The sequence below is a fragment of the Hypanus sabinus genome, chromosome X1, assembly GCF_030144855.1.
Source record: "Hypanus sabinus isolate sHypSab1 chromosome X1, sHypSab1.hap1, whole genome shotgun sequence".
In the NCBI taxonomy this organism is placed as follows: Eukaryota; Metazoa; Chordata; class Chondrichthyes; order Myliobatiformes; family Dasyatidae; genus Hypanus; species Hypanus sabinus.
The window spans coordinates 44,277,265-44,349,353 of record NC_082738.1 but is presented as its reverse complement, the minus strand read 5'-3'; the positions used below and the strand labels follow the sequence as shown (position 1 = coordinate 44,349,353).

At 40.4% G+C, this 72,089-nt stretch overlaps 1 protein-coding gene across 1 annotated transcript; it reads left to right on the top strand.

Annotated features, from left to right (window-relative positions):
• The first annotated feature begins 26,449 nt into the window (after positions 1 to 26,449).
• Positions 26,450 to 64,794, top strand: vat1 (vesicle amine transport 1). Its single transcript, XM_059956519.1, has 6 exons — positions 26,450 to 27,029; positions 31,033 to 31,243; positions 38,095 to 38,265; positions 38,545 to 38,634; positions 48,915 to 49,150; positions 55,371 to 64,794. The coding sequence occupies exons 1-6, from the start codon at positions 26,718 to 26,720 to the stop codon at positions 55,494 to 55,496; spliced, it is 1,146 nt and encodes a 381-aa protein (XP_059812502.1). The 5' UTR covers positions 26,450 to 26,717; the 3' UTR covers positions 55,497 to 64,794.
• Positions 64,795 to 72,089: the final 7,295 nt, after the last annotated feature.

Here is a 72,089-nt window from a genome sequence, read left to right as displayed (position 1 = left end):
TCAAAATGAAAATAAAAGATCCTCCGCATTATTTCAAAGAAGGGCAGGGGACCGATCCCCAATAAGCTACTCAGTGTTGCCCCTCAATATTAACAGTGAGCCTGATCATTTTTGTGGGATCTTGCTGTGTGCGGATTGGCTGTTGTCTTTCTTGCACTTATACCAGTGCCTACTTTTCCAAATTACTCCATTGTTTCTAAAATGTTTTGATATGTCATGAAAGGTGACTTAAAGATGCTTTCTTCATTTAAAGAAAGCATGGCAGCGCCTCAGCTTCCCTAGAAGTTTGCAAAGATTTGACATGTCACCTAAAACTTCAACAAACTTTTATAGATGTGTGGTGGAGAGTACACTACTGTATATTACCTGGCTGCATCATGGCCTTGTATGGAAATACCAAAGCCCTTGAGTGGAAAAACCTGCAAAAAGGTCTGTATATGGACCAGTCCATCACAGGTAAAGTGCTCCCCACCATTGAGCACACTTACATGGAGCACCATCACAGGAAAGCAGCATCCATTATCAAAGACCCTGACCATCCAAGCCACGCTCTCTTCTCACTGCTGCCATCAAGAAGGAGGTACTAGAGCCTCAGGACCCGCATCACCAGGTTCTGAAATTGTTATTACTCCTCAGCCATTGGGGGGAATAACTTCACTCAACTTAAATCACCGCATCACTGAACTGTTCCCACTACCTACAGACTCGCTTTCAAGGACTCTTCATCTCATGTTCTCAGTGTTTATTATTTCACCTCAAGCTGGTAAAAGCTGAGGTATGAGCAAAGACAACTTCTCAATTGCTAGGAATGTCCGGACTATCCTGGTGGTGTTTAGTATTGTGGCTTTCTGGAGATTTACATAGATATTGCTGTGTAGGCCTAATTGTTCAATGCTATTGTGTAGTGACTTTGGGATGATACCAGTTGTAGGTATCACTATTGGGACAATATGTGCCTTGATCATGTTCTTTAGTCTTTCAATTTGCTCTTTTAATTCAGTATATTCCTGCTGTTTTTCACTTATTGATTTCTGTATGTTATGTGTTTTCAGAATGGCTATATCTATTAAGTAAGTTGGTCTTCTTTGTTTATCCTGTAATATTATATCTGGATGGTTATTATAGATTGTCCTATCTGTAATGATGAATTGATCATAATATAACTTGTAGGACTCTGATTCTAAAACTCGATCAGACTTGTATTTATAGTCAAGTATAGTGTTTTATATCTTAAAGCAATATTTTGATGAATGACTTTTGCCACTTGATTGTGCCTGTGTAAGTAATCAGATTGAGTTAAACTGCTGCAGGATCCTGTCATGTGTTGAATTCAGGTTTCTCTCTCTCAACATTTTCTGCATTTATTGTCTTGAATTTGTTGGTATTTTATGATGTATTTTTGAAATTTTTGTGTTAAAAAGCTGGTCCTGTATTGCCGCAAGTAACCCGTATGTTTCTGGGAAGAGGTCTCCAACTTTGAGCCAGGTGTTCAATGCTTCCTTATTGACATCTAGTCTGCTCAGATTGCGGGGATGTCTTCCATGGAGGGTCATGTTCTTCCACTGGTTAACCTTCTCTTCTGTTGTGATCAATGTCTTCATTTTTTTTCTGGGTCATGCTTTCATTTAAATTTACTAGTGTGTACTTCCTATCAGAATTGCAAATGCTCATGTGGAGCACTGAATCCTGTTTTTGTTGATGAAAATATCTCAATTAAATTTTTTTTATCTGACTGTTGAGTAAATTTTTATGTCTGTTTTTCCTCGACCTCCTTCTGTCCTAGCTAGTGTTAATCTATGTGCATTCAAGAGTACTAGTGTTTTCTAAAATTTGTCAATTCGATTCCTATCTTCAATTGAAATTGAGACAGAAAATTTCAATTTTCTTTGTAAATTTTCCAGATTGGTTTCAGACCAAGATATTATGCCAAAAGAATATGTTAATATAGGTACAGTGAAGGTGTTTTGTGCCTTTGTTATATTTTTACCATTGGGCTCTGTTAGGAAGGTTTACTTAAAGCCTTGGAGAAAATTATATTAAACATTTTCTCTTTATCGCACTATGATCTATTTTCTTTGCTTGTTGATATCCCAGATCCTTATACTTTTCATATTTGTCCATCAATCGTATTGTATCCTGCTGCTCTATTGCACCTTTCTTTATGTGTAATGTTCTGCACTTATCTAATGCAAAGTTCATGTTTAATCTTTAGAAAATAGCTCTAATATTTGAATTAATTGATTTAGCTTTACCAGTGAATGAACATATAATTGTCCATGTATAGATGGTGCGTCAAGGTACCTTGGTACCTATAGAAGGTGCATCAAGGTCAATTTGTTTTTCTCTGATTTTGAGACCCTATTTTTGTCCAATTCAGTGAATTAGAGAGCAGGTTTAAAGCTGGACAAAACCATAGTGGGCTTAGAGAATTACCATGGAAAATGCCTAGGTTTATTTTGATAACGGTGATGGTTTCTTCTGCTCTTCTGCAAATATATTCTGGTTATCGATGTGAGTGATGATTAGTTGCGAGATACATGAGTTGCAATGTTATATATGGGGGTGATGGATAAGTTTGTGGCCTAAGGTAGAAGGAGTCAATTTTAGAAAAACTAGCACATTTATTTTTCAACATATTCCCCTCCTGTATTTACGTACTTAGTCCAGCGGTCGTGGAGCATACGGATCTTGGACCTCCAGAAAGTGTCCACAGCAAGGTTATTGATAAGTTTGTGGCCTAAGGTAGAATGAGGTGAGTTATACAGCTCTCATTACAAGAACATGCAGGTCAACTCTTTGAATGATTATGCAGAAAGTTTGAAGTTAATAACTCATCTTCTTCTACCTTAGGCCACAAACTTATCAATCACTCCCCCTGCTGTGGACACTTTCTGGAGGTCCACGATCCGTATGCTCCACGACCACTGGACTAAGTGCGTAAATGTAGGAGGGGACTATGTTGAAAAATAAATGCGCTAGATTTTCTAAAATTGACTCCTTCTACCTTAGGCCACAAACTTATCAATCACCCCTCGTATAGTTTGTAAACATGCAATAGGACAGTATTTTGATGGATCTGTTGTGATTTCCCCTTTAGGCAAGAGATACGTTTTACCTTCTGTCAAAAATTCAGACACTTTTTCAGGATCTTTATGGAAATTGTTGATATGCATTAATGGGTACAAATGAAGGCAGGTTAATTTTATTAATTTGATAATTTTATTATCGGTGCCAGTACTTTTCCAGTTATGGGTATTATTTATAACTTCTTTCAGCATACCCATTGTAAATTCAGGTAATGCATTTTTTCAATCGTGTGTGTGCGTTCCTTTCCCTCCCTAATCCAGTTTGCTTCTTGATTGTGTGTCACTCTACTTGACCGGATATTGAATCAAAAGTTCATTATCTCTGCGTTTGTTGAGAATTCTGTGCTGGGGTTGGTAACATTTTGGTGTGTCGAATTTAGTTTCAATGTCCTGTATAAACCTTTTACATTGTTTCAGAACAGATAATTCTGTAATTTTATTCTCCGGCGCTTTTCCTCTCTCTATTTAGTCCGGCCTTAGGTGTATCAAGCTTTTGTTTTAGTGTATCTATAAATTCTACAGTACTTTGGTTTCGTTGATCATATCTTGTATGGACATTATATTTCCTTATCTTTTCTCTTAACTTTCTTGCTTGAGTTATCAATCATATATATAGCTTGTAAACAAGAAATAGGAGATATTTTAATATTTAAAATTTTTTGTATTTGGATAGTTTGCTTTCTTTTCCACATTGGTTATTTATCCATCCTTTTGGGTGTGGTCTTTCATTGATTCTATCATGATTCTTGTATTTACTATGAATGCAAGAACACAAATCTCAGGGTCACTTCTGGTGGCATATACAATATGTACTTTGGTATTATATTGACTTTGAGCTTTGGAAAATAATCTCTAATTATTACTATTGACTCCATTGCCAGTTTAATTAATGTTAGCATTTTCTTACCGTTAGAAATTTGCAGGGCTCTTAGTTTAACACCACTTGGCCAGAGGAACTGATATTGATAGAATAGCAACTTTGCACTTCTGCTGCAGAGGGTGCTGTAATAAAACAGGCACAACGCCTGTACGACTAATATTGCACTGCAGGGAGGAACAGTGTCTCACTGCTATAGTCCTTACTCTGGTGATTACAGGTCTGTCGACCGAACTAATACACAAGATTGAGGAACTTAAATGCAAGACATGGCTAAAACTGTCTGTTTTGTGAATTTTTTAATAACTCATCTCCTTTTAAAAAATTTTTTAATTGAATTTTCAAATAGGTTACAGAAAGAAAAAAATTGTCAACCCTTCCCCCCTCCCCTTAACCCCTCCCCCCTAACATATCCCTGTAGAAAAAAAAAGAAAAAGAAAAAAGAAAGAAAGAAAGAATGCCTGTATTTCAGAAGATCCCCACATGCTGCATGGAGTTCATAATAGCTTTAATATGTATATTTATTTATTTCCCCAGATAACCAATAATTTTATCTTCGGAACACCTATATATTTAATCCTATTTTTTGTAAATAAGGGCGCCAAATTTTCAGAAATATTTCATATTTATCTCTTAAATTATAAGTAATTTTTTCAAGTGGAATGCAGCTAAAAATTTCATTCTTCCAATGATCTATACTTAAGTATGAATCCGATTTCCAAGTAACTGCAATAGTCTTTTTGGCTACTGCCAATGCAATTTTTATGAATTCTTTCTGATATTTATTCAATTTGGATTTTGATTTTATCCCTTCAATATCGCCAAATAATATTGGATTGTGTGGAAGTTGTATTCCAATAATTTGTTCCAATAAAGCTCTTAAGTTTGTCCAAAAAGGTTGAATTTTAGAACAAGACCAAGTAGAGGGTAAAAAAGTACCAATTTCTTGATTACATCAAAAACATTGATCAGATAAATTTGAACTTAATCTATTTATTTTTGTGGTGTAATATATATTTGATGTAAAAAGTTATATTGTACTAATCTTAGTCAAACATTTATTGTATTTGTCATATTGTCAAGACATAATCTTGACCAACTTGTTTCATCAATTTTAATATTCAAATCAGTTTCCCATTTTTGTCTTGACTTATGAATTCCTTGTTTAATTACCTGTTTTTGAATCAAATTATACATACCAGAACTAATTTTTTTTCCTTTATGAATTAAAGTTTCTATTTCATTAGGTTTCGGCAATAACATTGTTTGACCCAGTTTATCTCTTAAATAAGCCCTTAATTGGAAATAACAGAAAAGAGTGTTATTTGATATTTTATATTTATTCTTTAATTGGTCAAATGACATTAATATACCTCCTTCAAAACAGTCTCCTATACATCTAATCCCTTTGTGAAACCAGTTATATAAAAGTTGATTATCCATTGTAAAAGGGATAAGTTTATTTTGAATTAAAGGTCTCTTTGCTACTAAAGATTTCCTTATCTCATCATCAACATTTATCTTATTCCATAAGTCAATCAAATGTTTTAGTATAGGAGATTCTTTCTTTTCCTGTATCCATTTAGATTCCCATTTATATATAAACTCTTCTGGTATATTTTCTCCTATGTTGTCTAATTCTATTCTAATCCATGCTGGTTTATCTTCATCAAAAAAAGATGCAATAAATCTAAGTTGATTTGCTTTGTAATAATTCTTAAAATTTGGTAATTGTAACCCTCCTAGGTCAAATTTCCATTTCAATTTTTCCAATGATATTCTTGACATCTTACCTTTCCAAAGGAATTTCCTCACACATTTATTTAACTCTTGAAAAAATTTCTGCGGTAATTGTATTGGTAGTATTTGGAATAAATATTGTAATCTAGGGAATATATTCATTTCTACAGCATTGACTCTACCTATTAATGTTATTGGTAACATCATCCATTTATCAAGATCCTCTTGAATTTTTTCAATAATGGCAAATAATTTAATTTATATAAATTCTTTATTTCATTATCAAATCTTATACCCAAGTACTTTATACCATTTATTGGCCATCTAAATTGAGTTATATAATCTCCTTTAGTAAGGGATAGAATTTCACTTTTATCCCAATTTATTTTGTACCCTGATATTTTCCCATATTCTTCCAATCTAGAAGATAATTTACGCAACGATTGTAATGGGTTAGTTAGATAAATCAGAACATCATCAGCAAATAAGTTAATCTTATATTCCTCCTGATTAACTCTGAAACCCATAATATCTGAGTCAGTTCTAATTAATTCCGCTAATAGTTCTATCGCTAACACAAATAAAGCAGGTGATAATGGACAACTTTGTCTAGTTGACCTTGTTAACTGAAATGATGTTGAAATTTGGCCATTTGACACCACTTTAGCTTTGGGGTTAGTATTTAAGGTTTTAATCCATTTTATAAAAGATACTCCTAATCCATATTTTTCCAATACCTTAAATAAAAAATCCCATTCCAATCTATCAAATGCTTTTTCTGCATCCAAAGCAACTGCTACACTCATTTCTTCCCTCTTTTGTGCCAAATGAATTATGCTAAGTAACCGAGTTATGTTATCTGCCGATTGTCTATTTTTAATAAATCCTGTTTGGTCCATGTGTATTAATTTTGGTAAGAATTTAGATAATCTGTTAGATAAAATCTTTGCTATTATTTTATAATCCGTGTTCAACAAAGAAATAGGTCTATATGATGTTGGTTTTAAAAGATCTGTCTTTTTTTGGCAATACTATTAAAATAGCTGTCGAAAAAGATTCTGGAAGTTTATGCATTCTTTCTGCTTGGTGTATTAGCTCCATAAAAGGAGGAATTAATAAATCTTTAAACTTTTTGTAAAATTCAGGCGGAAAACCATCCTCTCCTGGAGATTTGTTACTCTGAAGTGATGCTAGAGCTTCTTTGACCTCTTTTAATGTAAAAGACACATCTAATCCCTTCTGTTCTTCCGAATTCAGTTTTGGGAGAGTTATTTGTGATAAAAACCTTTCTATCTCAACAATAACATTTTGTGATTCTGATTGATACAATTCAGAATTAAAAAAAATTAAAGTTTCATTGATTTCTAAAGATTTATAAGTAATTTTATTTACACTTGTTCAAATTGCATTTATCATTTTCAAAGCCTGGTCTGTTTCTAACTGCCAAGCAAGAATCTTGTGTGATCTTTCACCTAGTTCATAATATCTCTGTTTAGTTCTCATAATTGCTTTTTCTGTTCGATATGTCTGGAGTGTATTCTATTGTAGTTTCTTATTAACAAGTTGTCTTTGTTTTTCTTCTGTCATATATCTTTGAGATTCTTTTTCTAATTTTGTAATCTCTTTTTCCAATTGATCTATGTGCATGTAATGAGAGCTGTATAACTCTTCTCCTTCTACCTTAGACCACAAACTTATCAATCACTCCCCCTGCTGTGGACACTTTCTGGAGGTCCAAGATCTGTATGCTCCACGACCACTGGACTAAGTGCGTAAATGTAGGAGGGGACTATGTTGAAAAATAAATGTGCTAGATTTTCTAAAATTGACTCCTTCTACCTTAGGCCACAAACTTATCAATCACCCCCCTCGTATAGTTTGTAAACAAGCAATAGGACGGTATTTTGATGGATCTGTTGTGATTTCCCCTTTAGGCAAGAGATATGCTTTACCTTCTGTCAAACATTCAGGCACTTCTTCAGGGATCTTTATGGAAATTGTTGATATGCATTAATGGGTACAGTTGAAGGCAGGTTAATTTTATTAATTTGATAATTTTATTATCGGTGCCAGTACTTTTCCATTTATGGGTATTATTTATAACTTCTTTCAGCATATCCATCGTAAATTCAGGTAATGCATTTTTTCAATCGTGTGTGTGCGTTCTTTTCCCTCCCTAATCCAGTTTGCATCTTGATTGTGCGTCACTCTACTTGACCGGATATTGGATTTAATTGAATTGATTCTTCCCTCTATCAGTGAAATGTTCCCCGTGCCACTGGCTGCAGCACAAGCCCAAAGCATAATTGATCCACCCCCGTGCTTAACAGTTGGAGTGGTGTTGGCCACAATGAGCAAAGGTATTTTTGGAGAAAAAAGTGTGCAGAATTTCATGAAACTGGGGAACATGGCACGGGGAACCATTCACTGATAGAGGGAAGAATGAATTCAATTAAATACCAGCCAATTCTGGAAGTAAACATCACACCATCTGTTAAAAAGCTGAAGATGAAAAGTGGATGGTTTCTACAACAGGATAATGATCCTAATCCACAAGGGACTACCTCAAGAGGCACAAGCTGAAGGTTTTGCCATGGCCCTCACAGTCCCCCGACCAAAACATCATCGAAAATCTGTGGATAGACATCGAAAGAGCAGTGCATGCAAGACGGCCCAGGAATCTCACAGAACTAGAAGCTTTTTGCAAGGAAGAATGGGCGAAAGTCCCCCAAACAAGAATTGAAAGACTCTTAGCTGGCTACAGAAAGTGTTTACAAGCTGTGATACTTGCCAAGGGTGTGTTACTAAGTACTGACCATGCAGGGTGCCCAAACTTTTACTTTGGGCTCTTTTCCTTTTTTGTTATCTTGAAACTGTAAAAGATGGAAATAAAAAAGTAATCTTGCCTAAAACATTAAAGAAATGTGTCATCTTTAACTTTATGCCTTTTGGAAATCAGGTCATCTTTTACTCACTTAGCTATTCACAGTAACAGAAATTTTGACCAGGGGTGCCCAAACTTTTGCATGCCACTCTATTCATCCTGTTGGGTGTGGTCGTTCATTGATTCTATCATGATTCTTGTATTTACTATGAATGCAAGAACACAAATCTCAGGGTCACTTCTGGTGGCATATACAATATGTACTTTGGTATTATATTGACTTTGAACTTTGGAAAATAATCTCTAATTATTACTATTGACTCCAATGCCAGTTTAAGTAATGTTAGCATTTTCTTACCATTAGAAATTCGCAGGGCTCTTAGTTTAACGCCACTTGGCCAGAGGAACTGATATTGATAGAATAGCAACTTTGCACTTCTGCTGCAGAGGGTGCTGTAATAAAACAGGCACAACGCCTGTACGACTAATATTGCACTGCAGGGAGGAACAGTGTCTCACTGCTATAGTCCTTACTCTGGTGATTACAGGTCTGTCGACCAAACTAATGCACAAGATTGAGGAATTTAAATGCAAATCATGGCTAAAACTATCTATATTTTGTGATTTTTTTTTTACATTGTTTAAGCCTCCAGCATGTCTGTCCAGCCAAACTAACTTGTTTTGTTTTTGTTATTATTGTTGTTGTCACTTGTGTTGTTTTGCTGAACATTGTGGGCATGCTGTTGGCGTCAGAATGCATGGTGACATTTGTGCACTACCCCCCAGCACGTCCTTGGGTGATTTGGTTGTTTACAAAAACAACATATTTCACTGTATGTTTGGGTGTACATGTGATAAAGAACTCGGAATCTGAATAGGTAAAGACTGAAATTATGAGATTGTGTCAGCTCAGAACAATTCATTGAACCACTGATTTCCTCTTTGCATGGACACAAGTAGATGGTTTAAAATAAGACCATGAGATATAGAAGCAGAATTAGGCCATTTGGCCCATCAAGTCTGCTCCATCATTCTACCGTGGCTGATTTATTATCCCTCTCAGCCCCATTCTCCTGTCTTCTCCCTGTAACCTCTGACACCCTGAGTAATCAAGGACCTATCAAACTCCGCTTCAAATATTCCCAATGACCTGGCCTCCACAGCCGTCTGTGGCAACGAATTCCACAAATTCACCACCCTCTGACTAAAGAAATTCCTCCTCATCTCCGTTCAAAATGGACATCCTTCTACTCTGAAGTTGTGCCCTCTTGTCCTAGACTCACACATTATAGGAAACATCCTCTATGGAAAAACCATAAAAGGAGACAAAAATAATTAGATCACATTATTTTCTCATTAGAGGTCGTCCCCAGGTTAATGATGTGTGACTTACGCACACATCTACATGTAGATGAGCTCCCATAATGTTAAGTTCAAAGGTCCAATATACATACATATAGTATATTCCTTCCACAAATGGTGGAACAAGTTTCTCCACTCTCTCTGATTTGGTTAAATCGAGTGTGTGTGTGTGTGTGTGTGTGTGTGTGTGTGTGTTATTAGCCTGGAATCTGGAGTTCACTCTACATTGATAATAAAACAGGATATAAAATCCAGTTATACAATCAAAGGAGTGACCAAATGTATTGGACAAAATATTTACCTACTTGGTTCTGAAGAGCAGCTCTAAGCTGGGGTTACAGCTGTCAAAACACTGCAATGACAGGAAATCAGAGCCATGAAGAACCTCTCCCCATGATAAGCACAAAGGAGGTGCCAAGAAAAAGGCGAGGAAAACCAACAGGAAGGTGCTATACGTGAATTCAGTGCGTCTGGCCGAGCCTCTCCCCTGCCACATGATTGTGTACACAGACTGAGTCCTGTGCCAAGCATGGCCCCGTACCGCATGTGCCTGTCAGGCTGGCAGAGATCACAGCTTGAATCTGTGCAGTAAATAACGTGGAAAGGGAGCTGTGGCACACCCTGGGGATCCTTTATATCACATCTCCTTGCTGATCCGTTGCACAGTTACTCCATGGTTTGTTGTGCCTTATGAATGTAAGTTGTTCAGTTACATTTTATCATTTCTGTAGGTGAGTATGGGAAAGAGCAGGAATAAATGCACCAATGAAGCCATTAGACACGCATCTAACACTATACACAGTCCAGAGGTGCCCAGCCTAATGTCTCGGTGGACTCTAATTGACTCAGAAATGATTGCTAGCACAACTTAATATACACAGACAGCTTTAGTGTGTGATTTATGCATAAAGACTTGTGCTAATGAACCCAATTTCTATTTACTTATGTTAATTATTATGCAAATCTGTTTCTCAGCAGAAAGTGGAACTGGATCCAAGGCAACAGCGATTCTGGATGCTCCTTGGGTGCAATTTCTTGATTTTGTCTGAAGCAGGCACTTTTCACCTATTTTCGTAACAGCTCTATAAAATGTAACTGTCCTATTCCCCACTAATAGCTTGCACTCTATTTATTCTCGTTCACTAATTTCCTTCCCTTTTGCCTGATGATTTAAACGTTAGTAGGCTTGAACTTTAAATGTGATAGTAAAAATAAATTAATTAGGCAATCACATTTGCAGTAAATACAACTTCCCTCTCCGTTTACGTTCAGAGCTGAGATTCAAGTGCTGGATATCTATGGGTGGAAAACACATCACGAACATAGCTGATGTTAGCCATTATATGCATTGGGAGCACGCAGAGAAGAGCAGCGGGAGTGCATTGGCCCGTTTGCACAAAAGGCCAATTTAAAGAAGCCAACAGTTCATTTATTATTCCAAAAGACAATCAGATTCATATGTTAATCTGCTGGATCAAACATCCTTTTGAATTCTAAACAACCTGATTCTAACCACTGTGCTCCGTCTGAATCATTTCATTTGCTTCTGTGCCGTGGTTGCTGCTCTCAGATGAAAATCCTGGCCTATCACTGGTTTTGCTCACATTATGCAGCAGTCCCTCTGCAGGACCAATAAACTCAGTAGTTTAAGGGCAAATCTCAGCAGACATGAAAATTCATGTGCTGGATTATCGCACAGGCGTCGAGTTTGTTTGCTTTGCACTGTCTGATGCCATCTGCACTGGGAGGTACCATATGGGTGATGATAACAGTAAAAATAAAGCAGACTGATGCCAAAATCATTAAAGCAACCTGGAGTTTGGGAGTTCATTGCCTGTTTAAAAGGAGATGCAATTGTGCTGTCAAATCTCATGCCCCCGGAGACATGATTGCCGCCTCCCTAACTCATTCATATGTCCCTGCAGCTGCTTCATAACCTTATCTTGCTTTATCTTTCTTTTACTTCCCTGAGTTCTGCAGAGAACTACAAAGGAAAATGGCATTTTTAATCACAACAGAGGCAGGTAGCCCATAAATACTTTTACAAAGTTACAATGACAAATGTAGATGCATCAATACACACACACACTTCTCTCTCTCTCTCTCTCTCTCTCTCCCTCCCTCTCCCTCTCTCTCTCTCTCCCTCCCTCTCCCTCTCCCTCTCTCCCCCCCCCCCCCCACACCCCAGAGGATGAGTCCAGTTCTCTGGGCCCTGAGGTGAATAATGGGTCCCAACCTTTCCACCACTTAAATCTACTTATTTTCTTCCTTTCTCAACAGTGACAAAGGATCTTCGACCTGAAACATTTACTCTCTTTCTACAGATGTTACATGGTTAATTGGTAGTGAGTGATGGTCTATATAGTGTGACAACTGAGAAATAAAAATGATATAAATCATGTCAAAGATTTTATTTCCAAGCTGATGAATGGATCTATGGAGATGAAAGATATGATGGTTTACAGTGGAATTGATGTATTTACAGTGGAAATGATCAAGAGTGCACTAGTACTGAACTGTTTAATAACACAAACATGTTGTGCAAAATAAACTGCACTAACCTAGAATAAGGTAAAATAATAGTTTTTGATTTACCTTATTCTACCTCAATGTACTGTGTAATGATTTGATTTGTATGAAGAGTATGCAAGAAAGTATATGACGTCCTGCTGAAGGGTCTCGGCCCGAAACGCCGACTGTACTCTTTGCCATTGATGCTGCCTGGCCTGCTGAGCTCCTCCAACATTTTGTGTGTGTTGCTCAGATTTCCAGCGTCTGCAGATTTTTTCTTGTTTGGGAGCAAAAAATGTTGGGAATGGCGAGGGTGGAGTGCTGTGGGAGGGGAGTGGGACAGGTGGCAGAGAAGGAGTGACAGTGCTCGGGGGTGGGGGGGGGGGGGGAAGGTCACGGATGCAGACACATCCAGCCCTGAGACACCAGGCAAGGTCATTTGATTTCAAACAATTGTTTTATTGAACATTACAGAATGTCTTTCTGGTGCTGCCTGCTCCCTCTCCTCTCCCTTCCTCTTTTACCAACCATGATTCCCCTCTCCTTGCCCCCTTCCCACTCTCAGTCCACAATAGAGAGCCACATCAGAATCAGGTTTATCATCACTCACATCTGTCATGAAAATTTTTTTTGTGTGTGGCAGCAGTACAGTGCGATACATAAAATTACTGCAGAGGTCTTAGGCATCCTAGCTATATATATGTGCCTAAGACTTTTGCACAGCACTGATATACAAGGAAGGGCAGTCAATTCATGATCAGAAGATAGTCAACCACAGTCAAGTCACAGTCAGACTATGGTTAGATCACAACAGGTCTGTTGTTGGTTCAACATCAGCCCAATCGTGCTCTGCAAGTAATGCAAATCCATCATCAAAGAATTCCCCCCCCCCCCCAATTCAGACCACGTTCTCTTTCTACTACTATCACCAGGAAGGAGGTGCAGGAGCCTCATGTCCCACATCATCATGTTCAGTGCAGTTATTACCCTTCAACCATCATGCTTCTGAACCAGCGTGGATAATTTCACTCACCTCAACACTGAGCTGATTCCACAACCTAGGGACTCACTTTCAAGGACTCTGCAGCTCGTGTTCTCAATATTACTTATTTGTTTGTTTGCTTATTATTTATTTTGTATTTACACAGTTTGTCTTCTGTCTCACATTTGTTGTTTGTCAGCCTTTGTGTGTAGTTTTTCATTGATTCTATTGCTCTACTGTGAATGCCTACAAGAAAATTAATCTCAGGGGAGTATATGGTGACATATATGTACTTTGATAATAAATTTACTTTGAACCTTGAACTTTGAAGTTGTTCTTCAGTCTGATCACACAGCCAATTTACAGTCAGCCACAGACTGTCTGCAGTCAGGTTATGGTTGACCTACAGTCAGTTTACAGACAACCTGCAGTTTGTCAATCATCCCGCTGCCGACTCACCTACACTCAGTCTACAGGAAGCCTCTGTTGCTCCACAGACACCCAGCAGGAAGTCCAAGTCAGATTCCAGTTAGCGCACAGCCGTGATAATTGCAGATAGTTCAACTGCCATTCAAGTGGCAATCTGGCAACCAGCAATAAGAAAATCCCTAAAGATTAAGATTAGCTTTGCTTGTCACATGTACGTCAAAACATCAAAACATATAGTGAAATGCATTGTTTGCGTCAACATAGTCCAAGGACGTGCTGGGGGCAGCCTGCAAGTGTCACCATGCTTCCAGAGCCGGTATAGCATACCCACAACTTACGTCTTAGAAAGTGGGAGGAAATGGAGCACCTGAAGGAAATCCATGCGGTCAAGGTACAAGCTCCTTACAGACAGCGGTGGGAATTAAACCCTGATCACTAGCATTGTAAAATGTTGCACTAACTGCTACACTACCAAATGGTCCTTGCTTGACTATTTTCCCTTAACAGGAATTTCCTTATGTATCTATTAAAACACATTCTAACCATCATCATTGAGCAGATACTTAACCAACTATCTATTTAAATCAGGGGTTCTCAACCTTTATTATGCCATTGACCCCAGGTTGGGAACCCCTGATTTTAATATACTATGCCTACAAGTGAAGAGGACTCACTTCTACCAGATTCACAAGTCTTGTGGAAAGGTCTTCTCTTGTTTGATATACACTCAATGGCCACCTTATTAGATACCTCCTCTACCTAATAAAGTGGCCACTGAGTGTATGTTCATGGTCTTCTGCTGCTGTAGCCCTTCCACTTCAAGGTTGGATGTTTTGTGTATTCAGAGATGCTCTTCTGCACACCACTGTGGTAACGTATGGTTATTTGAGTTATTGTCACCTTCCTGTCAGCTTAAACCAGTCTGTCCATTCTCCTCTGACCTCTCTCATTAACAAGGCATTTTCACCCACAGAACTGCTGCTCATTGGATGTTTTCTGTTTATTACACCATTCTCTGTAAAGGCTCGAGACGGTTGTGTGTGACAATCCCAGGAGAAGAGCAGCTTCTGAGATATTCAAACTACCCCGTCTGGCACCAACAATCATTCCACGGTCAAAGTCACTTGGATCATATTTCTTCTCCATTCCAATATTTGGTCTGAACAGCAACTGAACCTCTTGACCACGTTGGCAGGTTTTTTATGCATTGAGTTGCTGCCACATGATTAGCTGATTAGATATTTGCATTAACGAGCAGGTGTACCTAGTAAAGTGGCCATCGAATATAGTTCATCTTCAACAATATTGGATAAACTTGGCATCACTTAGAATGAAGCACTAAGTTAGATTCACACTCAGTTCTCCAAGCTAAGCGATACCCTGTCCACTACCAGCAGACTATATCTCCAGGGTTTTCTACCTACATAATGCACAATAGCCACTTGTTACAGCGTTCTGAATAACATCTTCTAAATATACTTTTAATAACGGGAAGTCTAAAGACACAGAGGTATTGGAACACCTCCATCTTCAAATTTTCCTAGAATTTACACACTGTCTCAATACAGAAAAATGTTTTTTTTTTCTTTATTGCCATTGGATTTAAATATTGGACTCCTTACCCAACAGTTTAAGCTGGCACTACTGAACGTGGGTGACAGCTTACTGGTGGACCTCGAAGCCATAAGTTTGACTAAATAATCTATTGATAACACCTTTTACATGGAAAATTGTGGCGAACGATCACGGCAAACAATGAAGAGGCGAGCGAAGGCAAGGCTGATCCAAGGGTTGAGACGTCCAGGTGCAAGGCGTGTTCCAGGGGAAGACCAAGTTGGAGTCAGAATCGAAGACGTTGTTGGAGTGAGCAGAGTGGGGAAAAGCTGAAGCAGAGCTGTTGCAAAGCCTGTCCACCTAAACCGGGAGCGAGGTTTGATCCATCTAAGTGCTGTGTCAATTTGGAAAGGTCAAGTACCGGCTTCAGGTTTATGGACTCAATTGCATACTGAATGCTGATACTTGCTTTACTGTTTGCACGATTTGACTTGATTTGTTTTTTTTTCTCTCCCTACACACATTAGGTGTTTATCTTTTTTCAAAATAGAGCTATTTCGGGTTTCTTGTTTTGTGGCTGCCTGTAAGCAGAAGAATCTCAAGATATGCATAATTTATACATACTTTGACAATAAAATGTACTTTGAACTTTGAGTATATTCACCATGACACAGCAGTTCAAGTAGGTACCTTATTTTGGGGGGAAATAGGCTCGGACAAGAATTGTTGGCTTTAGAATGGCACCCACATTCCATAAATAAAGAACAATTAGTCCACAGTTCATTCCCACAGCTAATTTGTAACTTGTGAATACAACCATCCTTTAACTGTATATGAAAGTTCCATTTAACACAGTCAGTGCAGTACACAGAGATTGCAGTATAGATTTTAAATGGTTTGCTTTAAAGATATATAAGATATTTCTTAGTCTTAAAACTTGCCATTTATGAGCACTTAATCAACCTTTCCCTTGACGTAGGCTGGTTGCCATAGCACCAGACAGCTCTACTTCCCTCTGGGATGCTTATCCAGGCAAACTCCAGTTACACATTGCTATGTGTGATTATTGCTTTCTTTCTTCATCTCCTTAGCTTTCACTGTGCATCCTTTCCCTGTGCTGTGGCATGTACATTCTTCCAATTTGAAACTGAGGCCAATGAACAAAATGTTACAGTGCACCTGCAGATCTCTTCATGTCGTTTCAACCAACCATTTAACTGATAATGTTCAGGAATGTGCTGTGAAATGCATTCTGATCTTTTTATGACTTAGTTCTACAACCATTCTTCATATCATAATTCTACCACCATGTATCAAAACATTCTAGCCATGCTGAAAGATTTCAGAATTGGGTCACCGCATCACTTAAACTATCCTAAAATACCATCAAAGTGAACTAAATTAAAGTACATGATCAATTATAATGGTCATTTATGATTCTGTTTAGAACAGCACTGAACTGGACAGATTTGGAGCATGAGAAGGAAGATGTAGCAGGTTAGATCCAAGGCAGTGGGCAGAAGGAAGGATCACAGACCGGAGACCCAGTAGACACCTGGAGGGAAGTCAGTGAGAGGGCCATTGAAGGGTAAATGACTTGAAGGAGAGGAGATGGAAAGTGGAGATTTGGACCTCCATGGGACAGAGTGTTGGGGAAATTGGGCCATCATGGTATTTGTTAGTGTGGGAAAACTGGGACACTGAGTAATCAGGCAGTGGAATGGATAGACTCTGAGGAAGATGGTAGGTTAAGATCAATGTTTTGGAAGAAGTTCAAATCATGAGGTGTAGAAGGTAGGTACCAGAATGATTTAAGTGGAGTCCCAGTCTAGTGCTGTTCTAAGAAAACACAATTGTCCTGGTGATTCAAGCAATACACACAAAATGCTGGTGGAACGCAGCAGGCCAGGCAGCATCTATAGGAAGAAGTACAATCGACGTTCCGGGCCAATGCTCACTATCTTTTCTTTCAGTTAGTCCTGACGAAGGGTCTCGGCCCAAAACGTCGACAGTGCTTCTTCCTATAGATGCTGCCTGGCCTGCTGCGTTCCATCAGCATTTTGTGCCTGTTGCTTGAATTTCCAGCATCTGCAGATATCCTCGTGTCCTGGTGATGATCATTCAGAAGACAACCTGGGCTAATTTTCCCCACAACATTCCAAATGAAGCACCACACAGGAAAACATGTCAATTAGCTATCATGATACATGCCAGGAAATGACTGATCAAAATTTCAGAGTCATACGAAACAACCCAGAAAAGGTCACCACTGCATTTCACTCAGGAAGGATACAGTTTCAACTACAAGGGACTGAGATAAACAATTATATTACTAGGCCACATTTTTGAAATTGCCACATTTCAATTAGTATAATGAACAGGAGATTCTGACTTTAAGCATTTTTTTCTATTTCTTCCTCCTTTGATAAGGAGACATGCTTTATGATGTTAGTTCTGTTCCAGCATCTCATTATCTTGTTTCAAGACCACATTAATCAGTTTTTTCATCTCCATCGTTGGCAGCCCAGCTCAGACTGGTATAAGTGTGTTAATTGGAAGCACCTGGCTATACCAGAATGTGTGAACGCCTTTCCTGTTTTTCCTGGACTTCTAATAACACAAAGATTAACTGAGCTCTCCTACATTTTGTGCAGAATGCCTTGCAGGAGGCAGAAAGTGGAGGTGAGGAGGCACGGCTGAGGGAGGCCGCGACAGCAGATAACCTTAGAATAGTGTCTGAATCTGCTGCTCGACATCGACTAGTGAGAGACTAGGTGTGAGGGAAGCAAAATCAAGATGAGGTGCAATACCAGGTGGCAATACAGCTCTGTAACAGATCACCAAAGAGAGTAATGAAAATTATAGATAAGAAACAGAATCCAACGTAGTTTGTGGAATAATTCATCACCCACGTTGCGTACCTTTGTCTGTGCCCTTCATCCCATTGGCATCCAGTCTCTCTTTTTCTTTTAAAGCTGTGGGGAACTTTAGAGTGTAGAAGATCCACCCTGGTATTTACAGATTGCATAGTTGATCCCAAAATTGTGGGCAACAAGTGAAATTGTAGATGCTGGAATCTGAAAATAAAATGCTGTATGAACTCAACTTTCAAAGATCCCTGACCCAAATTGGTCTTTTTTTTCCCTATAGATACTGCTTGACTGACTGAATTCTTAGTCAAAGTTTCGGCCCAAAACATCGACGATTTTTTCATTTCCCTAAATGGGGTGTGTGTGTGTGTGTGTGTGTGTGTGTGTGTGTGTGTGTGTGTGTGTGTGTGTGTGTGTGTGTGTGTGTGTGTGTGTGTGTGTGTGTGTGTGTGTGTGTGTGTGTGTGTGTGTGTGTGTGTATTGCTCAGGATTTCCAGCATCTGCAGAATCCCTTGTGTTTGTGACTGAATTATTTTGTTTATTTTGTAATTAAGTTATAACCATAGCGTCAGTGTGAAGCCACACCAAATTAATTAACATTCATGTGTTAAAGTTAGCAGATCCAGAAGATGTATTTGGTCTGATATGGAGAAGCAAAGATAACTTGACCAGGCTGCTAGTCACCAATCTGGTTATTGGTCCTTTACTGAAAACTTCATTTGTGTGACGTCTCAGGGTCTCAAGCTCATGGAACCAGACATTGCATAATTGTGCATGTTTAGCCCTGAAAATGTGTTCGTCAGTATTCTTTTGGCAGAGAGGATCCAGGGTCATTGGGAGTAGGCCCAATCAAACCTGCAAAAGGTCCAGAGAATGAAGGCATCCAGGGTTTCAGGGGGAAGAGGGGGCGTTCCGTTGGTAGTTGTGGAATAGATTGAGAGACTGGACAGGGAAGGAGAAAACTTCCGTTAAGTTCTGCTTCTGGAGACAGCCGCTTTCATTGGGGGTGGAGTCATGGATTCAGTGTTCAGGTTCCTTTGCTAATCTCCAAGAGTAATTCATGGAAAAGAATGACTTCGCTGTAACCAGGAAGTGGAAATTGCATCAGCGTATCAAGTCTGACATGCCTGGTAGCTCCAGTATAACTTTTCAAAGTGGGGTTTGGAATATTGTGAGAATTTTGGATCCTGTGAGTAAGGAAAGATGCGCTGAACCCAGAGAGGGTCCAGAAGTTGTTCAGAAGAACGATCCCAACAATGAAAGTCAATGTTTGAGGATTTAATGTATTTAATTATTCTGGACCTGTACTCAATGGAGTTCAGAAGGATGAGGTGTGGGTGGGCATCTCATTGAAACCTATCAGATACTGAAAAGCAGGGGATGAGGAAAGGCTGTTTCTGTTGGTATCCCTTGACCCTTCTAATCCTAAGAACAATATCTAACTCCTTCTTGGCTGACTTCAGAAAGTTTCTACATATTGTACATTTAAAAGTTAATATATTTTAGATTCAGCTCTCTTCATGGAGGGGTGTGGATAAAAGGGACTGGTACCCAGGGAAGTATTAACAGTGGACTTTGTATCTAGAAACGACAGAAAAGCCTTGCTTTTACTTACCTTTCTTAACAACCGTAGGATATCCCAAAGCTATTTCCAAATAGTGAGGTACATTGGAAATGTAATTACTATTCTAATGAAAGAGTCACACCAGAAATTAGAATCAGAATATGATTTATTATCTCTGACATATGACGTGAAATTAGTTGTTTGATGGCAGGAGTACAATACAAAAACATTTTTAAAAATCTATAAATCAGAATCATTAAATAAACAATGCAAAAGAAAGAAATAATAAAATAGTGTTCATGGGGTCATGGACCAATCAGAAATTTGGTGACCGAGGGGAAAAAGTAATTGAGTGTTTAGGCTACTGTACCTCCTCCCTGATGGTAGTATTGAAAAGAGTGCATGTCCTGGATGGTGAGTGTCCTTAGTAATGGATCCTTCCTTCTTTAGGCACTGCCTCCTAAAGATATTTTTGATTTGTTTTGCACATTTGCACATGGCAAACCGCACAAACAGTAATATAATATCAATGAGATCTTTGGATTCAGTTGGGTGGAGGATAGCTGCAGGTCTTGCCACCAGGGATTATTCAACACATGTGTGCCCCATATTTTTTATTATGCCCACATGTACTACAGAGCAGTAGTCACCCTAAGCCAAAGGCCGACAACACTGTGAAACTGGTAAAGTAAGGCACTGGTGTTCATTACTGAAGCATTTCAATTTCTTTTTCAGTAAATAATCAGAGTAAACAACTGCAGTGTACTAGACAAGTACCTAGGAAAATCTGAAGGAGGGTTGTAACATGTATGTGGAATATGTTATTTATTGGACACCACCACCAATCAGATAGATGTTACTCTTTTCCAATTTTTCACAGTTTTATAGTTCAGTATTTCAAAGCTCCGTACAATTTATCTACTTTATTATTATAAATACTTCATTTAATAACTCTGAAGAGATGGGCAAGAATATCGTGAATTATTTCCAAGTCATACAAACAACAGTAGTGGTGGAGCCATTTTCATAAACATACTAGTCTAAAAGATAAAATCATAAAATGGTATGTTTTTTTCATTTTTTTACTCAACAGCTGTCAGAAATTTACTATTCCCATAGTGATCATGAGCAAACATAATTCCTGTTCTACATTCACGAGCAGTAAACACACAAATACTGCAGATGACCTTTCAATAATGCAATAAGTTGCCTCGTTGCTGCATTAATTCACATAAAGTAATAAATTGTTTTTTCCATATTAATTATTTTTGAAGCTGGATTTCTTTATTTTCAAAAACAGCAAAAATATTGTCTCTAGAGAATATAAAGATGAATAACAACTGATTACTGCAATTAAGAAATTCAATGCATGTATAAAAGTGTATTTAATATTACAGTATATCAACAGGTAAGGCCTGTTTATTTTTCATACAAAGTTGCCACCACCACCATTGCAAACAGCGCAAAGAGCTTTCTCCAGACATTGCTCAGCTTGACAAAGGGCACATGAAATATTTCACAGTGGAGATGAAAAGAAAGCAGGAATTCTACTGTGCTCACAAACCCTGTAAAAATTCCCTGTATCTGATTATCTTATGAGGGAGTGTGCACGCAGAGCCTGTATGAGCAGATTGAGGGGAGGGGGGAGCGGAGTGGTGAAGGTAGGAATTTCCATTTGGCACCTCCAACAAGACAGGACCCCTTCAAGAGGAGGAGTTCGGGCGGGAGTAAACTGTTCCACTGTAACTTGCACGGTCTGGACATTAAAGGGAAGCCACTTGACTGATTACCTAATAAATTTTGTGATAAATATTCAGACACCACAGACTTTGAGTGAACATGGACTCAATATTATTGAAGACAAACCATAGTGGTTAAGTGGACAGAAACATCTAAGTGTTTAATATGCAAAATGTGAAGTGAAGTGAAGCTCTATGAGCGGACGATTACAGAAAGATATAGAGCTATAGGTTCTAATGGTCATTTAAATACATACCAGCACAACACAGGTATCTCTCTCCATCACCTGGGAGCAATTTCTTCAGGTGTGAATCTTAAGCCCTCCATGTGGTTACTTGCACTTGAGCAAGACTTGCAAACTTAAAATAGCAATGTCCTCCTGTGACAGAAGCATTTAAAGTGGCTCCCTCACTGAAAGCAACTGCTCCAAGTTGTGGCTTGAATTCACTTCAGTTCTTGTTTGCAATGGTAAATTGAGGATTGAAGCACCAATTGTCTTTGATGTATGATGGGATTGAAATGCTAATTGGAATGTATTCCCCATTGCAGGAAATAGATCTTATATTACACATCATGAACATTTGGATCTTTTGCAAAATTGGATAGTTACCTTGTTGGCAAATGCCCCAACAATAACTCAGATAAGGGAGCCCTCTAACTTATGCTCAAGTGTGCATACCACCCGCCCACGCCCCCACTCCTTATGATGCACATTCAATCAAGGTCCATGAGATTTTCAAACATTGTGTGTGATCTCAATTGTTGCAGCTATGACACGAAACAGAGATTGCACTTCTATTAATGTTTCTGCTGATGCTCAGTGTCCTTTAACCATATGAAGAACCACAGAGATGCTAATCACATTAGATTGTTACTTCCAATCCACTGAGTAGTCCATTAAAATGTGCAACACAATGGCATTTCTAGATTAATACATAGTAAATCAGATTATTTTGAAAAGCATAGACACACAAACGGAACTTCATTTTCATTTAAGCAAAAAGACAGGAGCATGATGGGCCAAAAATAGAAAAGATATTCTGTTTTTACAGTAAAAAGCAATGGGATGATGTCAAAATGTTGTAAAGCATTAATTAGCTGGAGGACTGTGGACTGTTTGGGCCATCACAATTCAGGAAAGATGTAAAAAGCCCTCATAAGAGTATGCAGATAGCTAGCCAAGATTGAAATATATTTGAAAAAAAGAGTATGCTATAAACACTCAGTTGGCCATGCAGCCTCAATGAAGAGAGAAGTAGAGTAAATATGATAGGTCAACGATCTTTCACCAGACTTGGGAAAATATTATCAACCTGAAACTGTTTTTCCTTCCACAGATGCAGCCTGATCTGCTAAGTATTTCTAATATTTTTGGTTTCCATTTTCAGCATCTGCAGCTTTTTGCTTTTCAGATGCTAGAGAAATAAATGTTGGCAGAGGAGAACCTGTATTACGTAAAGCCAAGGCATTCTGTCCACCCACATGAAAGGGGTGTCAAAATTCTAGTTTAACATCACATTGAAGGACAACTGTGCAGCACCCCCTCAGTACTCCATTGAAATGTCAGCTTGAAAAACATGTTCAGCTCTCCAGGGAGGACCTTAAATGCACAACTATCAGGGGCAAGATGGCTACTGAGTGAACAACGCTTAGTAAGAAGGCAGAATAGGCAGGATTTCTGAAGGTGAATCCCATTTGTCAGGTTTGATCTCAGCTTGGGAGAAGGCTGGACAGAGGCAAAGCAGTTGCATAACTTCTGGTGATATATGTCCGCAGTAAAGGCACAGAAGAACTGGGCTTTAATTGAACTCACTCTGTAGCAGTTCACAGGATTCAGTCTAAAACACAAGAGGATCTGCAAGTGCTGGGAGTCAAGAATAATACACACAAAATGTTGAAGGAACTCCTTCACAATCTCCATCAGCATGTGCACCACAAGATTGTGTGCTTAACCCCCTGCTCTAGTCGCTTTACACTTATGACTGTGTGGCTAAGTACAGCTCTAATGTCATATTCAAGTTTGCTGATGACACCACCACCACTGGCCAAATCAAAGGTGGTGATGATTCAGCATGTAGAAGGGAGAATGAAATTCTGGCTGAGTGGTACCACAACAACAACCTCTCACTCAATGTCAGCAAGACCAAGGAGCTGATTATTGAATTCATGAGCCAGTCCTCATTGAAGGATCAGAGGTGGAGAGGGTCAGCAACTTTAAATTCCTTTGGTGTTATCATTTCAAAGGATCTGGCCTGGGCCCAGCACGTAAGTGCAATCATGAAGAAAGCAGGGCAGTCTCTCTACTTCCTTAGAAGCTTAATGCAAAAATTCAGCATGACATCTAAAATTTTGACAAATTTCTATAGATGTGTGGTGGAGAGTATATTGACTGGCTTCATCACAGCCAGGTAAGGAAACACCAATGCCTTTGAATGGAAAATCCTACAAAGAGTACTGGATACAGCCTAGTCCATCATGGGTAAAGCCCTCCCCACCACTGAGCACATCTACACGGAGCACTTTTGCAGGAAAGCAGCATCCAGAGACACTCACCACCCAGGCCATGCTCTCTTCTCACTGCTGCCATCAGGAAGAAGGTGCAGGAGCCTCAGGACCCACATCACTAGGTTCAGGAACAGTTCTTACCCTCAACCATCAGACACTTGAACCAAAGAGGATAACTTCACTCAACTTGTTGAAATGTCCCCACAACCTATGGACTCACTTTCAAAGACTCTTCATTTCATGTTCTTAATTTTAATTGCCTATTTATTATTATTATTATTATTTCCCTTTTTTCTTCTTTATTTTTGTACTTGCACAGCTTATTGTATTTTGCAGACTGGTTGCCCATCCTGTTGGTGTGATCTTTCATTTACTCTATTATGGTTTTTGGATTTATTGAATATGCCCTCAAGAAAACAAATCTCAGGGTGGTCTATGGTGTCACATATGCACTTTGATAATAAATGTACTTTGAAATTTGAACTTTGAACTCAGCAGGTCAAGCAGCATCTATGGAGAGAAATAAGCAGTCAATGTTTCAAGCTGAGACCCTTCATCCTAACAGTCAGATCATTGCATCATTGTCTAACTGGCCTCTTGCACCTGCATCTTCATTCATGGCTGATCGGCCTCAGGATTCAACTTTTCTGTACCAGTCCAAAGTAGCCCTTGATTCCTTTAGTTACAAAGTTCAAAGCTGTGCTGAAGTATTCAATTACTACCTGATACCTCTTGAATGTTCCAATCCATGAGAGAAAGAGTGGACTTGTAAACATCGGAGTGGACTAGATTGAGTTAAAATCTGATAGTATCTGAGGTGGAATTTCCTGCTAAAGTTGATTCCCTAGATGCCCACCTCACAAACGGTAACTGGATGTCTTTGCTGAAGAATGCTTGCCACCCCTTAAACAATACTAAGTAAGAGTTCAAAAGCAAAATAGTGCACATGCTGGAAAAGTTAGAGAGTATTCAACATTCTCTGCTGGTTGTGCTGTGTGTGTGGACACAGAAACAGAGATAATGTTTCAGATGAGTTCCCAATCTGCCGAGTATTTTCAATAAGACCCCACAAAGGTTTGTTGGGTTACATTTATCCTGACGATCTGGAGTATCTGTTGTGGCATATTGGTAGAAACAGTCAAAATTTAATTTACACTGAGATGATCTCAGGTTAACAATCAAACTGGATATGCAAGGAGCAGCCAACTGACAACATCGTGCTGAAAGGAAAATGAAGATCTGACCCGGCAAGGAAAGCAGGGAGACAGCACAGTGCTGCTGTCCACTGGCTCCAGAGACCCAGATTCAATCCTGAACTCTGGTGCTGTCTGTGTGGAGTTTGCATTTCTCCTTTTCTCCAGCATCCCAATGACTGGTAGGTTAATTAGTTAGTGTAAATTTCCCCTTGTGCAGTTTCAGGATATTAGAACAGAAGGGAGTAAGGGAAGTAAGAGGAATTGGGTTGATGAGTTTGCTCCAAGAGCCAGTAGATTCAATGGACTGATTAGCCTCTTTCTATGTCATCATGAAGAACCAATCCTTTTAATAGTTGTTTTAATCTATGACAATGCCAGAATCCCCTCCCCTTAGTTATCCCTGGCTATTCAGCAACATTCCTCAAATTTTACAGCCTAAATGGAACCTCTCAGCCTTGACACCAGGGAACAATTTAAAGTGTCACCATTCACACCGAAAAGCAGAAGTCCACGGGTAAAACAGACTTTGCAGAGGGCATGTGGCATCTCGAGTAGATTGACAAAGAAAAATTGCTCAAGCAGCATTCACAATAAACATCCACCTCAACTATCCACAGGAAGCAGTAGAATGGGCGCAACAGCAGGTTAAATTATGCTTTAATTAAATCTATAGGGGGGAAGATTACAGTGGAAATCGTCCCATGTTAATAATTTACTGTGACTCCAATAACCACCACCTTGATTTGCATCTTAATATTAACCATTGGTGCCATAAAATAAAATCAAATTCTGCTTCAAAACTGCAAAATAAATAACATACCTGGGTTTTTTATGTGCCTTTCGTATGTTTAGGAAATCGCCTTTAATAAATCGTATTAATATTTTTTCTCTTAAGAGAAATATTATCATATTAGGTGAGCATAACCACGATTTAATAAGTCCTCATTTGAACAAGACACAACATGGTCATGTGATCTCACGGAGTGACCAATGGTAATATTTTGATATAGATTGGAATTGGGGAGGAGGGTCGTTCTCTTTAAATACATCAGCTTTGCTTAATTAATTGGGTATTATAATTCGTATTTAATTTTTTTTTCTACGTATAATTAGTACTTTAGTTAGGCTGAAAAACTTGTATATAGTTGGTTAAAATATAGAGGTGACGCGCTTTAAAAATCAAACTACTAGTTAAAGATTCAGTGACGTTCTGTGTGCACTTTAAATTTCAGCTCCATGTTGTCATTGCGGTCAATAGTATTGGTTGTACTTCTGCAATCCGGTCGCTGTACTTGCAACAGGCGAGCGGCTCTGGTGCTCCTCTGAAGATCCGTTTGCGTTTAGTGTAGTTTTTTTTTGCCTTGTTTTTTTTTATTATTATTAATTAAAAGGGTTTTAGAAAGCAATTGGGGGAAAAATGACTGGGGAAGAAGTTAAAGTGGCTAAAGAGCAGCAGGAGCTTAATCAGGAAACCAAGGATCAGGAGCCAGAGATTTCCTACAAAACCATTGTGCTGACCGGTACTGGGGGTTATGATAAGCTGAAGGTAGAAGTCAAGAAGGGTGCTCCAACTCTCAAATCAGGTGAAATCCTAGTCCGAGTGCAGGCTTGTGGTTTGAATTTTTCCGATTTACTGATCAGACAGGGTACGTTCAGTAAACACACATCTCTGGGCAGTGAATGCGCTGGTGTCGTTGAAGCGATCGGGGACGATGTGACCGATAGAAAGGTAAGGGGTTACTTGAAAATTATTATTTTAATCGTCCGAGTAATTTGACAATTAAGTTTTTGTTTGGGGGTGGGGGAAGAATTCAGCTATGTTGATAGTAAAGCCACCGCCCTCGTCTCGGAGAACAACGGATCGAGGTGACTGCGGATGATTTTCCTTAAACCCAGTTACTTGTTTGTAGCCTGTGTGCCGTTTTAATTTAAAATGAAACGTAGCCAAAACTTTCTTTCTCTACCTTCCACCACCTCCCCGTATCGTCAGCTGATTATGTTCCAATCAGTATATCTGCGCTAAAACCCAGCACGAAGTCTTTTATGTTTGCATCGAGGTTTTGTGTGATTAAAACGTGACGATGTATGGTGTTTGCATTTTAGAAAGTACTCTGAGCCGGGGAATTGGCTTGTCCATAAGTTTTTATTTATTAAAAAAAAAGCAATAGATAAGCATTGCAATAATAAGTGCGCTACTAAAAGAAAGTGGAACGCCAGATGTTTTGAATAAGTTTGGAAATGATTACCACTCCCATTTCCTTTCAGTTGACTACAGGACCTGTCCTCTAATTCTAGCCTGTCCCATATTACTGCGAAGGTTTCAACATATTAAACATTTTACTTGTTTTTTCTCTTGTCCCAATTTGTCACTTTTCCCCAGTTTGCCTCATTATTGGCATATTTTTAATCTGGGTATTTTTTTGTCTTTGCTGCAATTTCTTTCCATGCCTGAAGTTGGAACAATTAAATTCTCTTTAATGTTAATGTGCAGTTCGATTAACTGGTAGAGGATTTAAGAGCGAAGGGGGAAATTAACATGCTGCCTGCATGGGGAGGTGCCCGAGTCTAGAGCATCTCCTTGACCCCTGGCCACTCCCTACAGCAGTGCGGAGGTGTTTTTTTGCAGACTACGTTGTTTTCTCTGCCATGAGAAATGCAATATTTTTTCCTGGAGTTGAATTTGTGGTGTTATTTTTCAATAGTTTTCATTGGGCTTGTATGTTGGCCTTTTCCTTCTTGCTGTATGTCTATGACTATTAATATAATTTGGGGCCCTTTTTAATTATGTAGTACATTTGTATGACAAACTGCAGAAACGTGGACAGCTCAAGTTACTGAGCCCAGTGACAGGGTTCCTAAATCTTAAAGGGGGTGTGGTTTGTAGTGAGATTTGAAGCAGAGCTGGGGCCAAGGTTTAAGAAGAATCTTAATTTCAGAGTACTGAAATCAGACCATGGTGTTGCGGGTAGAATTGTCAAGTGATGGGTTTTGGAGGAATTAATTCTTGGGGTTACAGAACTGGAGGAGTTTAAGAAGTGGGGAAAGGGCTTTGTATTAGGAAATGAGCAGAGATGGCACTCACTTCCTGAGCAAGTAAGGCTTTGACTATTAGTATTTTTTGGTCCTGGAACCAGTAATTAAAACTTGGTAGTGAAAAAGGGATTTTTTTTTTCTCCCCTGTTCTTCCAGTTAAAGACATGTGGATGGCATAAAATGAAGATACAGAGCTGCTTTCTGGGTAACGTGTCTCCACTCATCCCTGTTGCTCTTCAAGATCAGAGTCTGAGTCATCCAAGTTTTTAAAAAAACAATCTGCTATTGTGGATGTTTTTTTAGTGTTTTGTGCCTATTTTGCCTAGACTTTACCAAGAGAAGTTGAGACACAATTGATACATTAAGCCTGAACCATAGAGCAATTTCTACACTCTGGCCTATCACCCTACCCCTACATGTATCTGAGTTTTTTTTACAGGGGAAAAATAATCTGGGTCAATTTAGAAAATGAGTTGGGAATTTGTCGTGGATCTGTCCCCTGGCCCTCTTAAACAACTCATCATTGTAGGCTTGTTACTGTGAACAGATGCTGGTATTAGATTTGGAAGAAATCTCCAGACTTGAGTGGTATAGAGTCAGTGTCACTAAAGATGGAGTTGTTTCTGAATGTGCAGTGGGTGCAGCTGCTTGGGGGAGGGGCACTGTGCAGAAAAGAAAGAGGCTTTTCTTTTTCTTTTTGCATAAGCACACATTTGCTGCTTCAGGATACTGAATTGTGGATGAATTTGCTTTTAGGGCAGAGTAGAAGAGAAGTTAATTTTTTAAAATTTCCATCTATAGTCCTGTCTGAGACAATATGGAAGGAGTCCTTGTGAATGACTATACCATTGGTCACCACAGTCTGTTGGTTTAATGCAGCAGTGCCTTCAAGGGCTATGCATAAAGCAAACCTGGAATGCTATTATTGTTCCCAGTGGAACTCAATCTGTCAGATTTGAGCTTTAGTTCAGTACCATTGATGAACAGTACAATGAATGTGAATTGCATTCTGTTCCCAGGTATAATTTGAACTTTTTACTAGTCTCTCATCTTTGGGCTATTTCAATGTTTTTTAAAAAAAAGATGCTGCTACCAATAAACCTAAAATTTAATTGCACTCCCTAGGTCAGAACAGAACTCAAACTTAAAACTGGTCAGTTATCAATATCTGCTTGGATGTAGTACATGGGACAATTGGTTACTGTGACTGCCTGCCTGCCCAGTGTCTAATCCTGCTTCATGGGTGATCCTTCCAGTACTTGGTCTGAACTGAAGATCATCAGACTTAGAGTCCTAGAACACTATAGTATAGAGTCTGGCCCTTCAGCCCATCTAATTCACAATGACCTGGTGTTCTACCTAGTCCCATTTACCTGAACCATAGCCCTGCATACCACTCGTCATGAACCTACCTTCTCTAAATGTTACAATTGAACCTGCATCAACTACTTCCACCGGCAGCTCATTCCACACCTACTAAGCAAATAAGCTTCCTCTTTGGATTCACCTTAATTATTTCACCTTTCAGCCTAAACCTACAACCTCTAGTTTTAATCTCGCTCAACCTGGGGTGAAAAAGCCTTTAAATACCTTTAAATATTTCACCTCTGACCTTTAAGCTATGACCTCTAGTTCGAGACTCACCCAACCTTGGAAATAGGTGTTGCTCTTCCGTGCTGCTTTGCAGTGAAGCAATTTCCTTTAGATACTACCTCGTGGCTTTCATTTGGAAATGTATTTGAAGGCAAAATAATTTGAGCTATGAGGAAAGAACAATGACCGGATTTGGTAGAAATGGCAATGGAGCATTTGTGCTTTACGCATTCTGTTTCCATGTGGGAGTGATGGATGGACGTTGCTGTAATATGTTAATAGGTATTTTGCTCATAACCCTTGTGCTGTAAATTTCTGCACTGAGACACTACTTTTCACCAGTGGGATGAATCTGGCCATTTGCCAAAGATGACTGTCAGGAATTGGAAGGGATTGTAATTAATTATGGACTTCACAAAGATTCTAATTTCCCCACTAGTTGTTTTAAATTTTTTTAAAAAATCTAAATTTACAAGGGATGGTAGCTTCATCTTGTTTTAAGCTACCCTACAACAGCCCCAAAAGAGTGTACTGTATGGGAGAGGAATTATTCCATGCTCAATTCTGATAATCACATCAGATATCAAATCACTTAATTGTGTACTTCAAGTTCAATGGCATGAAACTGGAAGTGTCTATTAAGGTGCTCCCTAGCATTTTTGATTTGGACCCCCAGAAAGAAATGGGGAATATAATTGAGTTTCTGGCCCATATGCTTAAATGCCATGAAGAAGCCCAGGAAGATGAAGTGCCTCACTGCCCCTTCCTCCATGTCACATCTTCTCCTCAGCTGGCTGTTTCCATGGTGTTATGTTTTGTAATTCCAAAACACAGAATGAATTGAAAGACAAACAGAGCTGGGAGATGAGTGTCTTAATTTTATTTTACTTTAGTGAGGCATGCACACTTATGTCATGGCATGATGCCATATGCCATTCACATACTTTTACATGTGTAAACCTGTAATAAATTAAATGAACAAAGCATAAACAAATTTTAGAATATTATGCAAATATTACTGAAATATTAAATGCGCAACCCTTGGATCATTTTTTTAAGCAGCTGTTCAAGTCTAATTCCTGATTCTAGCCATTTCTTCTTCGAAGGTTGGTGACAAGGTAATTGTGCTGAATGTTGATGGAGGACTTTGGGCAGAGCTGGTGGCAGCGAAGGTCAATCATACCTTCTTGATGCCTGATGGGATGAGTTTTCAAGATGCAGCTGCAATCTCTGTCAATTATATCGTTGCATACATGATGATCAATGACTATGCAAATCTGCGTCCAAATCAGAGCATTCTCATCCATATGGCAGCTGGTAAGTTTTTTTCATCTGACTTTAGGTATATTGGATTAAATGTCATCTGAGTTCTAGGGGCTTGCAGCATTGGAAATGGGCTCTTCATTGCACTAGGTCTGAATAAAAAACCACCCCAAATTCTACCCATTTACTATGCGCTAAGGGTCAACCAATCTACCAATCTGCACACCTTTGGAACGTGGGAGAAAACCAGAGACCCACCCCACATCGGAAATCCACGCAGTCAAAAAGAAAATATTCAGAATCTGAGGTCGCTGAACCAGCTCTCAACTCCACCAACTGAACCACTAATTTCCCTTTCTCTATCTTAAAAACAAATTCGGATATCAGTTTTGAGTCTGTGACTCAAGAAAATTCAAGTTGTTGCATTAAGAATGCTATGGCAAATTTGCTGTGACTTGCACTTTGTATGTTACTTAGTATTATTTGCTTGATTTAATTAAAGGAAAATGTATTCCCCAGCATACCCAATTACCTTAATGTATTTGGGTATGTTGCAAAATACATTTTTGTTTCAAATGTGCAAGTGAGATATTGTTGGAACTTGGACCACATTGGATACAGAAAATGAATTTCTCTGAAGTTAGTTTTTCTAGGTCTGGTGTTCCCAACCTGGGGTGCACAGACCCCTTGCTTAATGGTATTGGTCCATGGCATTTATTTTATTTTGGGGGGGAAAAAGGGTTGGGAGCCCCAGCTCTAGGTGGTCTGTGCTACTTTTGACAATCAATACAGCCACACTTCAAGGAGGTATGCTATACCAAGTGCTCCTGTCTGCTCATGTCTTGTGTGGGTGGACACAGCTTAAGCCATCTATAAATTTGCTGGTAACATCACTTTGGCAGAATCCCAGATAGCAGCAAAATGTATAGAAGTGAAATTGGGAGTTCCAGTGGTGCTGCAACAAATACCTTGCGCTCAATGTCAGTAAGATGAAGGGATTGCTTGTGGACATCAGAAAGGGGAAGTTGAGGGTGAGAACCTTCAAGTTCCTGGGTGTCAACCTCCAGAGGCTCTATTTTGGGCCCAGCACATTAATGCAATCGGAAAGAAGCTATAACATCAGCAGCTATGCTTCATTGAGTTTCAAGTGATTTGGTAGGTCAGCAAATTTCCATTGAAGTACAGTGGAGAGCATTCTGACTGGTTACATTACTGCCCATGATGGAGGCTTCGATGCGCAAACTCACAGGATGCATGTGGTTATAGACTTGGCCATTCTATTGTGGGCAAAGCCCTCCCTGCTGTCAAGAACCTCTTCAAGACATGGAGCCTCAAATAGGTGGCATTTGTCTTAAAGGTCCCTCACCTTCTGTTATGTGCTCTTCCTACCATAGGGAAGGAGGGGCAGGAACCGGAAGACCCACAATCAACATTTTAGGAATAGCTTCATCCCCTCCGTCAGACTTCTGACCATCATTCTTCATCTTGATTATTTACTTGTAACTTGTCATTTTTTTGTTTTGCACTGCTACAAATGAATAAACTTCATGACACATCAGTAACAATAAACCTCACTATGTATTGTGGTTATTGGTCTGGCACTTAATTTTTAATTGCCTTTCAGACTGTGGCATTTCTACAGCCGTTCAAACGCAATTGCTTTCACAAGCCTGATATCACAGCCAGTTTGTGCAATTGGGTGCTTTGGACAGCACTGATGTTTTGGTGTAACCTTCATGAAAAGTACTTGGCAAAGAGGACTAAGTTGAGCTTGCAATATTGACATTAGTTTTGTTGAAATGTCCTAAGCTTGCATTTGCACTTTTTGGATAATGTCAGCTTGCAGTATACCACATGGCATAATTTAGCTAAAATCAGGACAAAGGAGCATATCACTCCGGTCCTAGCTACTCTGCATTAGCTTCCTATATCTTTTGGAATTAATATAAATTGTTTTTAAAGTTCTTAATGGTCTTGGACTGCAGTACATTACAGATTTACTCTTGCTTTATAATCCTGCTTGAACTCTTGGGTCTTCTACTGCAGATCTCTCGAATGTAAATTTGATCAATCTCACTCAAAATATAACTGGTAGGTCAGTTTTTTGTTTGAACTACACTCCTAAACTGGAATTCAATACCTCAACTGTAAGAGATGCAGACTCAGTTGACGCTTTTAAATGCGGTCTCAAAACCTACTTATTTAACCCACATCTCAGCTTAGACACCAGTATTCACTTCCTCCCATCTTGGCATCTTCCCACTTTGCTTCTTGTGAAGACTCTCCCAATTTGTACATCTCAGCACGGGTTGACACGGGTCAACACGGGTTGAGAGAGCTTTTCTATTTCCTTGTGTCCTTCCCTCTACTTTCACCTCCACCAATCAGTCCCCTTCTCACAACACTTTCTCATTTAATCACATGAGATTAACACCTCCAATATTGTACCTTTCCACCATCCATGGGTCTAAATGCCCTCCGAAGCAGTAATGCGCTCCAGTGAATTTGTGCTCCCAATGTTGGAGAAAATGTATGATTTGCTGAGCACCTTCCTTCAACATGTTTGTAAGGCCCTATTTTCCATTTGTCTAATTTTCAATCTGCTCCCCACCTTGGCCTATCTGTCCATGGTCTGTTATGAAACTAAACATGCACAAGATGAACAGCACTTCATTGTTTCGAGACAAACTGCGGTATTTGGGACTAGATCAAAACCAACAACTGTTCATTAACTAGTGTTTTCTTTTCGTATTTGAAGAGAACTTTGGCTGATAAACTATCTAAAGCCAACTGGAATACTCGACCTTTTATGGACACATATTACATCCTGCCCATGCTAATAGCACAGGATAGGCCCATCTTCTAGTCAAGTCAAATTTTGCCACTGATCCAAACTGGTTATCCACCGTTTGTAGTCCATGGCTTGGTTGAAGTTGTCAGCTTACATTTTCCAATTTAATCTGCCTTCCCACTTGTCTTTGGGATAGGGAGAAAATGGGAGCATCCAGAGAAAACTGCTGACATGTGCAACATGTAAGCTTCAAATAGATGGTGCCAGAGGTTGAGTGAAGCTGGGCTACTGAAGGAGGCAAGAGCTCCACTGGCTCTTCCAGCTATCAGTTGACTATACATGGGCTAAGTGCATTTTGGCCTTGCCAACAATTGTACTGCAGGAGATCCTGCTGCTGTATGGAGCCCCATCCCACCCACCCCATGATCTGGAGCTTGCTCCAAGTCTGAGGTCTATTAGGGGCACAAATGGTTTATTCTTGGTTCTTAGTGATAGCTCAAAGGATGTGGGAGAAATGCCTGGGGTTTAATCCCAGGATAAAGATTGTGGGGTGGAAAATCTTGTTGAATTTCCCAACTAAGTAGGATGGTTGGCTGTCCTCCTGTAATATTGCTGGTGAAAATTCCTAATAAACCTTTTGTGGTTATCACTCTGAATTATGCAGATACTGGAAATCCAGAATAACATGGAGGAACTCGGCAGGACAGGCAGCATCTATGGAAAGGAATAAACAATCGTTCATCAGGACTATCATTTCAGTATGTCACTTCTGTGCACCCAGCAGCAAAGCTTCTGCCCCCTTTCCAGTCCTGATGAAGGGCCTCAGCAAGTTGGGCAGCATATATTGGAGGGGAATAAACGGTCAACATTTTGGGCTGAGGTCCTCCAGAACTTTGTGTTATTGCTCTAGTTGATTTTTATCAGTGTGAATGGGCAGCCATTGGTCATACCAGCTGTGCTGGGAAATGGCCTTTCAAATCCTGAACCAGTGGCTTCAGCATGGCTCTCTCCACTGCATGCAATGTTGATTACTCGTGTATAAAGTTGGGAGTTTACACTAGAAAATGGAGGTAAAAGGGAAATTAAGCCTTTAGATTTGTCACACGTACATCAACATGCAATGAAATCATCATTTGCGTTTAATGTGCTGGGGTCAACTCATGAGTGCCTCTGTGATTCCAGTGCCAACATAGCGTGTCTGCCACATACTAACCTAGACTCGTACATCTCTGGAATGTGGGAGGAAACCAGAGCACCGGAGAAAATCCAGACGGTACAAAGGTTGTTACAGGCAATGATTGAAATTGAGCTCAGGTCTTGCAGCTGCCATTGTAAAATGTTGTTACTGACCATGTTGTTTGTCCCTAGTTCTCTCTCCTTTTCTTTCAGCACAAAGCTTTGGCCCCAGCTTCACCCCTCATTGGGAAGGGTGAGATTTCTAATTGAGCTCATTCCGTCCCTGGATTCTTGAGGTGGATAGGTAGCAACAGTAAGATGAGCCTTTGTATCCAACCAATGACCAGGCGCATGGGTACTATAGGCAAGGAATCTGATTTAGTGTGTTGCCTGGGGGACACTAAGTTTTGTTGAAACACTTGCCTCTGTCCATGAGATTGCTGGTCTTCAATAATACAGAAGATACTCAGTTGCATTATGAATTGCCCCTTTGTCCTTGGAATGACTGCATTGTAAAGAAATTGGGAGATATAACCATGTTAAAATATGTGGTGGAGGATGAGTTTGAAGTGCACGAATATCAAATGGAAACTCTGACATAATAGTTTGGCAGCTGTAAAATAATTATTTTTTTTTACAAAACAGCAAATGTGGTGTCTAAGTGCTATTCCATCTAGATTTGTTTATTAGTCTAAGTTGGAAAATTCTTTATCCAGCTCCTCTGGAGGAGCAAGTCATTAAGCAGAGTAGTAATTGGATAGGTGTTTTGTATGTGGAACTGCACAAACCAAGATGACAACGTGAACGAAAAACTGGAGTCTTCAGAACCAGTTTAAATTTTGGTGTGGTGACAGTTGTCATGATGGATTAATGGTGCTTTGATTTCTTGGTCGTAAGCCACTTGTTTTCCGAACTCTATGCTAGTTTCACGAAACTGTTCAAAGCTGCGTAGAAGGATTCCTGTGGAATTAAAGGTGTAACTCGAGTCTAGCAAGCCTTTGCAAAAGCACAATATTGCCAGAGTTTTGGATTGATAGCAGAATGATTAGTATGTGCTTAGTTTTTTGGAAAACAACATTGCCCTGGGAAATCTTTAGAGATGAGTGGGAAGGGGTGGAATTGGACAGCATTATTAGTACAGTCCTGATTTGGGTTCCCTGTTGACTTTTGGACGGAAAAGTTAAACCAAGCCCATCTGCTTTTGAGTGAGCACTGTAGGTCCCAGCCCCAGATCTGGGGAATTAATTCATACAGACTCGGTCAAAATTCATCTTTCACAGGACATTACTGAGACAGATCTTTTAGTCATTATCATGTTACTGTTGTAGGGAATGTGCCAGATGCAAGTGTCCCGAATATTGAACAAACATTGAGAGCACTTTTTTGCTGTTAAGGGCTTTGAGGCTTTAAAATATTTCTGGCAAAGTACAATGTAACAGCTGCTGATTATCACTATATCTCCTTGCAAATGCTTAAAAGTAATTAGTTGACATTGGATGGATACACACTTAACTTTCATTGAGCCTTCTTTTGAAGGTTAACAGCTATCTGAACTGAATCTAAATCCTGATTGTTCCAGCTTTAACTTTCCTATTATTCTAGTTACATTTTAAGGTTTTGCGCTTTAGTGGATGTTTTGGGTCCAGCGGGAATTGTGAACTGTTCATTCCCTTTGAATGGGGAATGAGAGAATTGACCTACCAGTTGTGATATTTTCTGAAATCTTTGAGTAGGTTGATCAAAATTTTGGTTAAGGATTTGTTTAAAACCAGCTAACGTTGCCTGTATTTTGCCAGTACTCGAAGTAAGTCTGGTACAGCCTTTACATGAATCCCATCCCGGCAGTGCCATTGAACCCAAGTTGATGGCTGGTCCCCTCCTTCCCTTTTGTGCTCCTCTTCTCTCTCCTGTAGGCCATAAGACGTAGGAGGAGAATTAAGCTAATCAACCCATCAAGTCTTCTCCACTGTTGAAGCATGGCTAACTTGTTATCCATCTTGACTCCATTCTCCTGTCTTCTCCCTGTAATCAATGATGCCCTTACTTATCAAGAGCCTATTAACCTCTGCTTTAAATGTATTTGATCACTTGGCCTACACCTTCCTCCTCCTGTTGCTCGCAAGGATGACATTCGCCCTTCTCAGTTCTTCCATCTTGTCCACATCTGCTCTTGTGATGAAGCCTTCCACTTCAGGGCATCCTTTACTCCACCTCTACAACTTCCACCATCTTCAATGGATGGTTGCAGGCCATAGCTGTGGAGCTGGGTTCAGCACTGGGGTGAGTAAAGCCTAACAGAATAGTGAGCTGAACACCAGCTCGTCCTCTGCTTTCTGTCTTGACACCTTGATCTTTTTAATCTGGCTCAGCAATGTTTCTCTGTACTCTTTCAAGTTTATCACTTTCCTGTACCCCAAATTTGGCCTCATCAATGTCCTATACAACATAACATCCCAACTCCTGTACTCAGTGCCCTGATTTATGAAAGATGATGTGCCAAAGACTCTCGTGTCCTTTTGGGTACAGATCTTGTGTGTTTCAGCTTCCTATACCTGAGCAGATCCTGCTTGACTGAAATGCTGAACTGACGAAGAAAATGCATTCTTTAACACTCCCACTTCCACCCTCATCCCACCAACGATATGATCCTGCTTCCATGAGATTCCAACAATATTTCTCTGGGATCATTTAGAATGTTTACATCTATTATGGAAAAGGTGCAATTAGAGAATTATTGTTTGAAGCAGTTCTTGTATATTGCTTGCCTTGTTAAATTGTGCTTTAAAGACATGCTGGCAAAATCCATTGTACCTTCTGAGCTTCCATTGGACAGTTCTGACTAATGGCTTGAGTAAAATGCTGATATGGGTTTAATAGATGTCTCTTCAACAGCATTAATCAGTTTTTGATATTGATCATTTTGTATTGCTCATTGTAGGTGGCGTAGGGTTTGCTGCAACACAGCTATCGAAGCTGGTTAAAGATGTGACAATTTTTGGTACTGCCTCCACCTCCAAACATGAAACTATCAAAGAAAATGGTGTGACTCATCCAATCGATTACATCACCTTGGATTATGCTGAAGAAGTTCGCAAGATTTCCCCCAAAGGTAATGGGGTGGCAAGTGAGATTAATTGTTTAATTTAGAAGCTGACCTGTGGGCTACTACTTAGAATTTTAATAGTGCCTTCAGCAAAGGAATGGAACAGTAGATGAATGGTTATCTGAACAGTAATTGTTTTATTTCCACTTAGTTTTGGTATTCTCTTTTTAACGTCACTGGCTTTTATCATCAGTGGAATTTCTGCAAATTTGAGTCAAACTTTTTGGAATATTAGAATTGTCATGCCATAACTACTGAGATTACAGTGCTTTACTTTCTTCAAAGGTGTTGACATTGTCCTGGATCCACTGGGAGGAGGTGACAATGCTAAAGGCTTTGGCTTGCTCAAACCATTGGGAAAACTTGTCATATATGGTAAGTTGCATTGCTCCAGTCACTAACCTAAAGTTTAAGTACATTTGTTATCAAAGTATGTATATCATGTACAAACTTGATATTTATCATCCTGCTGGTAGACCCTAAACAGTATTCATTTGGGGGGGTGGGGAGAGAGGAGGAAGCAAATTGTGTAAACAGTCATGTATCACATATGTATAAAAGTTAACTCCGGGACCTGAGTCTCGGAGCTGGATGGCTGCAGCTGTGGAGCTGGGTTCAGCACTGGGGTGAGTAAAGCCTAACAGAATAGTGAGCTGAACACCAGCTCGTCCTCTGCTTTCTGTCTTGACACCTTGATCTTTTTAATCTGGCTCAGCACTTAATTTGGCTAGACATTGGCTTGATATCTGCTCATGGGCCCAGGCCCTGCTGCTTCAATTTGCTTCAGCAAAAGCCTCCATGGGTGGAGCTACATCCTCAAGAGTCCAGTTCACTAAGTATTTCTGGATGCCACAAAAACACCAGGTCGTACATGTTGTGTTCTGTAACTCCAAAACATTAAACTAATTGCAGAAAAAGGTGGCTGCCCAAGAGAATGGGTCTTTTTTTTCTACTTTTAAGTGAGTTGTGCACTTATCAGAGGTAGTGTCATGATGTGCAATTTGCATATAGTAGTGTGGAAAAAGTCTGTAATACACATGGCAAGGTCATTTGATTCTAAACAATTGGTGTATTGATCATTACAGAATGTCTGCTGCTTCCTGCTCCCTCCCCTCTTCCCCCTTTGTCCAACCGTGATTCCCCTCTCCCTACTCCCTTCCCACTCAGTCCCTAATAGACTCGTATCAGAATCTGTTTATCATCACTCACATATGTCATGAAATTTGTTCTGTTTATATGGCAGCAGAACAGTGCAATACATAACATTTTTGCAATACTGTTCAAAAGTTTTGGGCTCCCTAACTATGTGCCTAAGACTTTTGCACAGTACGGTAACCTGTAATGAATTAATTAAATAATGCTTGATCAGCATATTTACAATATTATTCAAATATTAAGTACACAACAGTGCAGGTGGTTCAAATGCATATCTCAGTGGCAAATTACAAGCTGCAGATTGCAGTGATTAATCGTCCTGAGAAAATATTGTAGAATTGCTAGTTGTTTGCTGCCTCCATAAGAATCTTGGGATACGGATAGAATTGCTACACATGGCAAGATCTCAATGTTCCGTTGCAGCACATTTTCTGTGGTTCTACGACCCTGACAACTTGAATGTATTGCTCATTGTTATCATTATAAGAAACAAAAGTGATCATCTCCAGACATTTCTAGATGGTTTGTCATTTCCAGTACACAAGTGTAATGGAGAATGAATGATTGTTAAGCAGATACAAAGCAGCACAAATAAAATGAAGATCACAATAATAAAAAAAAACCCGCAATAAATAATATGGCTTGTATACATTGTCATGCATAGCACCACTTTATGAACATAGTGTCTGTAGCTAAGGTGACTGACAAGAAATGATGAAGGAGAGGTGTAGAGGGGTTTGTTAGTGGGTGCAGGTGTTGATCAGCCTTGCTGCTTGGGGTAAGTAACTGTTTTTGAGTCTGGTGGTCCTGGTGTGGATGCTATGTAACTACCTTCCACATGGGAGTGGGGCAAACAGTCCATGAGCAGGGTGGGTGGGATCCTTCATGATGTTACTGGCATCTTTCTGTAAATGTGTCCTTGATGTCTGATGTGTGGTGAAAACTACCCAGCACAACGTAGAGCCTTCCTTTCCATCGCCATACAGTTACTGTACCATGTAGTGATGCAGCTTGGCGGGGTGCTCTCTGTGCATATGTGGAGTGAAGTGAGTATAGATGTGCATAGGCCAGCTCACTTCAGACTCCTCAGGAAGAGGTGTTGAGCTTTCCTGATTGTGTGGAATATGTTCTGGGACCATGAGAGGTTTGAGATGTGCACTCCTGGAGGTTTGAAACTGCTTGCAGTTTCTTCTGTTTTACCACTGATGTAAAAAGGCGTGTGCATTCTCCTGAAGTCAATAACAATCTCCTTTGTCTTGTTGACATTGAGGAAGGGGTTATTTGGCTGGCAGAAGCCTCGCTCTTCCATCTCCTCTCTGTAGGCTGTCTCGCTGTTGTTGAGCCCCAATGCTGTCGTGTCATCAGAGGGAGGAGCAGTTGTGTATCCTGACTGAGGTCTGTTGATTAGGAAGTCCAACACCCAGTTGGACAGTATTGTATTTAGACCGAGGAATAACATCTCGTTCACCCAGGTCTGTGGGGCAATAGCATTGTGTCGAACTGAAATCCAGAAATGGCATTCTGACATAAGTGTTGAGAATTTTGCTATTCTCCTGCTATTGCAAGTGGCCAGGACTCTGGGGCTACAGGTTTAAGTTCTTAAAGAATTTTGACACTTGTTTTATGTGGGGGTGGAGGTGAGAGGAGGTGCTTCTGGTTCCTGGAATTGGGTTTGAGGCTTGAAGTTTACATTGTTTGGAGTGGTGAAATGTAGTTGAAACTGCAGACAGTGAGTTTCCTGAATGTATTGCATTTTCAAAGGGCGTAGAACACTTTTCCTTGGTCACTGCGTTTACTGGCTATTTTAAGCAAGGTGCTATAGTTTGTAAATGATGTCTTGTTACTACAGCAAAGCAGTAACTAGGTCATTATTGCCTATTCTTCCTGTAGATTGTATGTACCACATGGGTTTTCTCCGGTTGCTCCAGTTTCCTCCCACAGTCCTAAGGCCTACCAACTGGTCAATCGGTCATTATAAATTGCCCCATGATTAGGCTAGGGCTAAATTCGGGGTTGCTAGGTGGTGCAACTCAAAGGGCCTTTTCAGCACTGTATCTCGATAAATAAAGCTTCTCATTACAGAATATAGACGCCCAGTTTAAAACTATAGAAGTAACATGTATCTACTTTAATACTGACTCTTTGTAGCTTCCAACAAAGCATCCACAAATTGATACTTTAATTTCAGATTTTAGATTCCAGAAAGTGTTCATTCCCATATGTGTTGTACTACTCCTGTCTTGTGTAGATTTTGTACTTCTAGTTTCTAACCTAATCTGACCTCCCCTCCAAGCAGCTATCCATCTGATCATGGGACTGGGGGGGGGGGGGGGTAGGTCTTGTGCTATAAAGGAAACTGCACAGGTTGCGACCCTCTGGAAAATAGGAGGCTGAGGTTAGTTTTATAAAGTCATGAGATGTGGATAAGATTCAAAATGCACATGCACATCGAAATATGCAGTGAAATGCATTTTGTCAATGACCAATGTGTCGTCACACGTTCCAGCACCAACATAAATGAATGGTGAAGTTCTTTATCTTCTTCCCTCTCCCACACCTGCAACATACAGCAAATCTTTAAAAATGAAGGACATGCATTTAAGGTGAGGGGTGGGGGAGGTTTAAAATGGACAAGGGGTAATTTTTTCTGAAAGATAGTGGATATATAAAACAGCCAGAGAAAGTGGCAATGCCATTAGATGAGTACATAAATAGGAAAGGTTTTGAGAAATGCAGATCTAGAACAGGGGTTCCTGACCTGGGGTTCACAGTACCCTTGGTTAAGTACCCTTGGAACAAGTAGACTACCTGTTCTCCATAGATGTGCTGTATAACTTTCCCTCAGACAAAGATGCCAGGGGGAATGAGACTTGCCTGATCTACTAATCACTAAGATCATGGGTGATTTCTTTTAAAACATTGATATTGCTTTCCTGTCTCTAGCCCCCGCCCCCCCCCCCCATATCTCTTGATTCTCTTTGTATCAAAAAGTGTGTCTTGGTGACTGAGCTTGCACAGCCACCTTGTGTAACAGAATTTAAATTTTGTTTCCCTCGAGGTGATGAAATTCCTTAACTGTCCTGACTAGCTGCCTCTTTAAGACAATATCCTCATTTGCTGTTTTTCAGCACTCCAGCTGGGAGAAACAATGATTCCATATCTGGGCATGAAGAATTTTGCAGGTTGCAATAGGGTGTCTTCTCATTCTTCAGATACAAACCTAGCCTAATCAACCTTTCTCGGTCAACCTGCCCATTCCAGGCATTGCCTCTGAACAGTTTCCCTAAATAAGGCCAAGACTGTACAGTGCAGCAGATGTGATCAGTCAAGCTCTATATAAGTGTAATCTCTCTATCTATTTAATTCCCTTCAGAAAAATGTTAGCTACTTCATTTTCTTGCGGCAGCAAGTTCTGCCTATTGAGTCTGTTTTGCGACAATTAACCTAAACTGCACATTTGGGGAAAACATGGTCATTGATTCCAACTCAAAATTCATTGTTTTGCTGTCCATTTCAATCAAGGTTTTCATCTGAGAGTCTCATTTGGCTCGTATCCCTCTGGTCTAAACACTTCCTATCAAAGTAGTCTTAATTTCTACTGTAGCTGTCTTAACATTTTCTCTGGCAGCTTACTCCATATACTGATCACGCTGTAGGAAAAAGTTGCCCCAGATGTTCCCATAAAATCTTCAACCTCTCCCTTCTGCCACCACTTTAAACTGTGCCCTCTAGTTCTTGCTTTTCCCCAATGCTAGGGTTTGCATCATCAAGTTAATTTCTAATCATTGTAGATGAGAGTGGAGGTGGAACTGAGTTTCCAGATTGGTCCACTTAGTTTAAGGAAGTGAACACTTCTGGTCCATCTTCATTAGTAGCCTTGTGCACAACAATGTACTGATGAATGTTGAATTGGTAACAGAATGTAGTCACAATAATAATGAAAAAACACTGTCAGGGTTCAGCTTGGAAGGTGGTGCATTCTCATTTGCTGTTGTCCTTTGTTTGTGATGTAGCCGGTGTTGTAGAGGCCACGGTCTAACTAGAGGTTAGAAGCCAGTCATCCTAACTGACATTCTTTCCTCGGCTCTGAATTCACCATTACAAAAGGTCTGTTCCTGTTTGCTTAACACTTGGCTACCGGAACTGTTTTGTATAACTGAGCAGGATTTCCTAAAGCAGCATTTTTTTGAAGGGGAACACAAAAGCCTTGTAGTTGGGCAGGATGTTCACTGTAAAATGTCCAAGCTTGAACTTTAAACATCACAGACTCTCGAGGGGGGGGGAACCCCAAATGTCTGCATTATTGGTGGGATGTCAAGTGTGGGCCCTGTTAACAAAACTATTGTATGATAAATACCCAACACTATTCTCCACAACTTCTACCATTCCCGAAGGGATCCTACCACTAAACATTGTTGCAAGTGGCCCAAGTGCTACACCTGCCCATACACCACCTCCCTCGCCTCCATTCAGGGCTCCAAACAGTCCTTCCAGGTGAGGCGACACTTCACCTGTGAATCTGCTCAAGACATCCACTGTGTCCAGTGCTCCTGATGCAGCCTCCTCTACATTGGTGAGGCCCCTCACAAATTGGGGGACCGCTTCATCAAGCACCTCCACTTCAAACATGACTTCCCAGTGGCCAACCATTTTAATTCCGATTCCCTTTCCAATGTGTTGCTCCACGGCCTGCTCTTGTACCAAGATGAGGCCACCCTCTGGGTAGTGGAGCAACACCTTGTATTCCATCTGAGTACCCTCCAACCTGATGGCATGAATATTGATTTTTCTCTTTCTGTTAAACAAATCCTTTTCTCTTCTCCCCCCACCCCCATTTTCCACTCTGACCTTTCACTTCTCACTTGCCTCTTCCCCCAGGTTTTTCCTCTTTCTCTTCACCCCCCCCCCACCCCAAACCTTTCTCCCATGGTCCTCTCTTCTATCGGGTTCCTTCCTCTCCAGCCCTTTACTTTTCCCACCCACTTGGCTGTGTCTCTCTGTCTCTCGCATCCTCCCACTCCCTTAGTCCTGAAGAAGGGTCTTGGCCTGAAACATCGACTGTCTGTAGATTCTACTAAATTCCTCCAGCATCTTGTACTGAATTTCTGGCATCTGCAGAATTTCTTGTGTTTATGATAAGAAAGATGATTTAGCTTTGGTCTGTCTGTACTATCTTATGTTTGGGCAATATAAAGGTGATGTCTAAAACTACTTGAGGTGAGAGAAGAGAATGTGCGTGGTTATTATCTGCAATGAGGCCCAGTACAAATGCAAACCCAGTTTTTTCCTGACCAAGCAAATAGTATGGCACTTTACCAAGCCGCCACCTAATAGGTTCCCTTACTGCATCTGGAGTTTCCTCTGCAGTGGTGTGTACAGGATGCTCTTGCTGCTGCTTAAGCCAACATTCACATGGGAGGGGAGTAAATAGAATTGTTTTTTTTTAAAAATGCACTTTAATAGCAACAGGAAAAACGTGCAGTCTGTGCGCTTGATTCTCCATAATTGCCAAAACTATTAAATCAAATGTTAGTGTGGAGAGGAATATTGTATGCAAACTGATCCAACCACAATACAAAGGAAAAATGTAACTCCTCCAGTTTGAAACTGAGCCAGGAAAATATTTCTCAGCCAGCTGTATGTGACACCAAGATGTCTTGTGCAGTAAAATCAGGTTTAGTAGTTTAATATACGGCAGTGTGCAAAAGTCTTGAGCACATGTGTATAGCTAGTGTGCCTAAGCTGTTTGCACTGTTCTGTATTTGTCAACGTGGAGTGGAGAGAGTTTGCAAATCTGGTGGGACCAAATGATGTTGGGAATGGTGAAGGCGGTGTGGGACAGGTGGCAGAGGAGGAGTGTTGGGGCAGTTGATGGCATGAGTTCAGACACACCCAGTGCTGAGACACCAGGCAAGGTCTTTTGATTCCAAGCAATTGGTTCATTGATCATTACAATGTCTCTCTGCTTCCTGCTCTTCCCCTGCCTTCCCCTTTCCCAATAACGATTCCCCTCTCCCTGCCCCTTCCCACTCAGTCCACAATAGAGACCCATATCAAAATCAAGTTTATCATCACTCGAATGTCATGAAATTTTGCTTTTGTGACTGTAGTACATAAAATTGTTGCAGTACTGTGTCAAAGTCTTGGGCATCCTGGTGCACTATATATCTTTTGCACAGTGCCATAGATTAAAAACCTTTTTAATGTTAACTTAAATTCTGGGAGTTATCTTTAAAATACTCAGGTGGGAGGGAAAGAGAACTTTTGGCCTTAATTTTCTGTAATTTTCAAAACGTGCTGTTGCTCAACATGAGTAATGCAATGTATTTTTCTCCCCTGGTCACTTGGTACATTTTTTTTTTCATGGTTTGACATGGACATCTGTTTTGCATCCAAGTTAGAATGTGACCCGCCTTCACTGAATCCTTGCCCCCTGATTCTATCACATTCTCCAGTTACTGAATCATAACTCTGGAAACCAAAGCAATTTACTTCATGGTATAAACTGTAGTCACTTCATGGTATAAACTGTACAGTTACCTAGTAATCTGATTGATTATCTTTTAGTCCATTTTCCACAGCTTTGGCTGTCTGCATTTATTAAAATTTTTATTTGTAAGCTAAGTTATATACCCCTTCAAAAGAAGGCAAGCTGCTGGAAGTCCTTTGGGCTGACCTATTCCTCAGTGCTATTGGCTATAGAGCTTTGTGGTTTGAAACCAGTGATAATGAAGAAACTGCAAAAGTTTGCATATTATTTGTGCCTGTGTCTTTGAGACTTTTTTAAAAGAGGTGTAATCAGCCTTGCCAAGAAATTCAGTTGAATTTAAGTATCTGAAGCTTTAAAGATGACAAGGTAATGACTAATGTTCGACCTTCCTTCATTAAACTATCTGTTAAATTCACTTTGCACAGCAAGATTCCACAAACTGCAGGGTTTGTATGAATAATGGCACTTCTGAATTTCACAAGCTGGAAACGGTTCAGAATGCTGAGATGTTTGGTGGTGTAAGTGTAAAGCTGGCTTCTTGCCAGAATGGCATTTAGATTCCTGGCTAACTCCCATGGAGACAAACTGGAACCTGTAATGGCTCTTGGTTAAAATACATCAAGCATAAATTGTCTTTTGAATTTTAAACAGATTGAAGTGTTTCAATGGATAACTTAACCTGAGCTAACCTTGTGGCTAGTTCATGACACCCCTGGAATTGTTTAAGCATGGGAAGAAATGCATGCCAGTATCAATTGATTCAAACTGAAGATCCATCTTGTATCCTACCTTAAACTTGGTGTATAAAGAATCATTTAATTTTTCTAGCATCCTGTGAACTTGAAGCACTATGGCTAAAAAGTCAACTTGGGCCATCGTATCTCATTATCCCTTTTCTTCAATGTGACAGCTGAACTGAATTTCAGTCCACTTATGACACTAGAGTAGATGTTTGAATGGTTTCCTCATTTCTTGGCACAAGCCTGCAATCAACATACCTTAAGTTTGGCATTAAACTCTGGTTTTGAGCATGGTGTGAGGTGGTATTTATTTAATCCTCATGGTTTGAAATGTAGGCTAAGTCCAACAATCTACAGTTCTTCAAATCTCTCTATTACAAAGATGTTAAGTTATTCCTGCCTTAAATTTGTTGGCTTGCCACAGATGTCTGTCTAGCTGACTTTGCATCTTGAGTGCAGGGAAGGGAATCTGCTATCACTTTACAGTCTGACTCTGATACAGATTTGAATAAGTAACCCTTATAAATAGGTTTATACAATATTTAGTCATGGAGTTGTCATTTCTGAACAATGGGCTACTGTTTTTTAAAATAATTAATTAATTAAATTGAAATTGAGAATGGTCTCCCTTGCAACACAATTAGTGATTGGGTAGTTAAAACTTAGAATAACAACCATAAGTTGGAACAATTTGATCCATTCTGGGGGAAAATGGTTCAACTACATAACACCTCATAGTCCTGATTTTATCCTCTCAAATCAATGAATATGTTGTAAAATAAAAAAAGATCACTCCCTACTTGTACATAGTTTTCTCCTTTCACTTGTTCGTTCTTTCCTCTCTTCTATAAGTGTATACCTCAGATAAATATTATGTGGAGATTTGTGGAACATATGACTAATATATGTACAATATAGGAAATGCATCTTATGGAAATGTTTGAACTTCCATTTTTTAAAAAAATTGGATAAAGAATAACAAGTCTACCTTCAAAAGGTGGTTAAAAATTCCTTTGGAGATGATGGCAATATCAAATTTTAGATATCAGAATAGTCTAACCTTCCCAGTTAATATTGGCATTGGTGTGATCCTTTTCTCCTCAACCCTTATTTTACCCCTATCTATGCTATCTCTTATACTTGCCCTCACAATAGCAAACCACTAGGTATTTCTGACTGCTGAGCTTCAGTGACCTCTCTCCACTGTTAATAACAAGATTTTTTTTTAAAAATGCATGTATGCAAAATAAAGATTATATTAGCTAAACATTTCCAAGATTGGAGGAGATATTTTTGCTGGCTGACCAAATCATTGTATTGCTTCACATCTTGAATGTAACTCCCAAGCAAAATATTGAGTGGGGGTCAACAGTATGACCTAAATGTTCAACTCCTACAGGTCTTTGAATTCTTCATCTCTGTTGCTCAACAGTACACAGGGTCAATGTTTATTCCCGTGCCTTTCTAAACTATTTAAAGCTGAATTGATCCCTAGCCCTGGCACTTTGTGCATATATGGTGGATGTCCCAAGCTCAATTACTTGCAAATGAATCCAATTTTGTAAAAGTACAGTAATTGTTCCTTGACTCATTAATATGAGGAGAATGGCAAGGCGGAGGAGTAGAATAGTTTCTAGATTGTGTTATTTGTAGCAAGCAGACAAAGGCTGCTACATTGCAAGCTGGGAAGAAATGTGAAGTGGTTTCTATTGCAATGTTTACAACTGTTTTGTAACTTGTACATGCTCTACTGGCAGTAACTTTAATTCATAGAGTAATACAGCATGGAAATGTGCCATTCAACCCACTGTACAAATGCTGGCCAGTAGGCACCCTGCCATATTAACCTGATCTTCCAGCAATTGGCCCATAACCTTCTATTCCTTTGCAATTTGACTGCTCATCTCCACATGATTGCAGTTGGGGACTTTGTTCTCTAGCTACTCTTCACTCTAGGTGGAGGATAATAAATAATAGAAACCTTGATTTTTCTCTTGCCCCTTGCCCTAAAGCTGCATACTCCAAGTTTAATCTGCTTATGAGGTTTTGGTGTGATGGAGGGGAGCTGCTTCATTCTATTTTGCATAGTATGGCATGAGCCAGTTCACCCAGCTTTCAAATAGCAAGCAATATCTTGAATGATGGAAGTATCTGGGCATCAGCTACAGATTGAGCAGAGTATTAGATGCCAACCACTTGAAGATTTGTTGCATCGTTCATTCCTACATGTTTTCAATTCTAAATTAACTGCATTACTTCCTTTGAATCAGGTGCTGCAAATCTGGTGACTGCACCGAAACGCAGTCCGCTGATCGCGGCGAAGGTTTGGTGGCACAAGTTCAACATTGATGCCTTCCAGCTAATGAACAGCAACAAAGCTGTATGTGGCTTTCACCTGGGCCGCACAGACCCCGAGCAGGTTGCAGAAGTTGTTGGCAAGCTGATTTTGCTGTACAATGAAGGGAAAATCAAACCTAAAGTGGACTCTGTATGGTCATTCGAGCAGGTAAGCAAGTTCGTTACAGTCTTCCTAACATGGTCACTCCTCTGTGGGGTGGCACAGGAGCATAGGACAACACTTTACAGTATAGGTGACCCAGGTTCAATTCCCATCACTGTAAGGAGTTTGTACATCGTCCCTGTGACCACGTGGTTATCCCCTGCGTGCTCATTTCCTCCCACAGTCCAAAGACATGGCAGTTGGTAGGCTAATTGGTTATTGTAAAGTTGTCCTGTGATTAGGCTAGCATTAAATTGGGGTTTTACAAACAAGCTATGCACATACAAAGGAAAAATAATAATAAATGCACAAATTGAGCAAGATGAGTCTTTGAAAGTGATGTTATCTCCTCTGGTTCAGGAACCTGATGGCTGAGTGATAATATCAGTTCCTCCTTTATGATGATGGCAGCAAAGAGCATGGCTTCGGATGCTGGGGGTCCTTGATGGATGTTGCTTTCCTGCGACAGCGCTGTGTAGATGTGCTTAATGGTGGGGAGGACTTTACCTGTGGACTGGGCCATATCCACTTTTTTTTTTGCAGGAGTTTCCATTCAAGCCCATTTGTGTTTGCATGCCAGGCTGTGATACAACCAGTCAATATACTCCTCCATACCCGTCAAAGTTATAGATGTCATGCCAAATCTTCACAAACTGCTAAGGAAGTAGAGGCACTAACATGCTTTCTTTGTAACTGCACTTGTGTGCTGGGCTCAGGACAAGCCCTCCAAAATAATAACACCTTTGAATTTAAAGTTGCTGACCCCCTCCACCTCATTTTTCCCCCCTTCTTCCCTCCCCCCCCCCCCCCCCAATGAGGATTGACTCATGGACCTCAGGTTTCCTTTTGAAGTCAATAATTGTCTCCTTGGCCTTGCTGACATTGAATGAGTTTGTTGTGGCACCACTTGGCCAAATTTTCAATCTCCCTTCTAGACGCTGATTTGTCACCGCCTTTGATTTGGCCATTGACCCTGGTGCCATCAGCAAACTTAAATATGGCATTGAAGCTGTGCTTGGCCTCCGTCACAAGTGTAGAGCAGGGGCTAAGCAGAGTCTTGTGCTGATGGAGATTGTGGGGGAGATGTTACCAATCTGAACTGACTGGGGTCTGCAAGTGAGGCATTTGAGGGTCGAGTTGCACCGAGGTATTGGGGCCTCGGACTTGAAGGTTACTGATTAGTTTTGAGGGGATGTTGGTATTGAACGCTGACCTATAGTCAATGAAGAGCATCCTGATGCATGCATGTTCACACATTTTCAGATTTTTTTTCCCCCAAGCCAGCAAGCATTTTGCTTCAAACATTTCATTGAATTGAACATTGGATCACAAAAGGTGTGGAACTCACTGTTTAAAATCCTGCTGTTTCTATTAACAAAAACCTGTGAAACCAAATGGTTTCATTAGGTTTTTGTTCAAAGGCTCTCTGGTGGCCCTTCTCTAAGCTCTTACAGAAGTATGCATATTGTGTTGAGGACAAAATTGAGGCAGGAGACTTTTTTTGTATGCATGATTCATTATACATAAAACGTCAGAAGCAGTTTCTCTGTCTAATTGTATGACGAAAATAATTGGACTCCAGCAGATTTGGCAGTTTTATGGCTATAACCTCCTAGAAACATGCAGTTTTAAGAAACATGAAGCATTTAACTTCCTGTGAAAGTTGTACAGTTAGCAGTACTCATTACTACTCATTGGGGATGCGGTAGAGGAGCCTGAAGACCCACTCAACATTTAAGAACAGCTTCTTCCCCTCTGCCATCAGATTTTTTTTTAGTATGGTCTAAAAATGCTACCTCCCAGTCTGCTTTTGGACTATTTGATTTGCCTTGCACTGTACCACTCACATATTTTGTGACACGTCAGTGATAATAAACCTAATTCTGACCTCTGAGTGTAGAATTTCTATTTATTTTCTAGAGCGCATAAGCAGAATAGCCCTTAACTTTAAAAACAGAAATCCAGTCACTTCCTGTTGCTAGTATTTTTTTTAACTTGCCCAGTTATCTTGATAGAATTTGGATAGCTTTGACTATTTAGTTCCAGCACTTGACAAGTTCAGTAATTTCACCACTGCTGTTGTATCTTATTTTCTGCTAACTTTTTTTTGAACCAGGTGCAGATTAACATGGAACAGGGATATTGGTACCAAGTGACAGTTCTACCTGTATATTTTTTGTATTTGGAAAGAATGTTTGCCAGCTGAAAATGCAATTTGTACACTTGTCTGCAGATTACAGTTTGCTGGCTACAATAACCAGCATGGTATAAATATTATCTGCTGTATTTTATTTCAATAGGAGGAACTTGAGAGAGATTTCCTTCTATTGTTGGATGCACTTTCTTCTCTCTCTCTCCCCCCCCCCCCCCCCTTTAGCAGCACATGCCTGTGTTGAAGATACTTGAGCATAAATCCAACATTGCAGAACTGAGGAAGAACTGCAGTCCGGTGTCTTCTGAGCGATCGAGACCCAGTCATGCATTGCTGATGTAAACGGCTCAGACTCCGTTTCAGTCGGCTGGGGTTGTGGAGGGAATACTAAAAGTGTCTTTACAAAGCACTTGTTTATATGTTAGACCTTTACATCTCTGCTATTGTGTTGGCATTGAAGTCCTCCATTTCCTCCTTTGTCGATGTGTCTCTAGTTCTGTTTGCTGCTTTTTTTTGTAGCAACTAGCTCATCCCAGCAGGAAAGGAGTCTGGGCAGGGAGCTGAGGTGCTCTTGTACTGTGAGCTAATGTAAGGTCACAAACCATTTGTCCTCTAAAAGGAAGCTAGTGTGGGAACAAGTTTGTGGAATAATTTTGTGCTGTTTTTGGGAGGTATTCAATTTTCATTGATTTGGTGTCCCACTGAAAACCAAATGGAAGGGCGTTTTGATGTTTAGTGTGGTATCAAACTTGGTGTTACAGAACACATAGTTGTCAGTTTTTGCAAAGGCACCTCTTCCTTGGCAGTGAGGAGTTGGGAGGAGCAGTGCATTGACGCCTTGGCAATAAGTAAGCCCTGTAATAAGCCTGTTTACTTCAAGTATGGAGCAAATGCTTTGAGTCAGGACAGATGTTTTTAACACTTGGCTGTTGGAAGATGTAGTTTACTGATGTAAATCTCAGTGTGCAAACCATTGCCTTTGGTGTTTTAAGGTTTGTTTTCACTTGGAAGTTGCTACTAAAGTCTGTAGCAGACTGATGGGTTTGCAGGAGGGCTGGGGAAAAGTTTATTGATTTAAATTGTCATTGAGAGATGTCCCCACAGTTGGCATTGAATCGGGTATTCGTGTAATCAGGAAGTCACAGCAAGAAGAGATTAAATTGCGTTTTCTTATTTTCTGTGCCCCACCCCATCACAGTTAGAAAAAGGAAAATGAGCACAGGCCATTTAGCCCATTGAGTCTGCTACATTCTGTGCTCAACCCCATTCTCCTGTCTTCACCCTGTAACGTTTGACACCCTTACTAATCAAGAACCTATCAACCTCTGCTTTAAATATACCCAATGACTTCGCATCCATGGCCATCTGTGGCAATGAATTCCATAGATTCATCACCCTCTGGCTAAAGAAATTCCTCCACCTGTTCTGAAGGGATCTCCTTGTATTCTGAAGCTGTGGCCTCTGGTCCTAGATGCCATGTTGACTCTATCCAGTTCTTCCACCCCCCCCCCCCCCACCACCTCACTTTCTTCTAAACTCCAAGTATAGACCCAGAGCCATCAAAATCTCTTGTGTTAACCCTTTCATTCCAGGGATCATTCTCATGAACTTCCTCACGACTCTCCTCAATACCAATACATCCTTTCTTGGATTAGGGGACCAAAACTGCTCTCAATACTTCAAGTGCAGTCTGATCAATGCTTTGTAAAGTCTCAACATTATATCCTTGCTTTGATATTCTAGTCTTAAATAAATGCTAACATTGCACTTGTCTTCACAAAACTATTGCATTGGGTGTTTTAAGGTTTGTTTTCACTTGGAAGTTGCTACTAAAGTCTGTAGCAGACTGACAGGTTTGTAGGAGGGCTGGGGAAAAGTTTATTGATTAAATTGTCATTGAGAAATGTCCCCACGGTTGACTCCCAAGACCCTTTGCACCTCAGATTTCTGAATTTTCTCCCTGTTCAGAAAATAGTCTGACTTTTACACTTTATTATTTTACACTTTTTTTTCAGTGCTATGTTGCTTTCTTTGGTATCAATTGTGATTTTAAGAATGACCAAATCAATTTAATCTGTTAAATGGGTGCGGTCCTTAATATAACAGTAATCTTTGCCGATGAGTCTATCCTTAGCAGTTGCATACAATGTGATCATTTTATGATAATGAGATACCATTGTACAATTGGGGAATGGGGCTGTTTGAGCACAACTGTGCTCCAGAAGATATTATTTGACTATCATGTGTGATGCTACTCTGGCAAAAAATCTAATCCCGCACTTGACAAGTCTATTTTACAATTGGTCTCTGGCAACAACAGCGTAAGATGGTTTGCTGTAATCGGTTCCTCCTAAAGCACTGCGCTAAACGTGTGACCTCTGCAGAATGTATTTAATGGATGAAATGATGTAATTGTAAGTTAGACTGAACTACTTAATCACTACCATTATAATATACTTTTGGAGTGGGTGACATGGTATTAAGGTTAATATTATTTGACTTGGTTTCACAAATTCTGTTGTGTAGGATGCCATCAAGTGGTGACTTCAACCTGGAGACATGAGGCTTCAGAAGCTGGAATTCGGAAGTAATGCACAGCTGGAGGAGCTCAGTGGACCAGGCAGCATCCCACAGAAGGAAGTGAATAAATGCCCTGATGAAGGGTCTCTACCCAAAACATCAACTCTTCATTTTCCTCCATAGGTGCTGCCTGGCCCACTTGAGTTTCTCCAGCATTTTGTGTTACTGGTGGCTTCAGGGTTTCTGAGCAGATAAGCTGATCCATGTGCTTTAAAAAGTGAATGTTAACTTTTCCAGATCTGGTCATAATTGTTGTGCTAATAAGACAGGCTTTCCAGTGCACACTGTAGATATTGTCCAGTAAAAAGATTGCTTTGTACTTTTTAAATGGATATTCAAACTCAATTGTTTTTAACTATCTTTTTTGGGGGGAGTGCACTTTGGAATTGAATCAAATCAAGTTTATAATTGACATGACAAGTTTTGTGGCAGCAGTATAGTGTAAGACATTAAAAATTGCAATGATAACTGTAGAAGAGGAATAACAAGATTGGCATTATATTTCTGAATGTCCATCAACACAGAGGAGAATCTGTTTTTAAGACATTGTGCATCTTCAGGCTCCTGTACCTTCTCACTGATGGTAGTAGTGAGAAGAGGGCATATCCTGGACAGTGAGGTTCCATAGTGATGGATACTGCATCTTGAAGATGTCCTCCATGCTGGGGAGGCTTGTGCCCACGATGGAGCTGGTTGAGTCTCCAACCCTCTGCAGCTTTTTTGTTTTCTCTTTTTTAATCTGTGCATTGGAGTCTCCATTCCAGAGCCAGTCAGAATTGCTCTCCATAAAATCTGTAGAAATTTGATACTGTATGTTCTTTTAAGTGTTTGTAGTATTTATAATGACAGACAGTTTAAGATTGATTAAAATGCAAACTGTTATCACGAGGTTCAATTTTGCCTTCAAGTCATCCATTGTGCTATTGACTTTTAAGTTGCCATAATGGCAATGGGAATTTGCTGCTTGTTTGCCCTTGTATGGTATTGAAGAATTTTGATGGTCCAAAGTGCCCTTTTTGTCTGGTAATTTTCTCCATCTCTGCACTGGATTTAATTGAATCAACATTACACTTTATCAATGTGGGATTCCTCTGGCAGGATAGGGCAAGATGGCATTGTTCTGTACTGCCTTGCTTCAAGTAACCTAGTCCTTAAGCACCCACTTGGTAGATGGTGGCATTTAGAATTTTTAAAAACTTGTTTTGTTACTGCTGTAATGTTTTGAGTGCTCTGTGGTCTGGGGGAATGTTGCTACGTTTGGTTGTATATTGTACAGTCAGATGGCAATAAGCTTGAACTTAGCTTGTCACTTCAGGACAAACAAGTATTTCTAACGCGCTTCTCATGGATTAAATATTAGCACATCGGTAAGACTTGTTGCCTGGATGGCATGATATTTTTTCCCTGCTAAAATGTTTGCTGTAGTCATCTTTAACCAGAATGAATTGTGTTGTGTGTACCATTTCCTAAGTGTGAATTTTTCTTCCTCTGCAGATTGGTGATGCTATGAAGCATATGCAGGAGCACAAGAACATTGGAAAAATCATTCTGGTCCCTGAAGTCAAGACAACTGATGCCACAACTGATGCCACAACTGAAGCCAAAACAACTGAAAATTAAGTGTTTCTATAAGCAGGGGATAACCTCATGAATTAGCTTAAATTCCTAACATTCATTTCTTTTGACCTGAAGGTAGATGTGATAGTTTGGCTGAAGTAGGGAAGTGATTCCTGACTGATTTACTCCTATAACCAGACTTGAGAGTTTGCTTGCTTGTGACACTGTTGTAATGTTAGTATTGTTCCCTTTATATTCTTGCTACCCGCCACCCATGAAGTTCTGTCAGAAGCCTGGTAAATGCATAGGAAATTGACTTGCAGTAAACTGCATGTTGTCCTTTTCAGACCACTGCTATGAATTGTCTTTGTGGCCTTCCATGAAATAACTAACTGATTTATGGTGTCTAACAAGCAGTTAGAGGCAAGGTCTTAGCTGTTTGCTGTGGACAGCATGTTTTGGGTAATGGTAAGAATCCTTCAAACCACTTTTTTAATCAATGGCTTCAAATGGCTCTCCTCAAATGGTGCTCTCGATGTATAATTTGCAGCAGCCATCCCTTCCTACAGTTTCATATTAAGCTTTTCCCCAACAAGTTTTGTATAGAACCCTAAAACTGGGGAGATACTGACTTCATTCTCGGTTAGTAGTTTGAATCCATGGTTTAAGAATTTTCAAAGGTGCCAATTGAGACAATTGTAGGGTTGTGTAATGTTCATGGTCAGTTGATTTGGCTTGACAGATCATTGAATAGTAAAATTCTGAGGCATGTTAAGTTTCTGTACTAAAGGTATCATTGAGGAAAATGGAAGCCATTCAATTCTAAATGAGTTTCTTTCTCTTTGGGTTTCTACTGAAGCGCTTTGAGCTTTGTCAATTATAACTTGTAGAAATATTCTTTTCCTTTTGTAAAAGATTAGCTCCAAGTCCCACTCAGAACAAGGTGAAGCTCCCAACTCTTGTACAACGGGGATCTTCTTAAATGATCAAATTGTAGAGTATCGCCACTTTCCCAAAATATAACCTTGCCAAAGGCAACTTTTCTGTGCTGGTCTAATCTGGAATAACATCCAGGTTTAGCCTTTAGTTTGATGCCAAGGGTTTTTATCTGCTGTTCAAATGTTTGTGCAGATATAACTAACTTGCCAGGTTTATGCTCTAGTTTGGCATGGCTACTGTTTAAAATGGATTCCACTTATTTTCTCTAGCTAGAAAATGTTAAACTAACACCCCCTTTTTACTTTCTTCCCCCCCACCACCCATGTCTCAGCAGTACAAGGTACACTGAGGGGAAACATGGAGCTAGTGATGTGCACCCTCTAATCTAGTTCCATATTTGCCATCTGAGCTTCACTGTCAAAACCTTAAACCTACAAGTCCCAAAAGTGGATCTATTCTGAAATGGTCTGACCACTTCCATCTCTGTGTTGCCATAGGAGAAAATGATCTTTTGAAGCCAAATACAAATCTGCTGCAGACACCCAAGATTAACATGTTTTTAAGAATTAATAATGCAAGCCAAAGCTGATGCACTTAATTTGATCCACTGAAACCAATATGAATTACTCCATTCAGTTTTCCAGTTGCAGCAAAATGTTTAAGCATGATTTTATGGAGCTGAACAACTTGTGTACACCACCTCAAGCATGAAGTGCTGTAGGTTTGCAGTAGTACTAGCAACTTTACCTTGCTTTAGTGCTTCAAAATAGAGTACCATTTTATTGCTGCACCAGAGCTGATAACTTTAACTTTTGGGTGAAATGCATGCCATCTGGACATTATAAGCTCCAACTTCTGAATAAAGTTGTAAGTATTTCCACAGCTCCCAGCTAATTTTACTTAACATTCCTTTATTCTGCAAAGGACAATTGGGTTGTAGTTACCAGGTCTGATTTTTGTGCTTTTGTTTGAGATTCAGGTATTCGTGTCTGGGGGTTTTTTTCCACTGATGGTGCCATATATCTGGGGCAACAAACCAATGTAGATCTGCCTATCAAATCGTAGTTGCCAGCCAAACCAGAATACAAAACCAGTGCCTTGAATTCTCATTTTGTTAAATTCTTTCTCGGATATTTCTACAGATGTTAATTCAGATTTCAAAATGAATGTTTCTTTTTAAATATGGAAAGTGGTTTTTAAAAAAAAAATACATTTGGTTGTAGTGTTAGCCTCTTCTAGACATGTGTTTGTTGTACTGGGATACAAGGTGGCTGTGAATAACACGAGAAGTGGAGAGGTGTGGAACAAATGTGCTGCTGTTCATTTTGCTTGTACGTTATCCACCCAGAATGACCCCTCACATTACGTTCAGTATGTAACACACGTGCAGACTTGATGTGCTGAGAACAATTTGCTTCCATAAATGCCTTGAACATTTCAGACAGAGTTGTGGGCCATTGTCACATACAAGCTGAGGAAGCCCAAAACAGCTAAAGGTGGAACATAGCTGCTCAGTTCATTTTTCAGATGTAGTGCTCTTCATGATGGCAACCTCAGGCCATTTGCCATGTGTGTCCACTATGACCAAGAACATGGGGCCTTCTACAGGTCTTGCAAAATCTGTGACTCCTCTGCCATGGTTCAGGCCATTGCCATGCATGCAAAGGAGCAAGTTGAGAAACATTCCTCAGTGGCTGACGATGTGGGTGTGCTTTGACCTTTTCTTCAATGGTTACATCCAGTCCTGGCCACCAGAGGTGGCAGTGTGCAATTTCTTTCATGTACACTTAACCAATACCCTGCATGTAGTTCGTCAAGCTGTGCTTTCTTAATGGTGGAGGAATGACAATGCACTGGCCCAATTGTAAACATCTTGAACAGGGAGCTCCTTCCATTGAGCCTGCTAAGGTCTCAGTTCTATGGTTGGCCCTCCTTTCCATTCCTGAGTTACCACTTGCATAGAGCAGGGTCAGTACATGTGTGCTTCTGGATGTGCCACAGTTATCGGAGCTGTAGATCTTTCCTTGAAGTAAAAGACCACTTTTGGGGATGGCTCCGAAGCTGTAACAGGTAAGGGGAGTCTGGATAGTCCATCAGCATTCAGGCCTCCTGTACCTTGTATCGTACTGTTGTGCAGATAGTAACACAGCCCGACATTGCATTCGACTAGCAGCCAGGGGAGAAATGCCCAACATGTATTCCTTCAAAATTGACGTCAAGGAGTGATCTGTCAGTGGTGTAAATTGTCACTCAAAGAGGAATTGATGGAATTTCTTAACTCCAAAGACCATTGCGAGCGCTTCCTGCTCAATCTGGGCATGGTGGCTTTCTGCCTTGCTTAATGTCCTTGATGTGAAAGCCGGTGGACGCTCTTGCCTGCTGGCATGATGTGTGAGATAACTACCCCGACACCATAGCGTGATGAGTCACAGACCAACTGTATGGCAATGACTGGTTGAAGCACGTGTGTGCTTCAGATTGTGACAAAGCTAACTTGACCCTTTCTAAAAGCCTCTTCACAGTGATGTGTCCACTGCCAGTGTGTTGATTTATTAAATGTCCATGACCTGCTTTCAGCATGCTAGCTCAGTTAGGAACAAACTTTGCATACTATGTTAGTAGTCTTAAGAAAAATCTTAATTGACTTGTGTGGTGATGGAGTCTCCACAATTTCCTTCCCCTTTGGTGCCTTGTGAAGCCATAGGTTGTTGATCACATGGCCCAAATATTCCATCGATGGTTCAAAGAACTCACACTTTTCCTTCTGGGCTCTTAGTCCACATTCCTGGAGTCTTTGTAGTGCAGCAGCCAAGTTTTGTAGGTGCTGGGGATCACTTTTCCTAGTATGGAGCAAGTCGACCAAATAGCATTGTACCCCTGTCAACCCACTCAGGATCTGGTCCATTGCTCGCTGAAAAAGTGCAGGAGCCCAGGTGATGTCAAACAATCTCTTTTTAGGACAGGAACCACTGGAGTTATTCATTTACACACTGATTCCAATATTTAATCTGGACCAGTCTTTCCAATTCAGCCTCTACCTTTAGTTTGAGGCTGTCTGGGACAGGTCTGGTCTTCAGGCATTTGGGTGTTGTGGTGGTAGTAACTCCTTTCATACTGCCCTGTTCTCCACTGAATGCTTCTGCATATTTCTTCAATACCTCTGGCAGACCAGCACTCCCACCACTCAGGTGCTCTTGTGCCAGTTGAGTTTGAGTTGCTCCAACCACGAGTGGCCCAGAAACACTGGATAATGATCTTTAACAATGTACAGTGGACGTTTCTTTCTCTGCTCATTAATCTCCACTGTAACGTGTACCACTCCCCTCACTGGAACAGCCTCACCAGTGAAAGCCTTTAAAGTCAACCTTGCCCCTTCTGGGGTGAGATCCTGCAATTTCTCCTTGTAAACTGTGACACCAGTGATACTGCAGCTCCTGTGTCCCCCTGCATCCTCACTGTCCAATCGCAGTCACCCAAAAGACATTGTCGTGCCCTGAAACAGATAAAACAAACAAAGCCCTTTCAACCACAGAGTGAGAGCTACTCAGTCCATCCTCAGTACCCTCCATTTTGTTGACATGTTGCTCTTTGTTTTTCCAAAAGTCAGTTTTCTTTATTAGTTTTTAATTGACTATCTTTTTACCTTTACAGGTGTTCAATGTCACTTTTTTCACCTCAGCTTTGGCAATCTCAATCCTTATACCAGCATTCTTTGCTGGATACCCAGTTGTGCCACAACAGTAACATTGATTGCCAAAAGGTGTCTGTAGAAACTTTATGAACTTGGAAAAATGCACTTAATAGCTGTGCTTCTTTAGCTGCCATCTCTGCAGATGTACTGACCTCAATTGCCTTCTGTAATGTTTGTCTTCTGTAAGCAAAGATTTCTGAATTGCCTCTACGCAAACAATGTATCATAAAACGTCATTCTGTGACTGCCCAAAATCAGTGTTCTGACGATTGCTTCACCACCACCATAGACTGAGATAAACTTGCCTTCCTCTGATCTCTTATGAAATCTAAACCTCAGTGATGATCAAAGGTTTAGGTGAATTGTGACCCTTTAACTATATCCTCATAAGACTTATTGCCAAGCCTAGCAGACAGCATGAGACAGCACAATAAATTAAAAGCTTTGGACCCATCAGTCAGAAAAGTTGGAACACGAATATCATCTGAAATTTGATTTGCCAGTGCAGAATAGTCAAATCTTTCAGTATATGAACTCCATTGTTCTGTCACTTTTGTCATCTGACCCCATACTTCAATATATAATCACGTTAACTTTTCTGGAACTAGTCTTTGTTTCTCCCTCTCACTTGTTCTGCTAAGTTCCAGTTCCTGTTCTCTCACCTCCAATTCTTCACTTGCAGCATTCCCTGTGGCTGCTTTTTTTGGTGTGGTGTCTTCTCACTTGCCCACATCGTACAGCGGTCCATTCCCAGAGTTGCACACAGACCCTTCATGCCAAAGGGAACAAAACAACAAATATCACACAAGGGCTTGTCACTCTTGTCGCCAGTTGTTTGTGGTACTGGGAAGCTGTGTGACCATGAATAACACAAGAAACAGAAAACTGTGGAACAAATGTGCAGTTCTATCTTGCTTGTCTGTAATTTACACAGAATGCCCTCACACATACATTCAGTACATGATACGCAGGAAAGCTTGACAGCAATCTGCAAGGTTCAAAAAGTCCATGAATGATGACATGCCAGATCTAAAGAAACTTTAGTTCTTGCCAATATTTTTAGAAGCATGTAATTATTAGTTCCTTTATGTTTAGAAACTTTATCCAAACTCTACAAGTGTCATAATCCAAAATATTTCTTTTAAATCTCTTCATTGGATATGGTTGAGTTTGTTTTCCAAGTGGTTAGAGAGAATATGTGACACTTAGACTAAACCCGATTTAATTCGGTGCACTGAATATTTTTGAGCCAGTGAATTTTGTCTTCATTAGAACTTTCTCTACTAAATTATCCAAATGCCTGTTAACATATTTAGTTTTCCTAAAAGGAAGCCTTTGCATGGAATTCTGATATTTCTAATAGTTGACTAAAAAAATCAAAGTTTCCCTCTAATGTGTGATGACCAGTGTTAGCAAAAATCTTGTGCTGTGCAATTTTTTTGCCTAGTAACGTGTGCAGGTATTCATTTTAGCAGCTGTCAGTAAGAAATCTGATCTCATCTGGTTTGATTGTTTTTGTGGTTGTTAATATACACTCTCAAAACATAGTAGGCCTGTAGCGGGTAATAAAGGATTTTTTTACTAGAGCTTTTGCGAACCATCCATATGCGATTTGTTTGTGAAATGGTGCTTTTAAAAAGTCAAGTTTCCAAATATCGCTCCCTTTCTAACCACTTGCAAATTCTCCAGTAACTTCTGTTTCATGACAATATGCACAGGTAACACCAGTTTCTGTATTGTACATAAATATTTCTTGTAGCTGAACATTCCTGACCTCAAGCTTTCAGAGTAGCAGTTTCTACCGTTTCATTAAGCCATTCCACTTTAAATGAACTAGCATTTCGTCTGCTTCTTTGGAATTTGACAGGGTGAATCAATTTTAATAAAAATGGTATAAATAAGCCAGTTCTAAAATCACCAGACAAATCATCGCCAACTCCATGTTGTCAACATCGTCCACTTCAGAACCCAGAAAAGGAAGTATGATTGTGAAATGTACTTAACAAGCCAATGAGGTAGAGGGTGGCAACCTTGTGTGCAGTTTAAATTCTTTTTGCACCAGTAGCAAAAGGTGTGCATGTGCACATCTTGGAGGGAACATTGAAAGGTGTTTGTCTAAATTGTATTCTGTTTATAATTTGGGCTACACACTAATGGTAGCCAAACTTTTAATCTGTGCAATGTGGATTTCAAAAATCCATTGTGTTCTATTCATTTTATTTTTAAAAAAACACAACTAATCTACCTGTGGACTCTCAGATACTTCCCTCTCTTTGGGAGAGGGGGAAAATAAATTTGAAACAAGTGAAGAAGTCCCTCAGTATCTTTTGTCCCATCTCACTCTTGGCAGAGATCTTTGAGAACACAAACTTCACTGGAGTAGTTTGTCATTGTGGCCACCTTTTTAGCCCTTCAATGCTGTGAAATGGAATGGAAATTCTGTAGAAAAATGGATTAAATCCTGAGATTTTCTGTTGTCAAATGTAATGTGCAAGGTCTACAATCTTGCATAACAACTTGGACCAAAGAGCTGAAAGAATCTCATTACCCATGTGGACAAACAATCCTTTGCCTTGTGTATAAATACCAAGTTAGAGTTGACACATACACGTGAGCCAAAGAGACATCTTGTTTGCTGCCCCATGAAACAGTTTTGATGACAATGTATTCGCAGACTTTGCCAGCAAACTGCAAAACTTCTAATAATCATACATCAACAAAAATACTTGTATTGTTATTGGCTATTGTACTTCTGATGCAATTCCTGTTGGATTCCTCCATCCTGTATTACTCCTTAGTGTTTGTTGGTTGAGAGCCGTTCCACTTCTGAAAGGTGTTGCCTTGCACTGTCCAATCTGGAGATTACACTTGGCACTATATCTATTTTGCAGATGGTATAATGGTTTTGCTTCTAGCTCTTGCATTTGAGAGAAGTTTATGGGGAAGAATATAATTTCTTCTCCCAGGTAAGGGAAAAGATGATCAGCAAGATTTCCACTTCTGTGCTGTAAACTAGTTAGGCAAGTTTACAGGTTTCTGCAGCCAGAGCTTCACTTCCCAGTTCCACCCCTGTCTCCAAGAATAATTAACATGTGGAATAAACAATTAAAGCTAGATGGATTTGTGATCTATTCATCTGTCCACCAAGATGGTGTTTGAAAATTCACATAAGGAAATGTATTATTTAAAACTGAGCCTGAGCTACAGCTCTAAACTATTGTCTTCTATCTTGGAAAATGTGCCAATGATTTAAAGCCAAGGAACCAATAGTTTTAAATGTGACTGGAATATGTGATCTTAATGTATCCAGTTAAGTAGTTGATGTCAAAGGAAAGGATTATGAAGGTCATTCCAATGGAACTCTCCATTTTGTCTGGATTTTAAAGAGTGAATTCAGCCTTAATATGGCTTAAAACCTGCCTTTGTTTTACAGTTGCAAATCCTTTGTCCACATATACACCTAGGCTGCTGAGGGTATTTGGGTAATTAATTCTAAACTATGAAAACACAAACTTTGGAAAGAATTCCAGCTGAGCACTTACTGAAAAGCATTCCTTTTTGAAGTAGGAAGCCTTGAACTAAAAGTAGGGGCATATTTTCTTGAATGAGGCATTAAGCTCACATTTGAAGTTAAGAGTAGGCTTGTTTACATCGTCTTTTCCAAATCCATTGCCTATTGCAAGTTTTTGAAGTGGGTTGATCCAATGGTTCAACTGGAGCCACTAATAAGGACTAAACCTTTATACTTCAATTTGTGACTGGTAATCAATTATTAGAGGTGCTAGTTGTATCCTGAGGACCTACTTGCAACAGGTGATGGATTTGGGAAAGAATTCTGTTACTGAAATTCTGCCAAGAGGCAAGTATCCCTTGGCAATTTGCCAAAGTCTTTAAGAAAAAAATGTAAACCTATTATTTGATGCTGTTGGGTGTAACAGTCCCAAGAGGCATTCCTCTGCATCTCACTTCCCTCCCCTGCCTTGCAAACTGTGCTTGCCAAATGGGGAAAAGGAGTTGGTGATCTGAGATTCAACCAGCTTCAAATATTAGTAGTTTAGCATAGTCTTGGCAGTAATATTGTAAATTCAACTGTAAAATTGCAGCAAAGATTTGAGTGCAATCCTATTAGCCTGCCCTTGTCTGGCTAGTTGGTAGTGTATCTTGAAGTGTTTTCTAGTTAAAAAATTGCTGTGAGATGAGCAGTTATCTCTACACAATAGGATGATTCTGTTGATAACATTCACAGTATAATGGTTTTCCCAGAGAATATGCAACAATGATAATGTTGTCTGGCTTTAAAATGTACTATTACCTAATGATATCTGCTGGCATGAAGTTGCAGGAATTTATTGGTGGATATTAACTTCCATTTTAAATACTGATTGGATGATTCTTTTTTTTAGAAAAAGGGACCAGTTTTGTTCCAAATGTTGAACAGTAAACGTGTTCAGAGCTGAGCATCTCTACAGCAGCTTGTAAGAAGAGTTCATTTAGAAATGCTCAAAGGTCTTGCAACTGTAAATTTGTTAAAGGCAAGAATAGTAGTGTTTTTGGGGGGGTGGGGGAAACAAACGGGTCAAATGTTAACTGTGCTTGATTTAATCTCATCAAACCTGCTTTTGTACATGTGAGGCAGCTGCTGTTTAGATGGATTCTACAATGACATGTAATGCTGTTTTATGCCAGGTATTACCACATGCCTTAAATGTTTAATAAAATGCATACTGATTACTCTGGATTGCTGAAGTTTTTCCTCTATGCTAGTGCTGGTCTCTTGTGGTTTCTGATTCCCTGCCTTCTCTATTGCAAATGGATTTAAACTGTATTAAACTTCATGTGTGAACACTGCATTGAGTTGTTTACAAAAATCTACAAATTGCTGGGTATCTAATATGCAATGGGAATGAAAACTGGCCACAATCCTTGGCCTGGTCTCAAATCTGTTCAGCAGGGTTCACTTTGACATTGCAACATAACTCACTGTTATAAGTATTGAATTAGTTGCAAACTGCTTTCTAGTACAGTTGCTTTCAAATGAAACTGAACTTGCATGATTGAATTTCAAAACATTCCTTTGAAAGGAATTTGGGTGTGCTATACTTTTACCACTGCTGCTTGAACTTTAATATTTCCCTGCCTTTTAAAATAAATAAATAAATAAATAAAGTCAATGCTGAACTATTAACTGGGCTGTAGAAAATCTGGCAAGAAATGGTACGTCTGATCACTGATCTTATTTCATCAGGACTGGGGAAATGAGGCAGTTGGTTGCAGAATTTTTTTTTTTGGAGGGGTGTGGGTGGAGAAAAGGCGTGTGTGGTAATGGATAGGGTGGTACTGACGGGGAAGAAGGTGGTGATCCTCTGCCTGTAAGGAGCAGGTAGACAAATCTTCAATGGTGGTTGGAAGGGAGTAGGGGGAAGCTGTATGATAAGAGTTGATGGATTACTGTCAGAAACCAATAACAGTCTGGTTTACCATTCCTGCATAGCATTGTAGTCAAAGCAACACCTATGCCCATTTAGGTTATCTCATGATCCAACCATTTCCCATGGAAGCTCTACCGCTTTGCTTCTGACTTGGTGTCCTGTACATTTGTTTGTTTACTATGTGCTGCGGTATGATGTGGGTGATTGTGGTCTTTCCATAACCATGATTGTTCTGGGCAGAATTTTCTACGGAAGTGCCTTGCCATTGCCTGCTTCTGGGTAGTGTCTTTACAAGGTGAGTGACCTTGGCATTACCAGTACTCTTAAGTGATTGCCTGGCATTAGCAGTTGCATAACCAGGACTTGTGATATGCACCACCTGATCCCATGCCTTCACGTGACCTGAGCTGGGGCCTATGCAGCTGCCACACCTTGCCTGTGGGCTAGTGGGGGGAAGGAGCCCCTTGCAAGTATGGTAGAGATGTATCTCCACCCTGTACATTAGAGAAGTGAAGTGCCATCTCAGCACTGAATTTGCAAAAAGTTCAAAGTACATTTATTATTGAAGTATGTACAAATTATACAACTTTGAAATTTGTCCACTGGCGGGCAGCCACAAAACAAGAAACCTCAAAGAACCCACTTTTTAAAAAAAAACAAGCACCCAAGATGCTGTGGGGGAGGGGGGGGACATTTTGTTGTGGAGCTTGCAGCCTGGAGCAGCTTCATAGCCTCAGCACTGCAGCAAGGAGGGCAAACTTCGTGGAGCAGCCTGTCCCTGTCCTCTGGTCCTGACACTCTGTCTTTTCAGTCCATCTGGCCCATATTTAAATATCCAAGACTGGGTCGTTCTCTACACTAAGACCCAGGCCCTGTCGCTTCGATACGCCCTGAGCCTGGAGCCTGCTGCCACGTTTTAGACTGTAGTTTAGATCGATTAGACCTCTCTTGTGGTTCAGGTGGACAAGCTCCAAGAACTCCTCCACTCTGGCTTTTCTCTGTGTGCCCCATCTCCGTCTTGACTGCGTCCCAACCTCACTTTGACTACTCCTCGACCAAGCCTTGACCTCGCTCCCACTCTGCCTCGACCCTCGGGTCATCCTCCCCTTCGCTCGCCTCGTCATTGTTTAGTGAATGCTTACCACAATTTTCCAGGTGCCCAGGTGCGAATGGGTAACTATGATGTTGTTGGGATAACGGAGACATGGCTGCAGGGGGATCAGACCTGGGAATTGAATGTACAAGGGTATACGTGCTATCGTAGGGACAGAAATGTGGGCAGAGGGGGTGGGGTGGCCCTGTAGGTGAGGAATGAGATTCAGTCCTTTGCAAGGGGGGGTCATAGGGTCAGGAGAAGTAGAGTCTGTGTGGATAGAATTGAGGAACAGTAAGGGCAAAAGGACCCTAATGGGTGTTGTCTACAGGCCCCCAAACAGTAGCATGGTTATTGGGTGCAAGTTGAATAGGGAGTTAACATTGGCATGTGGCAAAGGTAATGTCGCAGTAGTTAAGGGGGATTTCAACATGCAGGTGAACTGGGAGAATCAGGTTGGTGCTGGACCCCAGGATAAGGAGTTTGTAGAGTGCCTACGGGATGCATTCTTGGAACAGCTTGTACGAGAGCCAACCAGGGGCAAGGCTATTCTGGATTTAGTGTTGTGTAATGAACAGGATTTGATAAGCGATCTTGCAGTAAAGGAGCCATTAGGAGGTAGTGATCATAATATGATAAGTTTTTATCTGCAATTTGAGAAGGATAAGGGCAGCTCGGAGGTGTCAGTGTTGCAGTTGAACAGGGGAAACTATGGAGCCATGAGGGAGGAGCTGGCCAAAGTTGACTGGACGGATAGCCTAGCAGTAAAGACAGTGGAACAGGAATGGCAGGTATTCTTGGGAATAATGCACAAGGTGCAAAATCAGTTCATCCCCCAGAGAAGGAAGGATTCAAAGGGGGGAAAAGGGGCCACAGTAGTTGACAAAGGAAGTCAGAGATTGCATAGCATTATAAAAAAGGAAGTATGACAGAGCTAAGATGAGTCGGAGGACAGATGATTGGGAAGTTTTTAAGGAACAACAGAACTGAACTAAAAAGACAATACAGGAAGAAGAAATGAGGTACAAAATGCGAGCTAGCTAGGAATATAAAGGAAGATAGCAAAAGCTTTTTTAGGTATGTGAAGAGAAAGAAGATAGTTAAGAACAATGTTGGGCCCTTGAAGAATGAATTGGGTGAAATTGTTATGGGAAACAGAGAAATGGCAGAAGAATTTAATGAGTACTTTAGATCTGTTTTCACTAAGGAAGACACAAGCAATCTCCCAGATGTATGGATGGGCCAAGGACATAGGGTAACAGAGGAAATGAAACGGATTGACATTCGGAAGGAAACGGTGATGAGTAGACTGATGGGACTGAAGGCTAACAAATCCCCAGGTCCAGATGGTCTGCATCCTAGGGTGCTAAAGGAGGTGGGCCTGGAAATTACGGATGCATTGGTAATCATTTTCCAATGTTCCTTAGATTCAGGATCAGTTCCTGAGGATTGGAGAATGGCTAATGTTATCCCACTTTTCAAGAAAGGAGGGAGGGAGAAAACAGCCTGACATCGGTGGTGGGGAAGATGCTAGGGTCCATTATTAAGGATGAAATAGTGGCATATCTAGATAGCAGTGATAGGATTGGGCCGAGCCAGCATGAATTTACCAAGGGTAAATCATGCTTGACTAATCTGTTGGAGTTTTTCAAGGATGTAACCAGGAAGTTAGACAGGGGAGATCCAGTGGATGTAGTGTACCTCGATTTTCAGAAGGCATTTGATAAGGTCCCACATAGGAGATTGGTGGATAAAATCAAAGCTCAGGGCATCGGGGGGAAGACATTGACATGGATAGAAAACTGGTTGGCAGATAGAAAGCAAAGGGTAGCGGTGAATGGGTGTTTCTCGGAATGGCAGGTGGTGACTAGTGGGGTGCCATAGGGCGCGGTATTGGGACCACAGCTGTTTACAATTTACGTCAACGATTTAGATGAAGGCATTGAGAATAACATCAGCAAATTTGCTGATGATACTAAGCTGGGTGGCAGTGTGACATGTGATGAGGATGTTAGGAGGATTCAGGGTGACTTGGATAGGCTGGGTGAGTGGGCAGATACTTGGCAGATGATGTTTAATGTGATTAAGTATGAGGTTATCCACTTTGGGAGTAAGAACAGGAAGGCAGATTATTATCTGAACGGTGTAGAGTTGGGTAAGGGAGAAATACAAAGAGATCTAGGAGTCCTTGTTCATCAGTCACTGAAGGTGAATGAGCAAGTGCAGCAGGCAGTGAAGAAGACTAATAGAATGTTGGCTTTTATTACAAAGGGAATTGAGTACAAGAGCAAGGAAATCCTCTTGCATTTGTACAGAGCCCTGGTGAGACCACACCTGGAGTATTGTGTACAGTTTTGGTCTCCAGGGTTAAGGAAGGACATCCTGGCTGTAGAGGAAGTGCAGCGTAGATTCACAAGGTTAATTCCTGGGATGTCTGGACTGTCTTACGCAGAGAGGTTAGAGAGACTGAGCTTGTACACGCTGGAATTAAGGAGATTTAGAGGGGATCTGATTGAAACATGTAAGATTATTAAGGGATTGGACAAGATAGAGGCAGGAAGTATGTTCCAGATGCTGGGAGAGTCCAGTACCAGAGGGCATGGTTTGAGAATAAGGGGTAGGTCATTTAGGACAGAGTTAAGGAAAAACTTCTTCTCCCAGAGGGTTGTGGGGGTCTGGAATGCACTGCCTCGGAAGGTAGTGGAGGCCAATTCTCTGGATGTTTTTTATGGATAGGGGAATCAAGGGATATGGGGACAAGGCAGGAACCGGGTATTGATGGTAGATGATCAGCCATGATCTCAAAATGGCAGTGCAGGCTCGAAGGGCCGAACGGTCTACTTCTGCATCTATTGTCCATTGTCTATTGTTATTGATAAGGTATTTAGTTGTTTTGTGTTTTCGCTTTATGAGCCACCAGTAAGTTGTCGCCTAACTTCAGTAATGCCGTCTTAAACTGGAAGACTGTTCACACTGAGAGTGATCCTGGGCTTCCAGTTGCATATCCCTGTAATTCCAGCTTCTGCTTTTAGCCTTGAGCTGACTAATGGGTGGTGCATTTTAGTGGTAGGTATTTTAAAAAAAAACACTTATTTACTTGGAACATGTGAGTACTTGGGGAAGAAGATAAAGGAATCGTGGAGTACAAACACATCAATCAATTCAAATGATCTTCCCTTTAATGGTGGTGCTGGGGAAGATGTGAGGTCCGAGTTTTGAAGAAAGTTCTAAAGATGAAGATTTAGCTTTACACATGTAATAAGTATCAAAGCATATAGTGAAATGTATTGTTTGCATCAATGACCAATACAGTCTGAGGAAGGGCTGCAAGCAGCCCTCAAGTATTATCAGTGATTAATTTGGAGGAATGTGGAGGTTTGAGTTGTTACGAAGGATGAACAGCTCTGATGGGCAGAAGGGTACAGAGTTGCCCACATTTCACCCCCTTGGGAGAATCACAAACTGCTATGGTTACCAGACTGCTAATGAGAGAGAAAGAGAGACAAAGGGAAAACATACTGGGACTGGAACATCTGCTTCAGACAAGGGAGAGATAACACCGGGAGAGAGAGACTTGTTGACCCACCATATTATGACTCCTGTGAGACTTACGGCTCCGGAGAGGGCTGTTTACTTGGTACCATTCTGTTCATTAAAATTCCTCAGTGGACAGCCGGAGTGGGCAGGTTTGATGGACTAAGCCATTCAAAACTGATTGACATCTGAGACCCTGTGAGTGGGGATAAAAGTGAGGTCTGGGGAGACACCCCTCAGACACACCAGGAGACACACTAGTGAGCACTGCTTGAGTGTTGGAACCCACGTGAAGGTGTGGGGCATCGGGGACCGAACAAAGGATCGGTCAGTTTAACTCACAGTGTTATAGCAGCGGAGGCTTGTGTGTGTGTCCACCCTTGCCTGGGTGACGAGTCCACCACAGACGAATGGTCTAGCTGAAGGACAGAGGGGTCATACCTGAATGGCCACAACAACAACGCATCAACGGATCAAGAACGTAAAGGAAGGTTTGGCTGACAATAGCTGTCACTGTTTGCTCTCTCTCTCTCTCTCTCTCTCTCTCTCTCCGATTAAAACACAAGAACCAACAACTACCTCAGCACGTACGAACTGAACTGAACTTTATATTCACCCTATTAAATTCCTTATCCCCTAGACAACGATAGAGCTTGTTTATTATTGATTATTATTATATCCACACTTTTAGGTATAGTATTGCTAGCGTGTATTATCTACATATTTGCATTGTTGATATTGATTTGTATATTTTACTAATAAACACTGTTTGAAAATAGTATCACCAGACTCCAACGGATTCTTCTATCTTTGCTGGTCAGACACCGTTACGGGGTACGTAACAGAGTGTGTTGCAAATGCCCCTATAGAGCAAATGCAATGCAGTAATACTCAACGTAATGTAAGCTTTGGAAACAGCACTGCCTTCAGAATTCCACAGAAAATCTACTAATGTCAGGTAATTGACTATTTTGGTCATGTATTTCCAGTGTTGTTTATTTTGTGTCCTCTGTTTTGAACTTCATTCATGAATTTGCAGCTCCTCCAGATAAACAGTGACCAGCACCACTACATGCTAGTCAATCTTTTTGTCCCCACTCTATCTTGTCTTCCCCTTTCCTCTACCACCACACAGCTACGTCTGCAACTTGAAATTTATTTCATTTTCTCCCCGTATCTTGTAACTGTTTCTTTCTCTGCAGATGCAAATGGTGATTTTATCTCAGATTTGTGAGCATCTGTAATACTTTGCTTTTTTCTCACTTCTCCAGCCACACAATGGGTTATTTGAGAAGTGTATCTGGGCCTTGGTCCTGATCTTGTGATCATCAAGCTCTGATGCAAGAATGCAAAACTGCCTTTTCTACAGATCTGTCATTTGTCAAGGGACAGTGTCCACATTTTACCTTTTAACCTGATCTTACCTGGTCCCTCAACACCTTTTTTAGTCAAGAAAGTACAGTGGTGTCTCACTTCCTGAGGCAATTGAGGTGAATGAGGCTCCCCACACCACAACCCCCACCCCCCCCATCCTAACCATTTTTTTTTACAGGAGCACAATTAAGAGTGTCCTGATCAGCTGCATTAATCTGGTACCAGAATTGCAAGGCATCTGCTTACAGTAGATTGATAACTGCTAAGAGGGCCTCACTTCCACCTGTAAGACATATTTATCAGCATCAGGAGCATTTGTAGGGCCCTTCGCATTATCAAGGATTCAAGGATCCCTCCCATCTGTCCCACGATCTCTTTGACTCCTCCTACCATCAGGCACGAGGTATGGTAGCATTAGGACAAGGACTGTTGAGATGGTGGGGGACTGGGGGGGGGGGGGGGGAAAGCTTCTCCCAGGCAATGAGACCAGGTTTCGAATCTGGCCAGCTCATTGTACGTTTTCCATTTGTGCTGGGTGGAGCCTTGAACTAGCAACTCAGCCTCATTTTTTAAAAAAACAGACAAATGCTAATGAA

Coding starts and splice junctions, on each gene's coding strand:
- vat1 (XM_059956519.1), top strand. CDS start 26,718: ATGACTGGGGAAGAAGTTAAAGTGGCTAAAGAGCAGCAGGAGCTTAAT. Junction 38,635..48,914: donor GGGAAAACTTGTCATATATG/GTAAGTTGCATT, acceptor CCTTTGAATCAG/GTGCTGCAAATCTGGTGACT. Junction 49,151..55,370: donor CTGTATGGTCATTCGAGCAG/GTAAGCAAGTTC, acceptor CTTCCTCTGCAG/ATTGGTGATGCTATGAAGCA.